Source organism: Eulemur rufifrons, chromosome 30, assembly GCF_041146395.1.
Source record: "Eulemur rufifrons isolate Redbay chromosome 30, OSU_ERuf_1, whole genome shotgun sequence".
In the NCBI taxonomy this organism is placed as follows: Eukaryota; Metazoa; Chordata; class Mammalia; order Primates; family Lemuridae; genus Eulemur; species Eulemur rufifrons.
In genome coordinates, this window is record NC_091012.1 from 43,811,929 (window position 1) to 43,872,876 (window position 60,948).

A 60,948-nucleotide genomic window follows, 5' to 3' on the forward strand; every position below is an offset into this window, starting at 1 on the left:
GACTGGTATCATACACTTGGGTTTAAGAGTAACTGCAATTAAGAACACTGTGTTTAATAAGTCACCAAGAGCACAGATACAGAATGCTATGCAAAAGTCTAATGGCTTTCTTTGACGCAGGTTCCTTCACAGATAAGGGAATACGCTGGAGAGGAAACATTTAGATTTCATTCACGCATCCAATGTTGTCTCCTAATGGACTTGCAAAGAAGCCAGATTCTGCTCAGCAATTTGACCAAAATATAAGACCTTGTAGGATACAATATAGGTCAATCAGTCCCATTTATACTTTCCATGAACAGCTTATTGTGAATTTGTTATAAAAATTGTGACATGACTAAGTTTTATATTCCTTGGGTAGATAAAATTATGCATATTATACCTCAGTTTCAGAAGACAACTCTCAAAGAGCGTAAGGACACATAGCTCTCCGTACAGTGTGTTCTGAGTGGTTTCACAAGTGTTAGAGGCAGGTTGCCCTCACCTACCAACACTCTCTTGCTTGTCCACATGACCAATGCTAGTCAGAGTTAGCCTTGGGATATCTTCTCCCCAGTTGGAGAAGTATTATCTGGTTCAAATGGGAATTGAATTCATGACCTTGATTTCATTCTCACCATGCTCAGTTACTGGCCAAACTAAATAGTGAAAACAGCAGGCATGGGAGGAGATACTTCAAGGATACACATAAAATAAGCAGAAACACGGTATCAACACATGGTCAACAAGAGCAGCAATGGACCCAAGGACAGACCATAATTCTTTGGCTACTGTCAGCCACTCAATTTTGTGACTCCTTTAGTACCTTTCATGTCATCCTTCAAACTGCTGACTAGTCTGGAATATTGTCCTTTTAATTAACAAATCTTCATTTATTTTTGCGATCTTATAAATTTAATGGTGGTGCCTACAAATGTTGACTGTCATTCATTCATTCACTCGTCTGTCCATCCATTCATCTACCTATTCCACATTTATTGAGAGCTAGGTGCTAAAATTTCCCCAGCTTTGCTGGTATTTCTTTCAGAGATATACATTGATATATAAATGATGTTTATTCTTTTCTGATTATAAAAACTTTTGTTCATTTTTTTTTATTTTTTTATTTTTTTAATTGGAACTTTTGTTCATTTTAAAAATTTTTTGAAAATACAGAAAATCATAAAGGGTACCCGCAATTATACCATTCAGGATGACTACTGTCACTCTCCTTCATGATTTTTTTTTCACTTAACATTATACTGTACATATTTTCCTGTCATTAAGTCTTTCTCAAAAACACAACTTGTAATGGTTGCATGTTTTTCCAACAAATGAGTATATAATATTTTAACTATTTCCATATAGTTACACTAAAATCTAGGTTATTTCCAATTTTTCACTGTTATAATATCACTATAAATACCCTTCTGTATAAGTCTTTGATACTTCTCTGTTCAATCCCTTAGGATAAATTCTCCAAAGCAAAAAAAAAAAAAAAAAAATCTCCAAAGCAGTATTACTATATCAAGGAGCATCAGATATTTATAAGAAATTTGATTCAGATTTTTGCTGGCATTTCTGTCATGTTTCCCTGAGATATCTTCTAAGAGAAGTTATAAGTGGTCCATAAATGAACAGACCACACTGACATGAATATCCCAAAGAAATAAAAGCACGTGGCTTCCTGAAAGCATAAACTACACCAAGGTAGTTAACTGGTCGCTTTTTGACAAAAGGAAACATTTTGTTATGACCTACTGCTAGGGTTAATCTGCCTTCTGCAAATTCAGAAACCTGGACTAATAGAACACAGCAGTTTAAGAATACCCCTTACAAGTTCATCATCAATACAGTGCAGTGTAATATGCAGGTATTAATTTCAGTGTTCTCAGTGTTCTCACTGTTCAAATTTTCTGAGGTAGTTGCTAAGTAGGCATGAGAATAAGAAAACATTTTCACACAGAGCGAGGAGACAGTTCTTGATGCAGTTGAAGCCTTGAAGCCATAGTCTCACAGTTTGCTGAATGGGAAAAATGCATTCCACCTAATGGATCAACTGTGGCAGGGTAAAGTGCATGAGAGCTTAACATGCTACTACTCAGCCATATGTTCCCTGGATTTACAAGCTGTTGGGACCATTATCAGACACTGGGCTCAAAGAGCTCTCTCATGAGGAGCCCTGGAAACGACCAATGCAGCTGCTAAGGGTATAAGAGTCTGTTTTAATGCACAAAGCAGTTCCTGTTTCCTTCAAAATCCCTTCTATAGGATGAGGCAGGTAAGATTCATTTGCTCCCAAGCACTGGAGGGACTAAAACTGTGTAGGGCCAAGACCATGACAGGGGTCTTCTCATCTGTTTAGGCTTGTTCTTATTTGATGTATTTTGCCCAACATGATTGAATCATTTTTCCCATTTACTATAATAAATCCATATTAGTTCCAGTTCTGTCTCAATTGTGTTGACATTAAGGTACTAAAAAGCTGATAAACTTGCTGAGATAACACTGTCATAGGTCCAATAAAATGCCATGCTGTCTTACAAAACTGTTCAATATGCTTAATGTGTTTTACCCCCTAGTATCTTTTTGCAGATTTGTCAATTGAGCCATTTAACAAATATTAAAACACTTCCTATAGAAAAGCAAATGGGTATCATATCATCTCAGAGGTAGTTTAAAAAAAAGGTGAGAAAACTAAACCAAGAAATTATAGCTGAATAGCTATGAGGTTATTTCAAATGTGGAAGGCAGACTCATAACCCAAATATTTCTTATCCAAAATTCTAACCACTTTAAGATTACCAGGTCCCTTATTTATCTTATACAATGTATTAAATTGTTTTTCTTATTTACTAAATAAATGGGAGAGACAAGGATGCCTGAAGAGTGTTTACAGTGAGTAAAGCACAGGCCCAAAATACAACTGAATTCTGATGCTGAGACACTGACTAGAGAGAAAAAATATCCTTTACAGTGAAACCTCAGAAATTAAGATTATTGAGGAATGGCCATTCTAACTGAGAAGACATCAAGATATTTGTTTAAAAAAACAAGCAATTTTATTACTTTAACTTACATCAATATCCTGACTGGGCTAAGATAACAAAAATATTATCCCTTAAGGGATATGCTTTAATGAATAGAGAATAATTTATAATATAATCAGGTTCATGGTAGTTTAACCATTCCTCCTATAAATTTGTTTATAAGCATAACAAAATTCTTCTTTGCACTAGAAGACAGAGCAGGAAATCTAGTTCCATGTCCAAATTACTAAATTTCAAACTAGTGGCATATCAGTAATTCCAAGCTCTTCAATAAATGGTCTAACATAAAACAGAAACAAGTTCATGTTGTTCCAGTGTGCCATCGCTGACAGCAAGATCCTCTTTTTGAACCACGCTGTGCTACCCCTGGTGACCTGTGCTCACTTAGACTGAAGGAAGAAGGGATGGGGTAATGATAGAAGAAGACACGGAGAAGAAAGGCCAAGAAATAAAGAGAGGGAAGCAGCAGAAAGGGGAGAAGGGAGAAATGATATATTTGCAATCATAGGTCTCCAGGAAAATAATCTAAGTCCAGTATTACAGTTAAGTGTCAAAGAGTGATCAATCACAAAAACTATTGACCTTCTTTCTCCCAGGGTGCTATAAAGATAGAGGAATTAATAAAATCAATATTCTTTACTGCTCCCCTGCCATAAACTTTAAGTGACTCTGGACAAGGTTAAGTCAGTACACCTTTAACACAGTGATTATAAGCATGAGCTCAAGCCAGACTGCCCGAGTTAGAATCCTGGCTCTGCAACTTTGTAAGAGCAAAGTATTTCACCTTTTTGTGCCTCAGTTTCTTACCTGAAAAATGAGAACGGTACCTACCTCATAGGGGTGGTTGTAAGGATGTGGATAGAGTATAAACACAATACTCTTAGAACAGTACCTGGCACATAATAAAAGCCATATTGTTAGATATTATTATCCAAGTTGTCTCATTCTCCAGCCTCTCAAAAAAAGGGGGGGGGGAGTTGAAAGTCTTTTTATCTTATAGCCTACAGATTTTGATCATTTTATCCCTTCAAATATGACCTGTTAAGGGATAGGATGTAGGGGGTGTGTGTGTGTGTGTGTGTGTGTGTGTGAGTGAGAGAGAGAGAGAGAGAGCATGCAAAGCTAACGATTACTTCAAGGCCTGAGCCACTAGAGGGGTTTTTAGGGGGCAAACATAGAATTTTGTTTTATACATGTTAAGTTTAAAGTGCCTATTAGACTTTTTTTTTTTTTTTTTTTTTAGAGACAGGGTCTTGATATGTTGCCCAGGCTGGCCTCCTGGGCTCAAGCAAGCCTTCCACCTCAGCCTCCCGAGTAGCTGGGAGTACAGAGACACATGCCTATCAGACTTTAATAGTGATGTGGAGTAGGGAGTGGGACGTAGAAGTATGGAGGAGTTCAAGGGAGAGGTATAGGCTGGGGATATACATTTGAAAGTCAACAGCATATAGATGGTACTTAAAGCCAGGGCAATACTATACTTCTAGTGGCTCAGACCTTGAAGTAATCCTTATCGTACAATTATTTTTATAGTAATTCAAATTTTAATTGAATTCCATTTAAATCCCATAGTATTTGTTGAACCTTAACTATGTTGTAGGTATTTTATCAGATCCTTTGAATACAGATCAGCTCATCTGTTCATTTAACAAATATTTGCTAGATGCATATAACTGTGTTAGGCACTGAGAACCAAGCAGTGAACAAAACGGACATAATCTCTATTTTTATGGAGCTCACAGACTGATGGGAGATACAGATATTAATGAAATAATCACATAAATGTAATATGTAGTTAAAATTATGATACATGGTATAAGAAATTATAATGAGGAAAGTTATTTAGATTGAGGGAGAGGAAATCACTGGAAAGTTTTTTCTGAAGGAAAAACATTTAGATTGAGGTGAATTAAAGCCATTTTATAACATACACAAACCCTTCAAGAAACTATTTTTCAGTCTGTACCATTGTGAAAAAATGGCTTCCATTTTGCTCATTTATTTTGGGATGAGTAATATATCTGACAGGTGTGGTGTTTAAAAATAAATATAAGATAAAGTTTAAAAATATATAAAAAATAAATATGAACCACTACACACCTATTATTAGAAGGGCCAAAATCCAAAACAATAACACCAAAAGCTAGGGAAGATGTGGAGCAACAAGAACTCTCATTCATTGCCACTGGGAATACAACATGGTACTGCCATTTCAGAAGAAAAGTTTGGCAGTTTCTTATAAAACTGAACATAATCTTATCATACAATCCAGCAATTGTGTTCCTTGATATTTATCCAAATAAGCTCAAGTCTTATGTCCACACAAAATCCTGTACAAAAATTTTTACAGCAGCTTTATTCATAATTGTCAAAACTTGGAAGCAACCAAGATGTCCTTTAGTAGGTGAATGGATAAATATAAACTGTGGTACAGCAACACAATGGAATATTATTCAGCACTAAAAAGAAATTAAGCCATGAAAAGACATGGAGAAACCTTAAATGCATGTAACTAAATGAAAGCCAATTTGAAAAGGCTACCGTGTGATTTCGACTATATGACACTTTGGAAAAGGCCAACCATGGAGACAGTAAAAGGCTCAGTGGTTGCCAGAGGTTATGGGAGGGGGAGAAATTAGTAGGAATAACATAGAGGATTTTTAGGGCAGTGAAACTATTCTGTATGATTCTATAATGGTAGATACATGTCATTTTACATTTGTCAAAATGTATAATGCCTTATCCACATGGTAACATCTACTCTTCCTCTGACTCAGCTCAAACATTACCTCTGCTATGAAGCCTCTGTTAAATCCCCTAGTAAGGATGTTCCTCCTCTGTGTTCCCACAGTACTTTGTTAATCTCTCACACAGTACTTCAAACCTACTGTAATTATTTACTTACAAATCTGTTCTTCCACTATAATGTGAGCTTGAATCAGAGACTATGTCTTACTCATTTTTATACTCCAGGCATCTAGGACATAACAGACACATGCTTGTTGAACAAATGAATGAATGGATAAAGATGAAAGACTAAACCATTCATTCCACAAATATTTGAGTGCCTATAATGTGCCAGACTCTGTTCTAGTACAAGAAAGTAGCCCAAACTTTTTGCCTATAAGATGATTAGAAAGCACCCTGAGCACAGGGTTCTATTTTAAGCCTCTTTTAGCATCTTATCTGTATAAACTTCCAAATAAGCCACTTGCTTATTTATTCATGCTTAGGAAAGAACCACTTGCCCAGTGTTTAGAAGTGAGTGGCATTATGACAATGAATGGCAGTGGGAAAGCACAACGTACTTATTTTATTCCCATAAAAGTGTACTTTAAGAGTCCAGTCTCCGTTTCGTAGTTACCTTCTCTTTATCACTTTCTGGAGAATGTACCTTAAAGAGTTGATAAGGAGAAAACAGTAATGATGACAAAGCCAAAGTGATTCTTCCAATAAATACTTTAATGAGAACTGAGGTCTGTAATATACATAGCAGTAATCGCCCTGGCCTATGCCTTATGCTCCTAGCCCAGGTCTGGGACTAACCAATTTCATTTAACCCTCATTTGGAAAGAAGGCCATTTTCAATGTCACCCATCAGTATCCATCTTCATAGAAGATACCAATCTGGGGCCAGAGTCTCAATGTTAACACTTCCTCCCAGGGAAAAGTTAACATGGTAACACAAACACATAACAACTTTGAGCCATCCTATTGTTCTTCCATCAGGAGGCCTTTAGGAGACCAACAGTTCAGTAAACACTTACAACTTTGTCAAAATACATTAGAACACAGAAAAGGGGGAAAAGACGAGAGTAGAAAGGCTGGCAGGGCTGGGCTCGCGTGTAATTCAGTCCTTAGATTTGAAGCCTCTTGAGCTGCTCGTATGTAATAAAAAACTGAGGAGTAAGTCATGGAAGATCACTGGGTTGATACTGAAAGCCAAACTCAATTCTAAAATTGTGCATTTCATTCTCTTAAATTAAGGTCTATGCTAAGTTTCATTTGCTTAAAAGCCTGTTTTAAAGCAACATCTGTCAAAGCAAGCATGCATTGAGTGCCCACCATGTGCCCATTATAACTGTTGGCATTTAACAATATAAACAGATTAAAATTCTAGTATACTTACAGTCTTCTGGGACAAACAGGACATACACAAACACAAAATAGCCAAGAACATTAACAACAACATATAATTCAGTGCTAGAGTAATTGTTACAAACATTAGTAATTACAACAATTCCAAAGAGGGAAGAGTCTCTATCAGCCTACAGACCCTGCCCAGTAGGGCAGGGAATTACTTTTCAACCCTGCAGTGCTCACCACTATACACACAACACCATACACAGTATTCAACACATGGCTCTGCACATAGTAGGCACTCAAACACAGCTAAAGCAGGGAGATTCACCCATGAGGAAAGAGCCCTACTTGGCTACGAATTCCTTCACCCCGTGAATGTTTTCTGTCCTGTTATTATTTCTCAGCTACTTTGGTCCTATAGTTAGTGGTGGAAAATCCAGAACATCTCAACATGGACTTTCCTGTGGGCATCTTCCATCAGGATTTCTAAAAACTTCATAGCCCCTTCCAGATTGGCTGTATTTGTTGCCATTTTGTTTTAAAGAGGAAAGTTTGACACATCTTTTCTACCCCCCTTTTTAGTTGGTATTAGCCACCAACTGAAAGCTGTTTCTTTAATTCCACCCTCGATGGTCACCAATAAGATGCTCAAGTTTTTCACTTGCCTAAAAGGATGTAATGATCAAATTTTCCTTCCCATAGCCTAGAATTACCTGGAAGCTTGAAGCATTTGCTTTCATTCTCTTGGGTTCTAAAAGGATACAATGATGTTCCAGGGTCCAAGTCGAAGCCAGTTTGGCCAAAATCCTTTATAGAGTGCAAAAAAGCCCTCATGTTTCCACATCTGAAGGAAAGATATAACAACAAAAAAAAAAAAAAAAAAAAAAAAAAACCAGAGTGAGTTCCCTTTTCTCTTTACATTTGACAATCATCATCTTCTACCTCCACCCCAGAGTAACTTACGGCTCCATGAATGGTCTTTTTTCTAAATATGCATTTTGAATTCGTATATAGTCTAAATCCATCCACCATTCAACATGTATTTACTGAGCACCTACTGTATGCAAGGCACTCTTCTTGATGCTGGGAATATAGTAGTAAACAAGACAGAAAAAGTGTCAGTGGTGGCCAGCCTCCAAGATGGCCCCCAGTGAAGCCTACCTCCAGTTCTTCATGCCCTTGTGTAGCCCTGACCCCACAACATATCACGATTGGTCTGTGTCACCAATAGAATATGGTAGTAGTGAACATATGTCACATCCATTGCTAGGTATTTTATATATAAGGTATCTGCCTTGTTCTCTGTTGGATCATTTACTCTGGAGGAAACCAGCTGCCATGTTATAAAGAGAAGCCTACATGGTGAGAAACTGAGGCCTCTAGCCAACAGGCACAAGGGATCTTTGAAGCAGATATCCCAGGCCAAGTTAAGGCTTTAAATGACTGCAGCCCTACCTGACATATGGACTACAACCACATGAGAAATCCTAAGCTAGAATCACTCAGCTAAGCTTGCTTCTCAATTCCTGGCCCACAGAAACTGCAAAATAATAAATGTTGTTTTAAGGCACTGAGTTTTGGGGTAATTTGTTACATAGCAAGAGATAAGTTATACAGTCCCTGCCCTCATGGAATGTATGTTCCAGTGGGGTTGACAAATAAATATACAAATTGGTAAACATTCTATCCAAAAATGATAAGTACTACAAGGAAAACTAAAGCAGGGGAAGAAAATAAGAGTTGGGTAAGTCACTATCTTTCTCTGAGTCTGTTTCATCATTGTAAATTCTGTGTAACACCATGGCCTGCCTCATGTGAATGCTTTGAGGATTACATGAGAAATAATGTGAACTGCTTTGAGTTTTGGTTTCCTACTTTATACAGTGCAGTCCTATACATAACAACTGAGTGGTCATGAGAATTCAATGTCAAATTATGCATGCCAAACGTTATAAACTGATGGTGTGTGCTGAATTCAGCCAGCAGAAACAGCTCATTTTTAATGGATGAATATCTACTAAGTAACTGCAATGTGTTAGGCATTGTGTTAGACACTGAAAAATGTTATTTTGCCCTTCCACTGGTGTAATGAAACCCATCACTGTACTAAAAAATGGATATATTTGGATAAGACAGTAATATGAAAAGCCAGTTTATAAATATCACTTATTCCATCCAGTAGATTAAGAACATTAGAGATAATTATCCTTACTAACCATTTTGGGGGAACAAATAGTAACATAATAAGGGCAATATTTATGGAAACATAGGGTAATATGCTTCCCTAAGGGATCTTAAATGCTGAATGTCTCAGACCAAAACTAATGTTGGAAAATTGTAAAAAACATACAAAATAAAACCCAGATGCAGATAACCTAGAATCATAAACTGTTAAATGACAAAGAACTTCTGAGATATAATCCAATACCATTACCTCTTAGCTGGACTACCACAATAGACTCCTAATTGGTCTAAAATCTTCACCTAGAAGTCAGAACAATCTTTCAAAATTATAAATCAGATCATGTCACTTTCCTGCTTAAAGCTCTTGAATGGCTTCCTGGTGATTTCATTCTAATTGCAAATTCTCTACAATGACCTATAAGATCCTACATGATTTAGCCTCAGCCTCTCTCTCCAGTTGTATTTCCTACTGCTTTCTCCTTCATTCACCACACTCAACCACACCAACCTTCTTTCTAACCCTTGAACATATCTACTTCATTCCCAACGGCCCTTTGTAACCTGTTCCCTCTTTATAAAATGCTTTTCTCCCAGTTCTTCACATGGCCACTTCCTTCTTACTCATCATTCAGATCTCAGCTCAAATGTCACCTCCTCACAGGCTTTTCCTGACTATCATAGCTGAAGTAGTTCCCCAAGACCAAGTCACTATTTCCATATGCTGTTATTTTTTTCATAGCATTTACTTCTATCTGAAATTATACTGTGCCTTCTTTGTGTTTTTATTGTCTGTCTTCCTCAACTAGAATATAATCTGCAAGAGAGCAGGGACTATGTCTTGTTCACCATTACATCCTTACCACCACCTAACACGGTGTCTGGCACATTAAAGTTTCCAATAAATAGTTGTTGAATAAATGAACACACAAATACAGTAAGAGTCTCTAACACTCCTGTGAGCCATCTGCATCATTATAAAGCTTCAAAACAGTGACCAACTTCTTCACATTAGAACTGGGGGGCACTTTTTTGGTATGAGACAGCTGTGTGAAAACAAACTAGAACTTCTGTAGATAAGCATAGAAAACAGGCTACTTCATGAAGTTATATAGGCTTGTTCATTTAATAAATAATTTGCTGTGGATAAACTGATAAACAAGATGCACACAGCTCTGCCTTCATGGAATTGAGAGTCTACTGGGGCAGACAGATATTAAAAGCAATTACAATAAAATTTAACAAATGTGAACAAAATGTGATACAGCCATATAATATTATTCAGCATAAAAAGGAACTGCTGATACATGTTATAACATGGATGAACCTGGAAAACATTATACTAAGTGAAAGAAGCCAGCCTCTAAAGGTCACATATTTATGATTTCATTTATATATATGAAATATCTAGAAGAGACAAATCTATAGAAAGTAGATTAGTGGTTGCTTAAGGCTAGAGGGATGGGGGAAAGCAGGTTAGAATGAGAGAGAACTAAAGGGTACAGGGTTTCTTTCTGAGGTCATGAAAATGTTCTAAAATTCGTTGTGGTGATGGTTACATGTATCTCATTTTTTTTTTATTCAACTTTATTTTTTTATTTCAGAGTATTATGAGGGTACAAACATTTTGGTTACATGATTATTTTTGTACAGTTTGAGTCAAAGTTATGTGTGTCTACCACCCAGATAGTGTGCACTGTACCTGTTAGGTGTGAATTTACCCATCCCCTGCTTGATTTTTGTTGAATTTTACTACCATATGTACACGAGTGTTGATCATTTAGTTCCAATTTAATATTGAGTACATGTGGTGTTTATTTTTCCATTCTTGTGATACTTCACTTAGGAGGATGGGTCTCCAGTTCCATCCAGGTTGTTACAAAAGGTATTAGTTCACCATTTTTTTATGTCTGAGTAATACACCATGGTGTGCATATACCACATTTTATTAATCCACTCATGTATTGATGGGCACTTGGGTTGTTTCCACATCTTTGTGATTGTGAATTGTGCTTCTATAAACATTCGAGTGCAAGTATCTTTTTTATAAAATGTCTTTTTTTCTTTTGGGTAAATACCCGGTAGTATCTCATTGTTCATACTAAAATACTAAATGCCAATTTGAATGAGTGAATTTTATGATATGTAAATTAGTCCTCAATAAAGGTATTTTAAAAAAATAAATGCAATGACAGAGGAAGTACAATAAACCATGTACACATAACCTAGTCGAATGCTCAGAGAAGGCCTTTGTGAAAAAGCAATGAGATCTGAAGAATGCCTAGGAACTAGCCAAGTGGTATTTAGGGTAGTGCAGCAGGTGTCTAACAAAGTATATGGCATGAGTGAAAACTTGGGGAAAAAAGAAAGCCTAGCACTGGAAACTGTTGAGTACATTTGGAATGTAGACTAAAGGTGATAGAAATATGGCTGTAGGAACAAAAAGCAGTCATATAGAGTCTTGCGTCAATGAGAAGCCATTAAAGGATTTTAGATGGGGGTGACAAGATGAGATGTGAAGCTGTTCTTTTCTATGTCAGAGATAAATGCATGACTCCATTCACCAAAGTGTTTTGAGACATTTAAGAATGAAATGAAAAATAATAAAGTATGATGCCATTATGTATAATGACAATATAGACCAAAGCCATTTTAAAGAATTTTGATAGCAAGTACATGAATCAGTGAGCAAATGTAAGCACCTTAAAGGTTACCATCAACATAAAAATTATGTTTCTGCAGACACAACCCAGCATAGTCGTCATAAGTACAAACTTTGGAATAAGAGAGAACCTGGATTATGTCTCATATCTGCTACTTATTGGCTGTGTAATCGTAAGTTACTGCTAACTCCGAACCTAAGTTTCCTCATTTATAAAATGGGGAAGGTAATACCTACTCCACAGAGTTGCTGTGAGAGTTAAAGGATATACTCTTACATATAGTGCCTGGCACATAATAAGCATTCAATAAATGCCAGCTATTGCTATATCATTGTACCTTCTATCTCCTCTTAGCCAATCTTCTTGAAAGAGTGTTTTATACCTGTCTACTTATCCTCACTTCCTAGGTGTTTATCTCCTTCTATTAGAATTTAAGTATCATGCAGGCAGGGACTGTTTTGTTCACCAGTGTATCCTCACCACCCTAGAACAGTGCCTCACATGTAAGACACAAACTCCTTTTTTAATTGAATGAATGAATAATTAAACACACTCCTCAATGAACAGCAATCTGGCTTTTGCAAACATCAATTCACCAATCCTCCTTTGGAAAATATTAATCCAACAGACACTTTGCAGTCCTTATCATACTGGTTCTCTCTATTACATGTGGCATTAAATAACAACTCATCCCTTCTTGAAACTCATTACTCCCTTGGCTTCCATGACACTACCCTCTCCTAAGTTTACTCATATCTTTTGAACTGTTACCTTTTGGTGTCTCTCCTGGTTCCTCACCTGCCAAGCCCTTAAAAACTGGTATTCCCCAGTGTTCTTTCCTTGGCCTACTGCCCTTCTCCCTACACCAGTGATTGTAAAATGCAGAAATACCAAAGGGGGCTTTTGCCAAACTATACTTTCTAGAGTCTGAGAATCAATACCTCAGTGAATAACTATTGCTGGAAAGTTTTATAGTACTCCAGTATGCTGGGAAGGCAAAAAGGTTGGGAACTCCTCTACCTGCACTCCTTGGTCAACTCTCTCCATAGTTCGGTACCACCTGTGTGATAATGACTCCACAGGCTCTTGTCTATATCCATGAACTCTCTCCTGAGTTAGGGCTAATATATCCAAATGTATCCACTGGATGTTCCTTGTGCACATCAAACTAAGTGTCCAAAACTATGATGACTCCCACAAAACCTGCTCCTCCTTCTGTGGTGCCTCTGTCAATGAATGCCACCATCTGGTCACCAACTCCAAAAACCCAGAAATTATCTTTGACACCTCCTTTCTCCCACACCTCCCCACAACCAGTCAACCAAATCCTGTTGACTTTATTAACTAAATTATTCTCAACTCCATCCCATTTTCTATATCCCCACTGTCATGCTCAAGTTCAGCCCTTTATCCCCTCTTGCTGAGATCACTATAAGAGTCTTCTAATCAGCTTCCCTCTCTCTAGGTCAACGGTTCTCAAAATGTGATCCCCATACTAGCAGGATCAGTATTGCCTAGGAACTTGTTAAAAATGTAAATTCTCGGGTCCCACTCCAGACCTACTGAATCAGAATCTGGAAATGGGGCCAAGCTAATGGCATTTTAACAAGCCTTCCAGGTGATTCTGATGCATGTTAAACTTTTAAGAACCACTGCTCCAGACTTATTCCCTTAGATTAGTGGTCTTCAACCTGAACACTGCAATCATCTGAAAAGTTCTGAAAATATTGACACCTGGGTCTTACTCCTTAGGCTGAGTTAATTGGTCTAAAGTAAACAAGGGAGCTCTGAAAGTTCCCCAAGTGATTCCAATGTGCACCCAAAATTGAGAACCAGTGTCATAAAGTCCAGTCTCCACAAAGCCAGAGTGATTTATTTAAAACGCAAATCTGACCTGATTAAAAGCATTCTCTTTTTTTGGTTTGTTTCATTTTTAAACAGGATCTCTGTATGTTGCCCTGGTCTCAAACTCCCAGGCTCAAGCGATCCTCCCACCTCAGCCTCCTGAGTACCTGGGATTACAGGCATACGCTACCATGTCCAGCTCTAAAAGCTTACAATGACTCCCCATCAAGCTATAAAAAAAGTCCAAGCACCTCAGTATAGCATTCAATACCCTTTATAACCTAACCAACTCTTAGCCACCAACATGAGGAAGGTATTATAGTGTAGAGGTTAAAAATGTCAGTTTGAAGCCAAATGATCTGAGTTTAAATTCCAGCTCTCCCACTTACTAGCTGTGAAAACTTGGGCAGGTTACTTAATCTCTCACTGCTTCAGTGTCTACCTCATGGGGCAATGGTGAGGATTAAATGAATGAATACATCTAAGTCTCATTAGGGTAGTTCCTGACACACAATAAAGCACTCAACAAAGGTTAGTTATTATCATTCAAGATGCCACCACCTACAAGGAGTGTATCTCAAACTTTTGGGCTAAAATTTCCTTCCACAGAACTCTGAGTTTATCACTTACCAGGCTGCACTGATTATCTGTTTGTATACCTACAATACTTTTGTAATAGCTATAATTTCTCTGTAACTACTAAACTGGTGCGTGATATATAATAAATAATTGTTAAACAAAACTGATACTAGCAGAGAAACCATATAGCAAAATCACATTTTAGCCCTAAATTTGTTTTTGTAGCAGTAATATCACCAGTAATTACATAATACATTTGTGATATTCAGTTTCCTACAAACATAACAGCAGAAACTTTCAAAGCCAATATGAACAATAGCATGGCCTTGAAATGAAATCAAGTACCAGGGTTTGTTTGTTTTTTTAAGTACCAGGTTTTTTATTACATGGTCTCTCTTATCTGAAGTGGGCAAATGGGAATATATTAAGTCTTTTAGATCAATAATTCTATATGGTACTATTAATAAAGTATCCTGTATTCTCAAGCACTTGAATTGGAATAATAATATTAAGGACCACTGTACATCACCAGATTGCCAAGGAGACAGCTTTTTTTTTTTTTTTTTTTTTTACCTGGGAATGATTCTGAGAGGCTACTAAAAATATACATAATGATTCTTTCATCTTCAGAATGATAACGAATAATAAGACTGAAAGGTCTGAGACATCAAAGAAAACTAAAATGTACCCCAAATCCACAATGTGCATACCTTCAAAATACCATCCAAAGTACCCTTGTAGAGGTCCACATGTCCCACGATTGCCCTCTGGTTCATCATGCGAGTTCGTACCACATCAACCGGATTGGAGGCCAGAGCCCCAGCCAAGCCGCATGTAAAGCTGGAACTAAAGATGAAACTGGAACTAAACTTTAAGAAGATAGATTGCCCCCACTTTCACCCTCTGCCCACTTAAACAGAAATTAGGCCAACCATAAATGTATAATAACTCAGATCCAATCAGATAAAACCTGGTGCTTGCCCTTTCATTATGACCTAAAGAGAAAGGAAATGTATACTAGAGAAACACCATACAAAGGTTGCCCCTTCAGTTTTCCATCTGAAACTTAGCCTCTTTCTTAAAGGAGACAGTTTATAAACTTAACAAGATCCCTAAGTAGGAAATGTCACACACCATCTATTAGTTACATAAAATTTTCAAACCACCATATCAAATGCCAGATGCATTTGAGTAGCAAAATATCATAAAGATTTCAAGACAAAGAAAATGTAAGATGAGATTAACAACAGTCTTCGGCCAAAAACTATGCTTTAGTTTCACAGACCCTATAAAATTTCACCCTTTTTTCTCATTCCCATTGAGAAAAGTTTGCTTTCTGATACAAAATTAACCAAAGCAAATAATAGATGTGCTTATCAGATACAGAGGCTGTGTATCAATAAATTCAAATCCTATAGACCTCTAGTAGACTGCTGTATTAGACACTGCTTCCAAGTACCCAAATACCCATACCACCTGAGATCTCTGTGAAGTGTAAAGTGTTCAGAAGATTTGAAGTTCTGGTAATAGGACAGACAAGGGTATTTAGGCCATACGTACCAGTTGTCAATTCCACTTGAGGACTTCAGTAAAAGAGGTTTGCTCAAAATGCTGGAAATACAGAATGAGCACAACCTATCCTACTTACACAAAGTGAGTTAAAATTGTGTCACCCATCATTCCTGACAATATTAAGTGTTTCTTGGTAATGTCATAGACTGGTAGCTCCACTCCTACAACAATAGCAGCACGCTGAGCAGTTGGGACCACACCCTACGAAACACAAGTGACATTAGACACCAAGGAAATGCAAAGGGAATGACATAAGTCTTAAAGTGAACAAAATAGGTCAGGAGTTTAAAAGTGCCAGAAAAATCCAAGTCTGAAGTACAGAGGTCACTCTTTCAAATCAATGACTAATACTCGAACACTTATAAATTCCCAATTCATTTGCTGTATTAAAAATAAAATAATGATATGACACCCAAAGCACAAGAGACAAAAGCAAAAAATAAATTGGACTTAATCACAATTTAAAACTTATGTGATTCAAAAGATACCACCAAGAAAATGAGGAGTCAACCCATACAATGGAAAAAAATATTTGCCAATCATATATCTGCCAAGGAACTAGTATCCAGGATATATAAAGAACACTTATAACACAACTGTCAATTAAAAAATGGGCAAAAGATCTGAAGACATTTCCCTCAAAGAAGATATATAAATGGCCAGTAAGCATATGAAAAGATGTTCAACATCATTAGTCATTAGGGAAATGCAAATCAAAACCATAATGACATATCATTTCATAGCTACTAGAATGGCTATATTTTTTTAAAAGTAAAAGAACAAGTGTTGGTAAAGATGTGGAGAAATTGGAACCCTTATACTGCTGGTAGGAATGTAAAATGGGGCAACCACTATGGAAAACAATTTGGCATTTCCTCAAAAAGTTAAACAGAATTACCATACAATCCAGCAATTCCACACCTAGGTATATACCCAAGAGAATTGAAAACATTATGTTCATGCAAAAATATGTACATGGATGCTCATAGCAGCATTATTCATAATAGCCAGAAAGTACAAAACCCCAAATGCTCATTGATTGATGAGGGGATAAACAAAATGTGGCATATCCATACAATGGAATTATTATTCAGCCATAAAAAGAAATGAAGTACTGATACATGCTGCAACATGGATGAACCTTGAAAATAGTATGCTGAATGGAAGATGCCAGTCACAAAAGACTACATACTGTATGATTGCATTTATGTGAAATATCTAGAATTGGCAAATCTATAGAGACAGAAAGTACAGTAGTGGTTATCTAGAGCCAGGCATGGTGGCTCACGCCTATAGTCCCAGCTACTTGGGAGGCTGAGGCAGGAGGATTGCTTGAGCCCAGGAGTTCAAGGCTGTAGTGAGTTGTGATGGCATCACTGCACACCAGCCTGGGTAACAGACCAAGACCCTGTCTCTTAAAAAAAAAATTGAAAATAACATACCATAGGGACAACTGCTTTCTGGGATAACTGTTATACTAAAGTGTTCAATCATCTCTAAGTTCCCAAACTCAATTTATTAAGTGGAAATGTAGTTGTGCTGAGATGCTTGATTCTGCTGATGTGGCTAGCCAAACAGCGCCTTCTCTTTGACTCTTCTGCATGTTTCACTCTGTTAAAAAGGATGACCTTCACAGAAGATTACTACGGTGAATAGTAAGGCTCCAAACTGGAGCCCACAGGCTAAAATGAGGCCACAGGCCGGGCGCGGTGGCTCACGCCTGTAATCCTAGCACTCTGGGAGGCTGAGGCAGGTGGATCGCTCGAGGTCAGGAGTTCGAGACCAGCCTGAGCAAGAGTGAGACCCCATCTCTACTAAAAATAGAAAGAAATGATCTGGCCAACTAAAAAATATATATAGAAAAAATCAGCCGGGCATGGTGGCGCATGCCTGTAGTCCCAGCTACTCGGGAGGCTGAGGCAGTAGGATCGCTTAAGCCCAGGAGTTTGAGGTTGCTGTGAGCTAGGCTGACGCCACGGCACTCACTCTAGCCCAGGCAACAGAGTGAGACTCTGCCTAAAAAATAAAAAAACAAAATAAAATAAATATATAAAATGAGGCCACAGACATGTTTTGTGTGGCCCACACAGTGTTTCTAAGATTGAATCAGTTGCCAACATATAAAAAAATCAGGACATTTCACATAGAAATCTGGCTTCTCTTGAAAGGCCAGAAAATTTGGCCACACTGGGCTCACCATCAGTGCATGGCAGCAATGGGCTGGAGCTAAGGAGCAGCTGTCCTCTTTCAAGAGGGCCAGTACTCTCCAGTTCACCACTGTCCCCACCCCACAACTGTCTTTCCAACTCTGAGGTAAGTGCCGGTTACACTTTGTTATCGTACTTGTGCTGTTTTTTTCTCACAATGAAGTTAGGAAGAAAGTAAAATGTTCCCAGTACCCATGTTATTAATATAATCAAAGCAGGAAAATAAAACAGACGAACAGAACCACGTGTTTGAAGATAAATACAAACATATTTCTTTGTTAAAGTGAAAAAATATTCCTATATTTCTAATATGCAAATAAAACATGTCAGTCTTAACAGAATTCATAACACAATGTATTTTGCTTCTTTTTTTTTCTTTTTGAGACAGGGTCTCGCTCTGTCACTTGGGACTAGAGTGCAATGGCATCATCATAGCTCACTGCAACCTAAATTCCCAAGCTCAAGCAATCCTCCTGCCTCAGCCTTTCAAATAGCTGGGACTACAGGCGTGCACCACCACACCTGGCTAATTTTTTTTTATTTTTTGTAGAGACAGGGTCTCACTGTGTTGCCTGGGCTGGTCTCAAACTCCTGGCCTCAAGATATCCTCCCACCTCAGCCTCCCAAAGTGCTGGGATTACAGGTGTGAGCTACCACACTCAGCCTGTACTTCACTTCTTTATGTTACATGCCTAAGTCACGTAAGTAGCCTGGATTATAAAAGTAGCTATGTTCACTTTCTCAAAAAATAAACCTATTACTACCATATAATCTAGCAATTCCACTTCTGGATGTATACCCAAAGGAACTGAAAGCAGGGTTCCACAGGGATATTTGCACACTCATGCACAGCAGCATCATTCACAACAGCCAAAAGGTATTGTGAATCCAGTGTCCATCAATGGTTGAATGGATAAAGAAAATGTGGTATATACATAAAATGGAATATTATGCAGCTTTAAAAACGAAGAAGATTCTGACACATGCTACCACATGGATGAACCTTGAGGACATAATGCTAAGCAAAATAAGCCAGTCACAAAAAGACAAACCCTATATAATTCCACTTACATGAGGTACCTAGAGTGGTAAAACTGATAGACAGAAAGTAGAATGGGGGTTTCCAGGGGGTGGAGAAAGGAGAAATGGGGAGTTGTTTAATAGGTATAGTTTGAGTTTCACAAGATAAAGAGTTCTGGAGGTGAGTTCCACAACAATGTGAATGTACTTAACACTATTGAACCATACACTTAAAAATGGTTAGGATGATAAATTTTAGGTTATGTGCAATTTACCACAATTAGAAATAAAAGATAAAGTAGCTGTGCTCTCCTGAAAAACCTCCAATTCTACATATTGCTCTGTCTTTTGTCCCTCGGTATCAGTTTGTGAAAAAGTTCTAGTTAATTCCATCTTCTGGCTTTAAATTATACTAATCAAGAAAGTATACCCTGCTGTTATCAAAAAGTAAACCTCAAGGATCATTAATGGATGTAAAGACCATTAGGTAAAAGATGATTAGATATCAGGATATATACATGCTGCTAGACTATCACCCCAGAGATTACTTGCTAAATGCAAAGGGGGAAAAAACTTCTTTTACAATGATGAGATCTGGTAGAATCATCCTACCAAGTAATCAAATTTGGCACCACTAGTCATGGGACAACCAAACATTATGTGCCTCTTGCTATGATGAAATATGAAATATACAGCATCACCTACAAAGCTCTCCTACCAAAAATGTTTCACATGGATCTAATCAAGCCAATGGACCCAACCTTCAGTTTATTGGAAATGTGATAATGGTATTGTTATTATGTAGGAGAATGTTCTTATTCTTAGGGAATGCACAGTGAAGTATTTAGGTGAATGCTATGATGTCTGCAATTTACTTTCATATAGTTTAGCTAAAAAAAGAAAAGCATAAATATAGTAAATATGGTCAAACTTTACAGTCATTTAATCCAGGTCATGGGTATGTAGTTCATAGTTCTGTTCTTTCAATTATTCTTTATTTTTGAAACTTTTTATCATAAGTTACAGAAAATTACAAAGGAAAAAAAATAGCAAAGCTCTCGTTTTTATTTAAAAGTCTATTAATGGATTTCCCAATTCCACTCTCTGTATATTCTACTTATTAATATTACAATATTTAACAATTAAAAGTAGATTAAAAATTATGGCAACAATGACAACAAAAAGGCAAAGTATAGATAGAAGACAAAGATAATATGACAAAATGTCAACAGAAATTATCTCTAGGTGGTGGGACTACTGGATTTTTTTTTTTACTTTTCTGTATTTTCTCAATATTTTATACTATCTTTTACTTTTTATAAGGTTAAAAAAAATTGTCTTAGGTAACAATTTTTGAACATAAGCACTACAGAGACACATATTGCTGTGTTAGTACAGAACTGGCAAAAAAAAAAAAAAAACACTGAAGAACTAAATTCACTGTCAATGTAAACAAACCAAAATGGCTATCTCAAATAATGTAATAACTTTCCCCACATATGCAATCCCAAAATGTTAAGCAGAAATAAAGACCAATGATAAGTTTTGGTCCTTTCATAGGTGATGAGGAGCTTCTTACCCTATTATAATTCACAATTTTATGGCTTTACATAAAAAAGTTTTCTTTGCAAATTCTAGAACTGATAGTATAAAACACTACCAGGAAAAGAGTACTTACTCTCCACAGACCCCTGGTGCCTTCCTGTTGGTATATATCGATGAAGCTGCCAATCATGCTCCCTTGGAACAGGCTTCCTTGAGCCTGCATCCGAATCTAAAAGAAGAGGTGAACATTTTGTTTTGATAGAAAGAACCAAAATGAGATGTTTTACTCCTTTAAAATTAAGAAAACAGTATTTGGGAATTATCAGAAAAATCTCTATTATGATGAAATTAATGAGTTAAACTGTATTATAGAAAGAATGTAATTTGTGTCATAGTGTATTTTATAAAGATGATTTTCATCACATTCCTCATACGAAGTCCATCATTTCTGAAGTAGAAAATTTGGGGAAAAGGAAGAACAAATAGCAGGTGTAGAAAATGATTCATTTAAAATATGATTAGTGGAAAATTAGAAACCTAAATATCCAAAAACAACAACACAGATTGGTTACATAAATTATGATACATCCATTTAATGGAATACTATGAAGCCATAAAATTCTGTCGGACAATAATATTTGTTGATACTGAAAGATGTCAAAAATTAATTTCCAAATATAAAAGAAGGTTACAAAGTAGTATATATGTCATTTTTATTAAAAACACATGTAAACTTAAATATATCCCTAAATACCAGGAGACTGGAGAAACACACACATCCAAATATTGACAGTGGTTTATATCTGAGTGGTGAGGCTACAAGTAAGCATTTTTCTCTGTTTTTTTTTCCTGCTTTCCATTGTTTTCTACATTGAACATGCATTGCTTATGTAATCGTAAAAAGCAAAAAATGTTTTAAAATGTAATTTTATGCTTACAAGACCTTAAATTGAGTTTTATTTGTAAAAAGCACGATATTATATTCTGCCAAGTAGCCTTTGAGAGCTACAAGAAAGGAAATACAGTATTAAATAGTCATGTAAAAGATTTGGTACAATTTCCCACAGACTCCAAACAAATATAATCAATCATAGGAGTCAGTCACTAAATACTAGTGCCCAAACGTACAGCTGATTTTCATGAAGCACAACTCTAGCATTCAAGATTTCAATAAATGTCCTTGGTAAGTCATGTAACAGCAGCATGCTTTTATGCAGAAATTCAACTGTTACTACTAAGAGTTTTGAAATAAAAACCTAAGCCCAATTAAATCAAGAGACAAACTACCATAAAGACAAATCAAAACTACAAATACCCTATGATAAGTAGAAGATGTCTTTAAGGAGGTGATTGCTGAGCACGATCAGGACCAGGGTGAGGCAAGTGAAGTACTTTCCTTCGGTGAGAAATGTAAGGGGGCACAAAATGCTCAGTAATCAAAATAAATAGTATCTTAATGCAATATTTTCAAAAAATCAAAATTAATCCACAAAAATCCATGATGATGGATCAAATATCAAAATTTTAACTAAAGCTAGGATTCAACAGGGCCAGGATTAGGGTGAGGTGAGTGAAATGAATTATATAAAATTTTTATAACTGGTTTATCATTAATTTTTGAATTAATTTTGATTTTTTAAAAAAATGTTGCATAAAATGTTACTTATATTGATTACTGAGTTTTTTGGCACCCTCTTACATTTTGTACCCAAGGGGAGTGCCTCACTTGTTTTACCCTAGGTCTGGCCCCGTTTCTGAGCATAGTCTTGAAGGACAAATTTACCAGGAAAAGGAAAAAAGGCAATGCAGGGAGAAAGAGAGCTACATGCACAAAAGCAAAGAAGCAATACATAGTAGATCAGATATGGATTTAGATCACTCTGGCTTCAGTCTGGAGATGGGTTGAGAAAGTACACACTAGAGTGAAAAGCCAAGTTAGGAGGCTTCTGAGATGAGTGCCTATAATAGGAATGGTGGGGAAACAACAAATTTGAAAAATATTTATGAGGTAAAATCTACAGAACTCGATACCTGATTCAGTACTAAAAGGAAACAGAGATAGAAGAATACAGGATGATCTAGGTTTCCAGTTTGGATGACCCAGTAGATCTGGCTGGGTAGTTGTGGTAGATTACTAGCTGTCCCCCAACATCTATTCTCCCCTTCTTCAATAGAGTTTTAGTTGGGCACATGGTCCCCCAATTGGAGACATTTCCCAGCCTTCCTTTCAGCTAGATATAGTCATGGAACTAAGTCCTTCAGAATTAAATGTGAACAGAAATAGTAGTTGAAACTTCTCTGTCTCTTGCTTCAAAGGAAATCGCCTCTATTTCAGAATAGCCAAACAGCCCTACTTAATAAGAAAAAGTTCTTCCTTGCAGAAGAATTCTAGCTAAGAAACATGGAACGAATGACAGAATTAGAAAAATCACCATTTTGCAGCCTTTGGTGAAATAACTGATTCAGGTAATGGTCACCAATAGAGGAAACTATTAGATGAAGGGTCAACAGGAAACTTTACAAAGGAGGAATAAGGCTGTCACACCTGAATTTACTGATCTTAACATCCCTAATATTGGGACAATCAAACATTGTATGCCTCCTCACATGACTCAGTATGACCTTTACAGATACCTTCCATTTACAGAAATAGACGGTTTAGAGAGATAAGTTAAATGACCTCACAAGGAAGCAAACAGACAAATCCAGAACTTGGAAACTCTACAGGATAACTGACCCAGTTTATTCAACAAGTTAATGGTAAAAATGAAAAAAACAAAGGTGTGTGGGTGGCAGTGGGGTACTTCAGAGTAAAAAGGACTTAAGAAACATAACTATTAGGCAGGGCCTGGTGGCTCATGCCTGTAATCCTAGGTCTCTGGGAGGCCGAGGTGGGCAGATCATTAGAGCTCAGGAGTTCGAGACCAGCCTGAGCAAGAGCAAGACCCCGTCTCTACTAAAAAAATAGAAAGAAATTATATGGACAGCTAAAAATATATATAGAAAAAATTAGCCGGGCATGGTGGCACATGCCTGTAGTCCCAGCTACTCGGGAGGCTGAGGCAGGAGGATCACTTGAGCCCAGGAGTTTGAGGTTGCTGTGAGCTAGGCTGACGCCACAGCACTCTAGCCCAGGCAAAAGAGTGAGAGTCTGTCTCAAAAAAAAAGAAAAAAAAAAAAGAAAAGAAAAGAAAAAAGTATGTGAGGGGAAATGACAATATCTGGAATGTTCTTTAAAAGAATTCAGAATAAAAGGAATAATGAAGCAGGTATAGCAAAATCTTAGCTGTTGAATCTAGGCAATGTATACAAAGATGTTCACTGTACTATTATTATTCTTCGGTATGTTTGAAATTGTTCATCAAAAACTACATATTTAAAGATTTAAACTGCTAACAAAAATGTAGGCCACACATGAGATATACCCGAAGGCCAAACACCCATCACCAGGTAAGCAAAACTTACGTCATCCTGATTTCCCCCAAAATTCTCTAATCATAAACACAGAACGTAAGTTTTACATCCTTGTCAGCATGCTTCAGTGAAATGAAACCAATCCACTATAGACAATCAGCTTAAACAGTTGTTTGCCTTTAAAAGAACAATAATTTATAACAGCCAATCATGAAAAAGGTCAAAATACTTCCTCCTCTGTGCTTTACAAACTGTGCTATAACTGCTGTAAGGTGAGCTGCTTATCACTTGGTTTGAAGTATCCTAGATCATGATCTGTACTTTCTCTTACTGTGTGACAATAAACTTTTAAATTTTTCCTAACTTAATCTGATTTTATTTTTGACAAAACAAAAGGAAAATGCTTTCCCTTGACTCTCTCTCTTCCCATGGGAATGTAGGTGTGGTGGTGGTCCAACTTGAACCATACAGATTTTTAAAATACCACAGGACAGAGGTCAACAAACTTTTTCTATAAAGTGCCAGACGGTAAATATATTAGGCTTTGCAGGACTTAAGGCCCCTGTCCCAACTACTCAGCTCTGCCACTGACTCATAAAAGCAACCACAGACAATACATAAACAAATGGGGTGGCTGTGTTCCAATAAAACTTTATTTACAACAGGCAGGGGACCAGATTTGGCCCACAGATAGTAGTTTGCCAATCCTTGCCCTAGGAGATAATGGCAGTGCAACAAAATCAATGAAACCTGGATCACGGATGACTGCATAGAGTAGGGCCACCCCACCAGCATAAACCGCTCTCCTCCAGACTGTTACATGAGGGAGAAATAAACTTGTATATTGTCTGAGGCCTTGTATTTTTTAGTCTCTTTGTTATAGAAGCTTAGCCTATATACCCTGATACTGTGAAAGCCAAAGTCTTAAGAATGAAAATGGTCAACCAGGGAGAAACTGTAGGACAAAAGAGCTAAAGATGGAACTTTGAGTCGGAGAAGATAGAGATTTACGGTAGGTGCAGAATAAAAGCCCACAAATGAAACCAAGGAGTATGAAAACTAGAAGAATCTAAATATTGTGGTGTCAAAATGAGAGGAGAATTTCAAGTAAAAGGAATTAGTCAAAATTGGTTAAGTAAGATGAGAACTAAATGTCCACTGGATTGGATAATGTGGAAATTGCTGCTGACCCTGGGGAGAGTAGTTTCAATCAAGTAGCAGGAGTGATTACAGCAGGTTATGGAGGGATAGAGGGTAAGGACTATTCTTTGTAAAATCTGGATAAGAAGAGAAGAAAAAGGTGGTATTTTGAGGAAGTCAGAGGGTCAAGAAGAAGTATTTTAGGATAGAAAGACGTGCACATATCTATCATTTGAGGGGAGGTAACCAGTAAAGAGGAAGAGGCTGAAGATAAGAGAAAAAGAGGATAAATGATAGAGAAAGGTTCCTAATGAAACAGAAGTGAGTAACAGCAGAGTAAAGCCAGGGTTTTTTAACTTGACTGTATATCAGAACCACCCGGAGGGCTTGTCAAAACACAGACTGCTAGGCCCCATTCCACATCTTTCTGATTAACTAGTTGTGGAGTAGGGCCTGAGAATTTGCATTTCTAACAAGTTCCCAGGTAATGCTGATGCAGTTGGTCTGGAGAACCATACTTTGAGAACCACTACAGTAGAGACAAGGTAAGGATGGGTATGGATATAAATAAGTTTATAGGTGAAGGGTGAAAGGACAAGAAGTTGAGAGGTGTAAGGCAAGGCCATAGGAGGTGGAGTTGTCTGCTAAGATCAAGAGGAACACAGAGCTAACAGAAGGCTTGAAGGTTTAAAATGTCCTTGAGGATAGGAGAAAGAGCTGCCCAAGGATAATGAAAGGACTGCACAGCCGAACAGTGATCATAAATCATATCGGCATGGCCACAGTCTAAGATTGTGACTTTCCCCCCCAGCACTAATCAGTCCTACTGAGGTATAAGAAAGGAAAAAGTGGATGACAGCATTGGTAAATGATTATAATTTTGCCAGACAGGTCAGAGGTATGATAAATTGAAAGTGAATCACTTAGGTCATTAAGTCTAGGATTCAGATGGATAAGAAAGCATGTTTCAGAGAGTTAAGTATTATTCTTGAAAAGCACATTCTAACAAGTGATTATACTGCAAATATTTTAGAGTTTTAGGACACAGTAAATTCTCTTCATAAATACTTGTTCTGTAAATCTAAAATAATATAAAAATTCTGTAGCTAAATTACTCTCACTTTAGTCCAGAAAGACTATTTCATATTTTTTCTCTGTCAGCCACCATTGTTTTTTTTTCATGTATGCTATTTTTAAGTCACTCTCTCAGTTCTCAAAACTCTCTGAATTGCAATAGATCTCTCCTTCACTAACCTAGCCACTAGTGATTTCACCAGTGCTCAATAAAATAAAGCATGTGTCCTCTTACCTTCTTCTCACAATCCCTTTAAAATAATTTTTTAAAACTTTGGGATCCTCTCATATTTTAATCATATATTTTGTGCTTTTAATTAATCATAAATTTAAATAAGTTAGTAAGTAGAATATATTTACCATTTTATGAGATAAAGATAAAAATTGATATTAAAATAAATGTTTCACTCTGTGATTTGATAACAATCTTAAAGAAATCCAAGTATATTCATAATAAATCAGCATCACTAACCTATACTATACTGGTTCTGAACTTAGAATATCCCAACACAGGCCAAAATATATCATTTTAAAAGCCAAATTTCACCCTTAATAGAAATATTAATAAGACAGAGAAGGTCGGGCGTGGTGGCTCACACCTGTAATCCTAGCACTCTGGGAGGCCAAGGCGGGAGGATTGTTTGAGGTCAGGAGTTTGAGAACAGCCTCAGCAAGAGTGAGACCCCTGTCTCTACTAAAAATAGAAAAAATTAGCCAGGCATGAAAAAAATTAGCCTGGCATGGTGGTGCATGCCTGTAATCCCAGCTACTCAGGAGGCTGAGGCAGGAGCATTGCTTGAGCCCAGGAGTTTGAGGTTGCTGTGAGCTAGGCTGACGCCACTGCACTCTACCCAGGGCGACAGTGTGAGACTCTGTCTCAAAAAAGAGAAAGAGAAAGAGGAATTACAGACTGAAGGTACCCCCAATTAGTTACTAAAGGAGGCTTCTCCAAAAATATTATTGCGATTTATTCCTTTGTTTGATACTCCAGGTTACACTTCAGGTCAACATATCATACTAAGATTTGGAATGGGTGGGGAATATTCTGTAAAGCGGGGGAAGGACTATTCTAAACATAGATTCATTCTCAGACCAGTTTTAGAAAATAGCACAAATGAAAGTAAGGGACCTGGAAATTGATTCCTGTAAAACTATATAGCCCTTGGAAAGAATCTACAGGGGCTTGCATACCCCAGTTTGAAGACCAATGGATTAATGCATATCATAATAAATTGACTACTATTTATTATCTACTACCAAATGCAATGATAGGAAGTTTACATATATTACGTCTAATCGTTTACAACCCTATGCTATAAGTACTGCCTTATCTTCATTTTACAAAGGAGGAAACTGAGGCTTAACGCAGTTAAATGATATGCCCAAGGTTTTATAGCCATCAAGTGGGGAATCTGAAGCCAAATCTGATGCAAAGCTCATGCTCTTTTTAAATCACACTGCATACATCTCTTACCTTTAGAACATCAGTAGGATTGGCTATAGTGGAAGATATCACTCCTGACACCACCCCACAGATCATATTAATTAGAAGAGTTTCATCTGTAAAAAGGAAAAAAAAGGAAAGGTCTGTTTGTATTAGGCACCAGTTTCTGAGAACAGAGTACTGAGCTATAAGAAGAAAAGAGGCTTGGTTAGAGAGATAACTTTAGAAATGAACTACAAAGCTTATGAAAATAAAGAAACTCAAATATTTCTAGGTCCCAAGTCAGTACTAAAATATATAAAAATTTTAAAATATAATTTCTTAAAAAAATCATTATTTCTAAACGACACTAGAACATGTCCTATTCTTCTACATAACATGTCAATACCCCAATGTGGTATTTCCACTTCAAACATTTCAAACATCTAAAGAACATGATTTTTCTTTAAATCTTGTTCTGGATAATCATCAACTCTAAATAATCAGAAACTGAACATTAAAAGATAAAATCTTATGTCTAATACAAAAAAGTTATCTAAATATATCTAAATATTGGCCAGGCATAGTGGCTCACACCTGTAAACCCAGCACTTTGGGAGGCTGAGGCAAGAGGATTGCTTGAGGCCAGGAGTTCAAGACCAGGCTGGGCCACATAGCAAGTCCTCACCTCTATAAAAAATTTAAAAATTAGTCAGGTGTGATAGCACACACGTGTAGTCCGAGCTACTTGGAGGCTGAGGTGGGAGGATCACTTGAACCCAGGAGTTCGAGGCTACAGTGAGCTATGATCGTGCTACTGCACTCCAGCCTGGGTGACAGAGTAAGACCCTGTCTCTAAAATAAAAATAAATTAATAAATCTAAAATTAATTTTGACAGGCCTTAATTCTCTCCTAGCCTCTGTTAATTTACAGAAGGCTTCTGTAGTTGAAGGTGTAAAAAACAATCATTTAGAACTAAATTCCCTCAGCCAGAAAAAAGAAAAAAGAAACCACAGAGCGTATTATTCTACAATGAAAATTGTATGTTCAAAATTATTCCTTCAAAATTATATCTTCAAAATCTTCAAAATTATATCCTCCTCACCATGAAGAGCCTACAAATAGAAACTAAACAAACCCAAGCAAAGAATCTATGAAAAAAAATTATTTTACAAAGAGGTAGAAGAAAACCCTTCAGGATTCCCAAAGAGGAGGCTCCAGAAAAAGCTGATTTAGGACAATAAAGTGATTCAAAGGACATTACTAACCAAACGGCTCTCCAGCTGTCCCCAACTATCCAACGGCCCCAGGACTGTAGTAACATAACCATTTAGTATAGTATCAGACTAGAAATGCCACAGCAGTGAATAGAGTGACACATGATAATGCTGAATGTGGGTCAGGTGACCATAGGTACATCAGTATCTAGAATATAATAGTCTACAATTATTTTACCTAACAAAAGCTTATCAAAATTGGCAGCTAGAAAATGCCTTACAGTTGTAATACTCTTATTGATGAGGATAGTATTAATTTTCTGGACAAGACTCCTCTGTGTTTCTTCTGGGATGATCAGATGCCTTTTTTTAATAGGAAAAGGGACAAATTTGAAGAGCAGGTCAACCATTTTTTACCTTGCAAGGATATATCCCAAGTCAGTACAAGCTCACTTTGTCCTTACAGTGATTGTCCTCCATTCTCAGACATCCTTTGATAAACACTTATCATTAAGCATTATTTCAATAATCGAAAGGGATTACCTCAAAAGAGGGTGAGTATACTGACCTTCCAAACGTTCAACAAATAATCGCTTCAAGCTTTGGTAAATCCCAATTTTAATGGTGCCATATGATGCCTGTCTTAGTAAAGCAGGAGCAATTCTGCCAAAAAAAAAAAAGAGACAAAGAAAGAAAAGTTAATTATACTAAACATGCATTTGCAGATTTTACATACCTAGACAGCCTATCATTTCCCTTACCTATCTCATTCCACACAACAACTGCAGAACACAACTTTTTGCAAGCACCCATGAGATATTTATCAAGACAGTGCACACTCTAGGTCATAAAACAAACCTCAACAAATTTAAAAGAATTGAAATCATTGAGACCATATGGTTCTCTGATCATAATGGAATCAAACCAGAAATCAATAGGAAAATCCTCAAACACTTGGAAATAAAACACACTTCTAAGCAATCCATTGGTCAGAGGAATTCTCAAAGGAAATTTGAAAAATACACAGACCTGAATGGAAATAAAAACTCCACCTATTAAAATATATGAGATGCAGCCAAAGCAGAGCTGAGGGAAATTTATAGCACAAAATGCTTAAATTAGAAAAGAGGGAAAGTCTCAAATCAATAACCTGAAGTTTCTACCTAAGGAAACCATAAAAAGAAGAACAAAATAAACTCAAAGCAAGCATAAGGAAGAAAAGAATAAAGAGCATAAATTAATGAAATTGAAAACAGGAAAACAGAGAAAAATCAATGAAACAAAAAGTTGGCTCTTTGGGAAAAAAGTCAATAAAACTGATAAACCTCTAGCAAGACTCATAAAAAGATAGAAAACACAAATCACCAATAACAGCAATGAAATAGGGAATAGTGCTACAAATCCTGTAATCCTGTAGCCATTATTAGCCTGTAAGGATAATAGGAGGATACTATAAACAACTTTATACTCATAAATTCAACAATTTTAAAGAAATGAACTAACTCCTTGAAAACAACAAACTACCAAAACTCAACTAAGATAAAATGCATAATCTGAGTAAGTCTCATAACCATTGCAATGGACTGAAGGTTTGTATCTTCCCAAAATTCACCTGTTCAAATCCTAACCCCTCATCATGATGGTATTAGGAGGTGGGGACTTTGGGAGGTGATTAGGTCATGAGTAAAGCCCTCATGAATGGGATTAATGCCCTTATAAAAGGGATCCCATAGAGCTCTCTTGCTCTCTTTCTGCCATGTGAGGATACAATGAGAAGTCTCGGCAGTCTAAGCCCTCACCAGAATCCAACTATACTGGCACCCTGATCTCAGACTTCCAGCCTCCAGAACTGTGAGAAATGAATTTCCGTTGTTTATAAGCCACCCAGTCTATGGTACTTTGTTATAGCAGAGCAAACTAAGATAACCATTAAAGAATTTGAATTCATAATTTAAAAGTTCCCAAAAAAGGCCGGGCACGGTGGCTCACGCCTGTAATCCTAGCATTCTGGGAGGCCAAGGCGGGTGGATCCTTTGAGCTCAGGAGTTTGAAACCAGCCTGAGCAAGAGCGAGACCCTGTCTCTACTAAAAAATAATAATAAAAAAAAAATTAGCTGGACAGCTAAAAATATATAGAAACAATTAGCCGGGCATGGTGGCGCATGCCTGTAGTCCCAGCTACTCGGGAGGCTGAGGCAGAAGGATTGCTTGAGCCCAGGAGTTTGAGGTTGCTGTGAGCTAGGCTGATGCCACAGCACTCTAGCCAGGGTGACAGAGCGGACTCTGCCTCAAAAAAAAAAAAAAAAAAAAAGTTCCCAAAAAAGAAGTCTCTAGGCCCAGATAATTTCACTGGGGAATTCTACTAAACATTTAAAGAATTAACACCTGTATTACACAATCTCTTTCAGGAAACACAAGAGGGGATGCTTCCCAACTCATTTTGGCTAGTATTACCCTGATACCAAAATCAGACAAAAATAGTACAAAAAATAAAAACTACAGACTAATATCTCTCATGAACTTAGATGAAAAATCCTTAATCTTAGCAAATTCAATCCAGCAATGTATAGAAAGAATTATATACCACTACCCACCTAACAGAGATTTTTAAAAAATCAACTTCTACTTCCTAACAGTTGCAGATACATGTTTAATCCTATCAACAAGGAGGTACTAGAGCCAAGATTTCACCCTATTTAAGTTCTCCTTTAAACTGCAGACATTCTCACTCATACCTTCTTTGAGATTCTTCCAAATAGCAGAACTATACTTTAGGGGGTATAAATAGAAGGCAGCAATTCAAACAGTTAGAATTTTAAAGTGATGACTAAATATGCATATTTCTGATTTTATTGCTTGCTATCAGAAAAAAAATCTTGTGATTATCCATGCTGATGAAAGAACAAGGTGAAACAGATGATCCACAAATCACCTTGCTTCAGGATGTACTACTTGATTTTTTCCCCAAGAAAATTATCTTTTAAATTAAGTCTCACTTATTTTAACAATAAAACTGGTGTCTATTCTCTGAGCAATAAACTGGTAGCCTCGATGCAGGAGTGGCCTAGGAAAATGGCAGCAGATAAACTATAAACTGGACAATAACCACAAACTTATGGCTAATCAAAAGTTGACCAAAGGCCAGGCGCGGTGGCTCACACCTGTAATCCTAGCACTCTGGGAGGCCGAGGTAGGCGGATCATTTCAGCTCAGGAGTTCGAGACCAGCCTGAGCAAGAGCGAGACCTCATCTCTACTAAAAATAGAAATTATGTGGACAGCTAAAAAAATATATATATAAAAAATTAGCCGGGCATTGTGGCACATGCCTGTAGTCCCAGCTACTTGGGAGGCTGAGGCAGGAGGATTGCTCAAGCCCAGGAGTTCGAGGTTGCTGTGAGTTAGGCTGACACCACAGCACTCTAGCCCGGGCAACAGAGTGAGACTCTGTCTCCAAAAAAAAAAAAAAAAAAGGATTAAAAAATAAAAAATTAAAAAAAAGTTGACCAAAAAAAGATGGGTCTCCCTCTCTATTATTCTGCATTTTCTGTTTATGCTACCAGAATAATACTTCTTTAAAGAGGAAAATTTTAAAGTAACTCAGTATTTGCCAACTCAGGAAGAATATCACAAAAATATATACAATTAATTGGTGCTGCTATTAAGAGTGGCTATTGATGACTCTCAGGAAAGCAAGATGATATACCCATTTTATCATCTTGCTGTATACCTGTGCTGCAATGATATACCCATTTTAAAACGTATCACTCATAGCCAAATGAACACAAATCCAAAACTCAAGGCTTGCAGGCAGGTGAAATATAAACTGGCACACATCAATATCGAATTACAAGTTGAAATGGTGAATATGAAGGGTACAAACTAGCAGACAGCTGAAATATATGGCTTCTTTAAAAAACACTTTTGTTCATGAAATAAGGAAAGAATCCAGTCTTACCCTGAATACAGTGCCAATACACCTTCTTCTTTATAGATTCGGAACAAGGCATGAAACATCCCTCTATATTTTATCTCTTTGAAACGCACATCAATGCTTTGGCCTTGAACTTGAAGGCGTGTTTTGGTAAGATCCACAGGGAACGTTCCTATGAAGGAACACACTCATTTTTAAATATTTCAAAAGAGTCACAGTTAAGTTTTGGCTAAATAGAAGCCAATGACAATATATGAAACATAAGACAAAATCCTTTTTACAACACATAGAAGATCCCTATTAGAATATGACTGTCAGAGGACAAGAGTTGTATGTATTAAAGTGAAATCTACTATACTGGTATATAGGCAGCACCATTTGACCCACAGTATACATGAAACTGTGATATAATAGAGTGCTTTAAGATTATCCTAATATACTATAAATACAAAATAATTTAAATGTTTTTGTTTCATCTGTAGCATACAATCTGACATTTAGCAGTCTCTTTCCTGCCCCCTCCTACCTCAAGTCTCCCCATCTTTCCCTCATAAAAATCTCTCCAAATTTTCACAAAGATAAGAACACATGAGATTGCTGCTCAAGATACTCTTATATACTATTACAAAGTTTAGTGCTTTTTTTCCTTTTATTTGTTTACAAAAAACAAACAGTTCCCTAATATTATGAAAGATATTGAAAAAGTCCTATTTGGCTGTACTCATCCTGGTTCCTTAGGTAATTCAGGACTAATACCAGCAGAGTGCTTGTAGGGAAAACTTCTTAAACCAAACCTCTTTCTCTGTGTCAACACATAGAAGTGGTCACTACATTGACAAAATATATTTCAAGGAATATTTCAGGTTTAAAACTAACAAGGAGATTATGTGGTTCTGGCCACCAATGATCTGAATGTCACAACACCAGAGTATATACCAAGAAAGTCAACAAAGACTGGTGGATCGTAGTCATTTATGAATAGTTTAGGAAAGAGAAAATCTGAAAGATGAAAAGTCACAATCTAAAAATATTTCTGCATTAATATCAAATAGAGAAGAATCTTGTCGGCCAGGCGCGGTGGTTCACGCCTGTAATCCTAGCACTCTGGGAGGCCAAGGCGGGCAGATCGTTCAAGGTCAGGAGTTCGAGACCAGCCTGAGCAAGAGCGAGACCCCATCTCTACTGAAAATAGAAAAAAATTAGCTAGACAACTAAAAATATATAGAAAACAATAGCCAGGCATGGTGGTGCATGCCTGTAGTCCCAGCTACTCGGGAGGCTGAGGCAGAAGAATTGCTTGAGCCCAGGAGTTTGAGGTTGCTGTGAGCTAGGATGATGCCACAGCACTCTAGCCTGGGCAACAGAGCAAGACTCTGTTTCAAAAAAAAGGAATCTTGTCTGATCTTGGCAGTAAGTTTTCTTCTAAAATGGGATAGAGGTTTGAAAAGAAAAGAAGTTTGGATACTTACTAAGAGATTTATAAACAACTTAGCATAAAAGAAAGACCATTAGTAGAGGACTATAACAGAAACGTCTATCATATCCAACTCCCTCTATATTTTCAGGTATATTACTTAAGCCTAACAAATTAACAAATCACTAAACTACCAAAAAAGCTTCCTAAGTTTGACTTTTCTTAACTTCCTTTGCCATACCATTAGTAGTACTTTCTCTAAAATATTACTTGATAGCTTTGAAACAATAATTTATTTATTTTTTATTTTTCAGAGACAGGGTCTCTGTCGCCCAGGCTGGAGTGCAGTGGCCCAATCATAGCTCACTGCAAACGTCAACTCCTGCAATCATCTCACTTTAGCCTCCCAAGTAGCGGGGACTACAGGCACGGGCAACCACGCCTGGCTAATTTATTTATTTATTTATTTATTTATTTATTTTTTAGAGACAGGGTCTCACTATGTTGCCCAGGCTGATCTAAAACTCCTGGGCTGAAGCAATCCTCCTGCCTAAGCCTCCCAAAGCACTAGGATTACATGCATAAGCCACCACGCCTGGCAATACAATAATTTTTAGAACAAAGAGGGTGAGCTTTTTATTTTTTCTCTAGTTTTCACCAAAAATAATTGTCACCATACCTTACCATCTGTACTATAAAATGCAGATTTGTTATTTTTCACATTCTTACCAAACTCAGCAACGATAGAGGCAAGGCCGCCATAAACAAAGGGTTTCCAATTCAGACCAGACATCTCATGGCTTACAGTGGCACTTTTCTGTTGCTAAAAAATAAACACAAATCAGAACAATGCACAAGAGTGAGGAGCATTTGTTAGTGTCTGATCATATAATTTAGATGAACAAAACTGACAAAACAGATGTAGAGGAGAAACCCCACCAAGAGGAATGACACAAAATGGGGAATTCTGTTTTATGTGCTGGATGATCATGAATTTGTTCTTTACTACCATTCTGTAGAGGTAGGCATGCAATTCACTCAAAGATCAACCTGTGCCCTTCATTCTCTCTAGTTTCTTTAATATTATATTCATCCCCACCCAAAGAAGAGGCTTCAGTCCATCCAGCACACCCAACTCAGACATTTAACTAGACAATTACAAGTGAAGGGACCTGGAATTCAAATTATATAGGCTGAGGCATCTCATAAAAGCAGTTCGTGGTATTCAGTTAGCTTGATTCAAGTGCAAAGCACAGGCTCCTACCACTACCCTCTCATATTCTTAGCCCTTTCATCCCTCCACTAAACTTTAGAATTTTCATTCATCTAGCTAGTTCTAGCTATATACAACTTCACTCCTCAACTAGGCCCAGGCTAAGCTAAGTACCTTTTCATCACTTTCCTTCGGGTCCCCGGAGGAATGATAGCAACATGGATGATGTCTCTCTTCTTTCTGACATTTAACATACATCCATCTAGTGAATCTCCTTTTCCTTCCCCCTGGCCCTTTAAAATGCATACACACAAATACTGTTATTTTTTATGTTGTTTTTTTAACAATGTACTGTGCTCCCAGCTTCCTTTTCCTCCTTTCCCATTTGGTCCCTATTAGACCTGTCATCTTCAATCTTTTCAGCTTTCCTCTCTTTTTCTGCTACTCTTAGCTCTTTCTCTCTTGGATTTTATTTTTTCCATAGCTCCAGCCTCTAGGCCCGTGGTTTTCAAATTTAGCATGTACCAGGATCATCTAGATTACTGGGCCTCTCCCCAGAGTTTCTGACTGGTGGTCTGTCTGGCCTGGAGAATTTGCAAGTTCCCAAATAATGCTGATGCTTCCACACTTGGGAACTACTGCTCTAGGCATCAACTACTAAATTGTGGTCCACCTGAAATTAATATATTTTCTCAGCATGAACTCTCAGATTTCCTTTAAATATTCCTGATTCAGAGCTTCACAGTATGTATACTTCTCAATTTCAAAAGTAACTTCCAAGTGGTTTGTGGCCAGGAATAAAGACTCTGAAGTCAGACTACCTAAATTCAAATCCTAACTCCAGATTCAAATCCTGACTCTACCACTTACTAGTTCTGTGACCTTGGGCAAGTTATTTAGCCTCTCTCTATGCCTCCATTTTCTGAACTGTAAAATGGGACTAATAATAAAAACTCTATCATAGGGTTGTTGTGAAAGTTAAATAACATATGTGAAACACCTAGAAAAGTGCCTGGCACCTACCTCAATAACTGTTAGTCAATTATCATTATTACATTTTTGAAAATTTACCCAAATTTACGTTTTAACTGATATTCCTTGCTGCCCACCTCCCCAGTTGCCCAATTTGGGGTTAGTGACTTTGAGTCACGGTATTTCTTTAGAGGAGACAAGGTTTTGCTTTGTTTCCACAAAAGGAATTCTCTGTAACTAAGCAAAGAACAATTTTCCAGATACGATAGCAAACATGCAGACAAATGTTTTAGTTACAGGCACAAAAATAATGATGGAAACTTCCTTTCAAGCATAGTACATATAGACTCTGGAACAGATAGCCCTTTTGGAGGAAAGTTGTTGAAAGGAATTCTAAGAAGCAAAGTAGGAATAGGCACTTCAAATGTCAACTGCAGTTTGAAATAAGACTCTTGAATACTAAATACTATCTTATCAACATTTTTAGCTATGTCCACATTTTAGGATTTGAATTGAGAGTAAAACATGACGCATATGGTGAGAGAGTAGGGATGGAAAAGCAGGACTATGGCATATCCCCTCTCTCAGTCTGTGGGGAAAAAATTCACTTTCCATTCACAAATTTAGAGATTACCCAAAATAGTCTTAAATGTTTCAGACTGCTGTGCTTCTCTCCAAAACTTTCCTGACAACTTCTTCCAATTCTTTTCATTACAGAGAAAGCCTCCATCAGAACTTTACTACCTGCCAAGCCTTTTAATAAAGAAGATGTGCCCAGGGTCTAGGGAGGAACAAAGAATCAGTGGAAGGCAGGGAGCAGAACCATAGCAGGGAGCAGAAAGACCAGCTACTGAATCTTATGCAAGTTAGCCCAGTGGTACCCTAACGAAGTTTTCACAATTTTGAGGTGAAATTAAAAAAAAAAAGGCACCAGGTGCCTTTTTTAAGCTAAATGTATTTAATTTAAGGACTATCCATTTTTATGAGAGCATATTCTTCTCACTCTTGGAGCATTAAAAAAAAATCACCTTTCTTGTATGAAATGATAATAGTAGTTGGCAGTTGATTTTGTTTAGCATCTTTAGTTGGTAAAATAAGACTTACTATCCTATATTTGTGCCTCCTCCCCACACTCATATTTAAATTTAATGGCCCATGAAATCCAAAAGTCTGGCCAAATCCAATACTGCCACTACCATCATCTCCCCACCCCCACCTGACAGTTAAATCTCCTTCACTCCAATGTTAGGAAAGAATCTTATGAAGAAATCCTATATCTTTGATTAGATCTGATTTTAGACAGTCCTTCGTATTGAGCCAAAAGTCAGTCTTCCTCTAATTTGTACCCAGTCTTTGGAGGCAATATTCAACAAACTTATTCTTTTTCCCTAAGGGAGTCCTTCAAATATTTAAAGACAGCTATCATGTTCTCCTGTATCTTATCTTTCTCAGGCTAAATATCCATGATCATTTTCTTCATTCTATATATTCTATTTCAATTACTACAGCTGAAAATTGCAATCACTTTTTGGGGGGCCATATCGTACTACCGAATCATTAAATTGCCAGCTGAAACCTCTGAGTCTTTTACATAAGGCTGCATACATGCATGCATGTTACGCTGCACCTATTCTACAAGTGTGCAATATGTTTTGAACCTTCATTTATCTCTTCCATATCTTATCTCAGGCATAACAATGACTAGGATGAGATTTATCTTCTAGTTGCCCCATGTTGTTTCCTCTCCTAACTAAGATCCCTGAGGGCAGATATCGTATCTAACAGTATTTTTTTAACCCCCAGAATAGCTTGCACAGAATTGAGTACACATTAAATACTTAGTTGGTTTTCCAGTGTGACATCCTTTACCTATGTATGCAGCCTGTATGTGAACGACTATAGAGGAAACCAGGAAGGTAACTTGCTGAGCTGGGCCAATGCTTCACACCCATGCATATTATACTCTACTGATCCTCAGATAATATCTGCCTACGAATCTTCTTCCCTTGCTTTTGTTGCAGAGAATTATTTATGTAAAATACCCCAAGCCTTCTAAAAATTATTTTAATTTGTGGGGGCTAACCCCAGATATGGGTAAAAGGAGAGAGGTCATATCTAAGTTAAAATAGAAATACAGTACCCTAAATATATTTATTGTATAAAGAAGCCAATGAAAATTATCTTCACAATGAAGATATGTATTCTGAAGATCTAAGGAAAATTTGATACCTTAGTGAGAATAAGAATATCCTAGAATACAAGTTACATGGCCCTACACTATTCCAAAGATCTGGTCAGGAAACTCTGGGTGCCTTTCTTGCTTTCTCCTTTAAGAAAGAGTAGGCATTAAAGAGTCTCGCATTCAGAAGGTAACAATGGAGACCCATGTAAATATTTATTGAAGGCATACTAAATGTCCAGACCTGCAATGTGCTTTGGGTATAATCGTCATGTCTGAAAAACACAGAAATATGTTCTAACACCAAGACAATATTTACCATTCAACCTATCTTTCCTGGATAAGCAAGGAGAAGGGGCAGGGATATAAGTTGTACAAAATATAGTACTTGTCTTTTAAGACCTTGAAATCTGGTGGAAGAATCAAGGTAGTTCATTCGCGTAATATTAAGTGCTAAACTGTGTAGTACAAACTTTACAAGCAACAGGAGCACAGAAAAGATAACAATCAGCATGGGCTTCAAAAATTTGAAAAGGCTTGTCGAGGGAGAGTAGGCAGAATCTGGATAGGTGCAGGTAAGGGAGAGGTGTGGGGAGGGGACAGGATGAACAGAGACACAAATGTGGGAACAAACACAGCATGTGGAGGCAGGCATCAGTATGGTTTGTGCTGAGAAGAAAGGGATCTAACCGGAACAGAGAATTCCCTTGTTGACTGAAACAATGTCAGACAAGAGTATGGCAAGGAACAAGTTACATTGAAAGGCTTAAAACCAAGGTGGGGGGTGTGGGGGGCATCTGCAAGTTTTTTTTAAAGCAGGGAGGTAACTGGAGGAAATCCACCACATTTTAGTTAGCCTACTAGAGCTACTGCAAACACAGTGCATTACAAATGGAGAGGCAGGGAGACTAGCTTAGGATGGTGCAAAGTAAATCAGACAAGGATGCTTGTTGGCACTGAGGATAGAGATAAATTTCTGAAAATGGAGACACAAAGAACTCAATGATGTAGGGAATGAAGACGAGGGAAGAGTTCATGATGACTCTAAGCATCTCTAGCCTGGGGTGGGGGGGGGGAAGAATCACTGACACAAAACTATAAATGTCCCTGCTGTTACCTTGTCTGAGAAACTAATTCTTGTTGATAATAGCTGTCATCCCAATCAAGTAACTGAACTGCATTTTAATAGATGCCTTCAACGCCTTGACAGTGGCAGAGGGTTGAAACCGAAGGGGGGCATCTTTCAACAGCATCCCTCACACTAATACAATGGAGGTGTTTGCTTACTCCGCTTACAATCACGGCCGCCGTTGCAAACTTCACCCTTAGAAAAATTAGGATTATTCCAGGAAAGATACCCATTCACCCTCTGGGTAGCAGGATCTTGCCAGTTCCTCAGCTGTCAGAGCGAGCTCGTGGAGAGAAGGGAGGCGCCTGAAGGAGGCGGCCTCCCAGGGGGGCCGAGGAAGCAGGGTTCAATCGAAGAAGTAAAACCACCGATGCCAGAAGAGTGAAAGACAGGGAAGGGACTCGGCTGAGGGGAGAGAGAGACCAGAGGACCGTTAAGCCCCTCCCAGGCCGGGAACCAGGCCAGCCCGGCCCCGCGCGGCCTGGCGCGGCCCAGCCCCGCTCCCCAGCCTGGAAGTCCAGGAGCTCCCCCTCACCTGCTCGGGCTCATCTGACGACTGGGAAGCCGAGGCTCCCACAGTCGGAAACGCCACCGCAATGCCAACCCGGAAGTATTGAAACCAGCGGAAGTAACCAAGGCGTCGCCCCGGCAACCGTGGTGCAGCCATTCCAACTCCGCCTCCTCCAAGCCTAAAAAAGAAGGCGCGAAATAAGAGGCAGAAGTGGCAGGGGTCTAAAGGCGGGAGTCGAACAGGCTGCTGATGCAAAGGCTGACTTGTGGGAGGTGTAGAGAGACGGAGCTCAGGCGTGAGAATTTGGCAGATTTTACAGTTAACGTGCTCGCCACGGGGAGCAGAGGAGTCTCCTCCTCACCGCGTTTCCCACCCACGTGGTGCATCCAAGGACCAGGAAAGGAGGGGGAGAGGGGGAGAAGAGGGGGCCTGTGGAGCCGGTAGGGTGAGGGGCGGGGCAAGCGGGGTAATGGGCGTGGCGTCCTGCGCACACAGAGTCCGGAAAAAAGGAGGGAAAGGGAAGGGGGTGGGGCAAGGGGGTTCGAACAAAAGTGGTAAAATGAGGGATCAAGGGTGAGCAGAATTTAGTGAAGTGACTGAAAATAAAGATCAAGGAAGCAAATAAAACCTCAGCGCCTACTGGAAGTCAGACATTAGTGACTGAAAAATTAGGCTTCAGGCCCTGTAGTGGAAGCTCACAGTTTGGTTAGAAACTTGACGAACAGCAAGTTGGAAACAGAAAGGGGGACCATAAAAAATTAAAGAAAAAGAAACTGAGGAAGAGAAACGCCAACGGGGGAAGTTCCAGTTAATTCGCACCTCACGATCTGCCAGAAAATGATGAGAGCCTGATGACAAGCTTCTGGCCCTAGCAACGGCCACGGCCACGGCCACGGCCACCGGAAGGGATGACCGCAAAGCCTTCTGGGTGATTCCGTTAGCCAATGCGCTACATCCGATTTTTAAGCCTCTTAAACGGTTCCCTAATCACGCGGGAGTACACAATAACTGTTACGGTTTATTGTTTATGTGTCATAAGTAAAACCCAGTGCAAGGCATTTGGCCCGAAATGATTATTTGTTGAATGAATGTTTGGAATTCGTTTGTTCCAAAAGGATCTTTGTCAATTTAGTTCACAGCTTGTGTTTTGTTCTGTTTTTCCATTTAAAATTTTCATCAGGCGGCACATATGATCATAATATTAGCTAACATTACAGAGTACTTACCATGTACCAAGAGTGATGCCAAGAGCTTTTTGTGTTCACAACTACCCTGTAAGACCAGTACTATTATTTTCCCCTATTGATGAATGAGAAAAGTGAGGCCATAAAAGGTTGAGAGTAATGTGATAAGTGGCAGAGCTGTGATTTAAACTCGAATCTGACTTCAGAGGCCAGGCTCTAAACCACTATGCTATATTGCTGTCAGCTGTAATAATATCCTTGTTAACTTCAGAAACTTCCTTACTTAAAATAGATATAAGGAACACATGCATGCATTCCAAATATGAATTTCCTTTGATTTAGATCTCAACAGAGTACTCCCTTTCGCCAGACAAGGGAGGTTTTAGCTTAGAGTCCTTACTTGGAAGGAATATACTCTCTTCAGTGACCTGAATTGTATGTGCATCTGTGGCCTGGGCTTGTCCCTCACGTCCAGGTCGCTGAACCTTGTATTATAGAATTTATGGCCCTCCCTATCTTAGCCTTTTTTTTTTCTTTAATTTTTTTGAGACAGAGTCTCACTCTGTTGCCGGGGCTAGAGTGCCGTGGCGTCAGCCTAGCTCACAGCAACCTCAAACTCCTGGGCTCAAGGGATCCTTCTGCCTCAGCCTCCCAAATAGCTGGGACTACAGGCATGCGCCACCATGCCCGGCTAATTTTTTCTATATATTTTTAGTTGTCCAGCTAATTTCTTTTTTTCTTTTTTTTTTATTTTTTAGTAGAGACAGGGTCTCGCTCTTGCTCAGGCTGGTCTCGAATTCCTGAGCTCAAACAATCCGCCCACCTTGGCCTCCCAGCGTGCTAGGATTACAGGTGTGAGCCACCGGGCCCAGCCTATCTTAGCTTTTCTACAAGACTAATTTTGCCTCCTCAGCCATTGCCACCACTAGCTAATACCACTGGCTACCTATGTAAACTTTGTCAAAATGAGCTTTGTTTTCAAATGATTTATTTTAAAAGAAGATGATGTTCACCAATATGTTGTAAGGAACCCCTTAAACAAAGAAGGTAAGAAACCTAAGACCAAAGCACCCAAGATTCAGTGGCTTTTAACTCCCCATGTCCTGCAACATAAACGCCAGCATATTGCTCTAAAGAAACAACATACTAAGAAAAATAAGGAAGAGGCTGCAGAATATGCTAAACTTTTGGCCAAGAGAATAAAGGAGGCCAAAGAAAAGCACCAGGAACAGATTGTCAAAAGACGTAGGCTGTCCTCTCTGAGAGCATCTACTTCTGAGTCCAGCCAAAAATAAGATTTTTTGAGTTAAATAATAATAAATAAGACCATGTATATCCCCCAAAAAATAAAAGTCCTACGATAGTGAATTAAACATAGCATTTGTAGAAACATTATAAACACATACCATACTTTAACACATTAGCTATTTGATTGCTTAGTTTGTTTTCAACATTCTCCAAAACTGTAACATAAAAAATATAACCTTCATTATCAAAGTTGATCATTTGCCTTATAAATTGTCTTCTATTTGTAGTCTCGACCATTAAGACCAAGACCACTATTTGACTATACTCTGTCTTGTATTATGTTTGAATTCTGATCTTGCCAAGAGATAAACTATTCAAGAAGATAGAATCGTGGAATCTAATAGTTGGAGGGAGACTTAGAGGTCTCTTCTATAATATTCATTAAAGACAGTTGTCCAGTCTCTGCTAGAATCCTTCTAGTGTAAGTATTCAACATAAGTCAGCTTATTACACTATTGGATAACTCTCTTAGAAAATTCTCATTTATATTGAGCCACAATGTGCTTTCCAATTTCTACTCTCCCCAGAGAAACAGATGGTCTTAAAGAATGAAAAGAGCACTGTAGTTGGAGTTAGAAGATCTTTTTTTTTTGAGATGAAGTTCACATGACATAAAAATGACCATTTCAAAGGGAACAATTTAGTGTTATTGAGTACATTGACAACGTTGTGCAACAATTTTCATCACCAACATTTTCAAACTATGTACCCATTAAGCAGTTGCTCCCCATTTCTCCCTCACCAGATCCCCTGGCAACCACCAGTTTTTTTTTCTGTCTCTATGGATTTACCGATTCTGAAAATTTCATATAAAAGGAATGATACCTTTTGTGTCTGGTTCATTTTGCTTACTGTAAGTTTTTGAGGTTTGTCGAAGTCGTAGCAAGTGTCGGTACTTCATTCCTTTTTATGGCTAAAAAACATCCCACTGTGTGTGTGTGTATGTGTGTGTATATACATATATCTATATACACACACTACAATCCATTGATAAAATTGGGGCTGTTTCCAACTTTTGGCTATTGTAAATAGTGCTGTTATGAATATGCATGTTTGAATGTGAGTGTTTAATTCTTTTGGGTGTATACATACAAGTGAAATTTCCAGAAGACCTTTTTGAAACAAAACTCCATCAGTTTCTAGCTCTGTGACTCTGAGCAAATTACTTAATATTTCTGAGCCTCAGTTTCCTATCCGAAGATTAAATATTCTAATGCTCCTAGCACAGGGTCAGGCACTTAGTACATGCTTTACAAATGTTAATTGCCTTCCTTTCTTCTTCCCCCTCCTTAACAGCTCTCCCACAAATCCTCCAGCCCAGCAGTGTTTTATTCCACAAGCTTGACATCCCCTCAACCAGTCTTCCTATGGCATGCTTTCCAGACCTCCCAACATCTTAATTACCCTGCTCCCAGAAGATGTCAGGAAGGAAATCTTTTCCTCTACTCTCTTAGGTTCAGTGCCTGCACACTGTAAATTAAACTAACAAAAAACAGACTAGCAGGAGAAAAGGCACACAATTTTTGTTAATTTTTTTTTTGTTATTTCATCTTGTTATGGGGGATACAGAACTGCAGGTTACATACGTTGCTCCTGTACCGCCTTTCCCCCCAAGTCAGAGCTCCAGGCGTGTCTGTTCCCCAGATAGTGCGCATTGCACCCATCATGTAGGTATATATCCCTCCCTTCCCCACCCCCCCTTCCTGAGTCAGCACCTTCAAGCGTTAATATTTATATGCATAGTTTACAGAAAAGAAGTGAAACTGAAAAAAGCAAATAGACTCAGATACTGATATACCCTTTTAACAAAGGAAAAGGGTTTAGGCTTCAAGGGATAATAAATTGTGGGGAAGAAACTAGGAAATATATGGGGGAACTAACGGAATATAAGGGCTATTTTAGTAAGGTCTGTTTATGCAATTCATCTTGGCCAGTTTTCAATGACTGGTCATTCTTCTTCCCTCCTTGGTATGGAGGAGTGAGGAAATATATGTCTTGCTTTCAGATAGATATGGGAAGGGCAGAGAACTTTTCCTGCACCAGCTGATACTCAATGGCATTTAGCTCAAAATAATCCTTATGCCAAAGTGACATATTTTGGGGTGGCATATTCTGATATCCTTCAAAGACAAAGGTGTATTTGTAAATAGTCACCATTGCCTACTTGTGGGGGAGGAGAGGCCTCTGTTAGATGTTTAGCATTGGACACTAAGCCTAAGATGTGTATTATTTAAAAATGAGAACATTTTTATTTTCATTAAAAGGCACTATTAAGAGAGTAAAAAGGCAAGCCTCAGAATTGGAGAAGAGATTTTTAATCCATTTATCCTACAAAATCACATATCCAGTATATATAAAGAACTCCTAAAACTCAGTAATAAAAAGGAAACTCAATTTTTAATGGGAAAAATACTTGCAAGGCACTTCATAAGAGTGTATCCAATGACCAATAAGCATATAAAAAGATTTCAACATTGTTAGTCATCAGGAAAATCAAATTAAAGTCACAATATACACCCCAAAGCATGGCCAAAATGAAAAGCACTGACAATACAAGGGACTGGCAAGGATATAAAGCATCTCAAATTCTCACATACTGATCATAGGAGTATTTATTAATTTTCCATTCCTGTACAAAAAAATTGCCACAAATTCAGCAGCTTAAAACAATACACATTTACTGTCTCACAGTTTCTGTGAGTCAGGAAGGAGCCCAGGCATGACTTAACTAAGTCCTGTGCCCTGGAGTCTCACAAGGCTACAATCAAGGTGTTGGCCAGAGTGTGTTTTTATCTTGAGACCTGACTGCCTAAGAATCTGTTTCCAAGCTCACTCATATTATTGCCTTGCAGCTGTAGCACTGAGATCTTCAGTTTCTTGCTGGCTACTGTTGGCCAGAGGCTGCTCTCAGCTCTGCAGGCAGCCTCTATTTTCCTGCAAAGTGGCCCTCTCCACAGGCAGTTCACAGCATGGCCACTGCTTCTTCCAGGCCTGTTGGAGACTGAGAGCCTAAGATGTGGTTTTACCAGCACAGAGCATAGTAGGACTATTCATTTCTTTGATGAAGACTATACCTATTATTCAAATTTAAAATAACTATTTTTTCTGATTATAGAAAGTGCATGGTCATTATAAAACAGTTAAACTACACACAAAAGTAGAAAGAAGGTAGAAATTACCTGAAATCCAAACATCTACTACTGTTAGGGAAAGCTCAGGAAGGTTTTGGTCTAGGTCTAGCTACTCGTCGCACAAAGATCCAATCTTTGAGACAATGAGGATTGACAAAAGAGGATTGCCAAGGAAGAAAGGAATTTTTAATCAGACAGATATCTTGTCTGGAGACTGCAGAAGCTGCTCAAATTTGTCTCTCCAACTAACAGAGATCATAGGCTTTTAAAGGAGAGGCCGCATGCATTGGAGCAGGTCATAGTATAACTAACAAGGGTATACAAGCATTGGTAGCAGGTTGTGGGGGATGGTGAATCTTGGCATCAGGAAGTCTGCCCAGGAGCCTTCAGAATATCAGCTCCTTTGTGTTGCAGAAAATCCATCATTTCTAGGAAACAACTCAAAAGGTCAACTAGGTAGTTAAGGGACGGGATTATTTTTTAAAAAGCGGCATCAAACTTTGTTCACAGGGCAAGTTACACTATTATCTTGACACTCTGGATTAGCCTCTTTCTAGTCCTTCCCATGCACAGACACATCGTTATACTATAATTCTGTGATATGCGTGTTCATGTCACATGCTCCTGCAGGGTGGCCTTGTGTACTGGAGTCAGTGGCCCAGCTAGAGTCCCTGTTAAGTCCAGTGTTTCTTTATTTATTTTCTGCCTAGATGATCTGTCCAGATCTGTCAGTGGGGTGTTGAAGTCCCTGGCAATTATGATGCTGCTGTTTATCTCTTTGCTTAGATCTAGTAGGGTTTGCTTTATGAATCTGGGTGCTTCTGTGCATAAATATTTAGGATTGTTATGTCTTCTTGCCGAATTGCCCTCTTTACCATTATATAATGACCATCTTTGTCTTTCTTTACTATTTTTGATTTCAAGTCAATTTTATCTGATATGAGAATGGCTATACCTGCTTTCTTTCGATTTCTATTTGCATGGAATATTTTTTTCCATCCCTTCACCTTTAGGCTGTATGAATCCTTGTGGGTTAGATGTGTTGGAACCTAAATAAAATACTTCTCAATCATACATGGGTCAAGAAAGCAATCAAAAGGGAAATTATAAAGTATTTTGCACTGAATGAAAAAGAAAACTCAACATAGCAAAGTTTGTGAGATGCCGCTAAAGCCATGGTAAGAAGAAAATTTATATTAATAGCACTAAATGCCTATATTAGAAAACAATTAGAATCTTAAAACAATGATGTCAACTTTCACCTTAAGAAACTAGGAGACAAAGAGCAAATTAAACCTAAAGTAAGTAAATTTAAGCCTAAATTTAAAATAACAGTAGAAATCAAACACATTGAAAGTAGAAAAACAATAAAGGAAAGCTGGTTCTCTGAGAATGTCAATAAAAAGATATATCTCTAGCCAGATTAATCAGGAAGAAAAAGGACACTATTAAACAATATCAGGACTGAGAGAGGGAGCTTAATTATAGATCCTACAAATATTGTGGCAGGTAGACTCTAAAATGGTCCTCAATAATCCCAGCTTCCTGGTATTCATGCCCCTGTGGAACCCCCTCCCCACTGAGTGTGGATTGACCCAAGGACTTGCTTGTAACCAATGCAATATGACATAGGTAGTGAGATGTCACTTCTCTGATTAGGCTATGACTACCATCTTGTTACAATTTCTCTGGCTTTAATGAAGCAAGCCACCGTGTTGGAGAGGCCAATATAGCAAAGAATTGAGGGCAACCTCTGGCCAACAGCCAACAGGGAATTAAGGCTCTCAGTCTAACAACCCATAAAAAACTTGAATCCTGCCAACAACCACATGAGCTTATAAATGGATCCTTTCAGAGTCAAGTCTTCAGATGAGATCCTAGTCCTGGCTGACACTTTGATTACAGCCTGGTGAGAGACCCTAAATAGAGGATCCAGCTAAGCTGTGCCCAGATTCCTGACCTACAGAGTCGGTGCAATAACAAGTGTGTGTTGCTTTAAGCCACGAAGCTTTTAGTAATCTGTTATGCAGAAATAGATAACTAATACAAAAGTTAACATGATACATAAATACTATCAGCTGTCTCAGTCAGTTTACTGTTACTTATTACAGAATACCTAAACCTGGGTAATTTATTTTTTAAGAAAGGAATTTATTTCTTACAGTTCTAGAGGCTGAGAAGTCCAAGGTCAAGGGGCTACATCTGATCAGAGCCTTGTGGCTGGTGGAGACTCTCTACAGAGTCCTGAGGTGGTGCAGGGTATCACATGATGAGGGAGCTAGCATGCTAACATGCTATGCTCGAGTCACTCTTCCTCGTCTTATAAAGCCACTAGTTCCACTCCCGTAATAACTCATTAATCCATTAACTTTTAATCTGTTAATCCATGAATGGATTAATCCATTCATGATGGCAGAGCCTCTTAAACGCCCCACCTCTCAATACTGCCACGTTGGAGATTAAATTTCAACATGAGTTTTGGAGGGGACAAATATTCAAAACATAGCAACAAGTTTATGCCAATAAATTTGACAACTTTGGGGAAGTGGACAAATGTACAAATTTCTTAAAATACAAAAAGTGCCAAAGCTCATTCAAGAAGAAATCAAAATTGGAATAGTCCTATAACTATTACAAAAATTAATTTGTAGGTAAGAAACATTCTAACAAAGAAAACTTTGGGCCCAGACTTCACTGGCAAGTTCTCCCAAACATTTAAGGAAGAAATAATTACTATTCTGTACCAACTTTTTCAGAAAATAGAAGAGAGTAGAATACTTCCAACTCATTCTATGAGGACAGCGTTGCCCTGATACCAAAATCAGACAAAGACATTATAAGACAAAAAAACTGAAGATGAAAACCTTTCAAAAAGTTAGATTCAGGCCAGGCACGGTGGCTCACACCTGTAATCCTAGCACTCTGGGAGGCCGAGGCAGGTGGATCGTTTGAGCTCAGGAGTTCGAGACCAGCCTGAGCAAGAGCAAGATCCCATCTCTACTAAAAAAAAATAGAAAGAAATTATATGGACAACTAAAAATATACAGAAAAAATTAGCCGGGCATGGTGGCGCATGCCTGTAGTCCCAGCTACTCGGGAGGCTGAGGCAGGAGATTGCTTGAGCCCAGGAGTTTGAGGTTGCTGTGAGCTAGGCTGATGCCACGGCACTCTAGCCTGGGCAACAGAGTGAGATTCTGTCTCAAAATAAATAAATAAATAAAAAGAAAGTGGAGGACTGAAAAAAAAAGATAAAAAAAGTTAAATTCAAAAATTCTTAACAAAATTTTGGCAAGCTGAACCTAACAATACATAAAATGGATAATTTATCATGACTAAATGGGGGCCGGGCGCGGTGGCTCACGCCTGTAATCCTAGCACTCTGGGAGGCTGAGGTGGGCGGATCGTTTGAGCTCAGGAGTTCGAGACCAGCCTGAGCAAGAGCGAGACCCCATCTCTACTAAAAATAGAAAGAAATTATATGGACAGCTAAAAATATATATAGAAAAAAAAAATTAGCCGGGCATGGTGGTGCATGCCTGTAGTCCCAGCTACTCGGGAGGCTGAGACAGGAGGATCGCTTGAGCTCAGGAGTTTGAGGTTGCTGTGAGCTAGGCTGATGCCACGGCACTCACTCTAGCCTGGGCAACAGAGTGAGACTCTGTCTCAAAAAAAAAAAAAAAAAATGACTAAATGGGGATTTATCTGAAGATTATAAAGTAGATTTAATAATCAAAAATCAATCACTGTAGATAGAATGACCAATATTTGATAGCACAACAAAGTGACTATAGCCGACATTAAGTTATGTTATACTTTAAAATAACTAAAAGAGTGGAATTGGAATGTTCCTAACACAGAGAAATGATAAATGCTTAATGGATACTCCAATCACCCTGATTTGATTAATATACATTGTACGCCTGTATCAATATGTCACATGTACCCTATAAATATATACAACTATTATGTACCCATATTAATTAAAAATAAAAAATTTAAAATGAAAAGAAAATCAATCACAGTAGCTCACTATATTAACAAAAGAATAAAGAAAAAACATATAATCATCTCTATAAACACAGAGAAAACATTTAACAAAATGCATCATCCATTCCTGATTAAATCTCTTAACAAACTAAGAATAGAAGGGATTTTCCTCAATCTGATGAAAGCTAACTACAAAAGACCTACAGCTAATAGCACACCTACTGATGAGAGACTGAATGCTTTTCCCCTAATGTCAGTAACAAGGTGAGGCTACCCAGAAATTCTAGTCAATAAAATAAGGGATGAATAAAAGGCATCCAAATTGGAAATGAAAATGTTAAACTCTCATTATTCATGGATGACATGTTGTCCAAATAGAATTTCTTCTAGAATGTACAAGAAAGCTACAACTAATAAGTGAGTTTAGTAAGACTGCAGAATATAGAGTCAATACACAAGAATCAATTGTATTTTTATATATTAGCCACAAGCAACTGGATATTTTAAATTTTAAAAATATTTAAAATAGCATCAAAATATGAAATATTTAAGGATAAATGTGATGAAAAATGTGCAACATCTGTACATTGAAAACTGAAAAGATGACTAAGAGAAATTAAATAAGACTTGAATAGAAAGATATATTATACTCATGCCTGGGAAGGCTCAATAATATAAAAATGTCAATTTTCCTCAAATTGATCAATAGATTCAACACAATACCAACCAAAATCCCAGAAGGCTTTCTTACAAAAACTGACAAGTTGATTCTAAATTCTTAATTTATATGCAAAGAATCAAAAATAAAAAAAACTTTTTAAAAAGAATAACAAAATTAAAGGGCTTACACTACCTGATTCAAGATTTATTATAAAGGTACAGTAATCAAGACAGTAGTATTGGTAGGAGAGACACATAGATCAATGGAACAGAATATAGGGTGCAGAAATTGACACACAAATGTGATCATCTGATTTTCAACCGAGATGACAAGGCAATTCAATGGGGGAAAAAATATTTTCAACAAATATGCTGTCAAAATTGGATAACCACATGGAAAAAAAACTTCCACACAAGTTAGACATTTATTTCATGCCATATATAAAAATAAAAAATGAATCATAGGACCTAAAGTTAGGAGTTAAAACTATTTCTTGAGATTGTTACATAGCAAACTAAATTCCTAACTGATCCAGAGGGATTCCATATGTAAAAAATGTGAATAATTATATAACTTTCTTAAATATTTATAATTTGCAATAATCTATTAAAGCTGAGAAATCCAACAATAAGTAAACTTGCTTAATTTTGTTTAACCAGTAATACACAAGTATATTTGACCATGGAGCTCTTTATTTGCACATGAGTAATTGTCTAAGAAACATACTTTGAAAACCATTATCTTGTTCAAAACTTTTGCTCTAAATGTGAGAAATCTAATGCTCAGAGACAGTAATTCACTTCACTAAGACCACTTGTCTAATTGGAGATGTCTCCAGGCATAAATCCTCTGCTTCTTGTATTGCACAATAGATTATCATTTTCATTGGTATAGAACATGCCTTGAAGTTTTCATAAGCAAGTATTGCTTCCACTACTTCCTGGGCCATCTGTATTATAGCACTTATCATCCTATATAATACAATAATCTGTCCTCGCCATGACACTGAGCACTTTTTCCACCCAGGGAAGGTGAACTGATTATTTTTGTTTTGCCCAATTAATGCCAGTGATTAAAATACAGTAGAATTTCTTATTGAAATTTCATGAATGGTTTCATGAATGAAAGAGGGGCAGATTTCCATGTGAACAGCCCAAGAACAAGAGTGCATACATCCAAAAATTGTAGTACAAGACTCCAAGCTGGGAAGAGAGGAAACATTATCTAAGGAAGGAAGTCAAGGTTGGTGGGAAATTAAGAATAATATATGTACAACAAGGAATCAGGAAAGTAGACACAATGAGATGTAGTATCACCAGCACAGGGAAGATTTTTGGTTCAAGACAGCTGGTATGTAATTGCATAATCACTAAATAATTACCTACAATAAACACCAAGAATATGCTGTGTTCCATGCAAAAATAACCACATTATGATATGATAGCCACTTTAAATAATTATGGCAGTTTGATAGCACTGCATATATAGGTTTAAGTATCAGTTCAATATATTGAGGGAAATAATTTCAAGCTTGTTATTATCTAAATAAAATATGTTAGAATATATGAAAACAGGCCGGGCATGGTGGTTCACGCCTGTAATCCTAGCACTCTGGGAGCTGAGGCGGGAGGATCGTTTGCACTCAGGAGTTCGCAACCAGCCTGAGCAAGAGCAAGGCCCAGTCTCTACTAAAAAATAAAAAGAAATTAGCTGGACAACTAAAAATATATAGAAAAAATTAGCCTGGCATGGTGGCGCATGCCTGTAGTCCCAGCTACTTGGAAGGCTGAGGCAGAAGGATTGCTTGAGCCCAGGAGTGTGAGGTTGCTGTGAGCTAGGCTGATGCCACGGCACTCTAGCCAGGGTGACAGAGCGGGACTCTGCCTCAAAAAAAAAAAAAAAAAAAAGAATATATGAAAACAAAAGTACATCACAAAAGGAACTAACATATATTGATCATACTAAGCTCTTGGCATACATAAGCTCATTTAGGTCGCATAACTACCCGGTGAAGTAAATCTCTCCTCCTCAAACCTTTCAAACAGATTTGAGGAACTGAAGCATCCTTTCTTCTAACAGTGTGCATGCTGTTATAAGAATGTAAGTTGCCCCATTTTTCCCCAATAATTTCTGAATCCCAAGATTTTTTAATGCAATGAACCTTTCCAATGACTCCAGTTTTGTAAACAGAGTTTAATTTTTCTGACTTACAGAACCTCTTGTTGAACATTTACAAATAATAACAGGCCCACCATCTTGTTCAGAAAGGACATAATCTAGAAATTCAAAACAGATGCTTCTCCAAGGAACATCCAAAATTTTCAAGATTTCCCAACATGGTTTCATATCAAAATTGATTTGTAACTTCTCATGGAACCAGAAATAAAAAGGGAATGAACATGTATAGGGTGCTTAATAAATTACAGATATTGTGCTAAACGCTTTATAAAGCTTCTTCTATTTAATTCTCACACTCTCTTTATGAGATAAAATGGACCTTCCTTCTGGAATGTTTATTAAAAATTATGAGTTTTTACATTTTTGACAAAGATGCCAAGAAGATATGTTGGGGAAATGACAGCATCTTCAAAAAATCATGCTAGGAAATCTCTATATCCATATGCAGAAGAATAAAACTAGACCCCTATCTCTCACCACATACAAAAATCAAAGCAAAATAGATTAAAGGCTTAAATGTAAGACTTGAAACTATGAAAGTACTAGAAGAAAACATTGGAGAAATGCTTCAGAACATTGCTCTAAGTAAAGATTTTTGGGTAAGACCTCAAAAGTACAAGCAATCAAAGCAAAAATAGACAAATGAAATTACGTCAAGCTCAAAAGCTTATGCACAGCAAAGTAAAATCAACAGAGTGACTAGACAACCTGCAGAATGGGAGAAAATATTTGCAAACTGTTCATTTGGCAAGGAATTAATAACCAGAATATATAAAGAACTCAACAGCAAAAAAGCAACAAATAATCCAATTAAAAAATGAGCAAATGATCTGAATAGACATTTCTCTAAAGAAGATATGCAAATGGTCAATAGACATATGAAAAAATGCTCAACATCACTAATGATCAGGGAAATGCAAATCAAAACCACGGTGAGATATCCTATCACCCAGGTTAAAATGGCTATTATCAAAAAGACAAAAAATAACAGATGCTGGTAAGGATGCAGAGAAAGGAGAACTCTCACACACTGTTGTTGAGAATGTAAATTTGTACAGCCATTATGAGAAACAGAATGGAGGTTCCTCAGAAAATTAAAAATAGAACTACCATACGATTCAGCAATCCCACTGTTGAATATATATCCAAAAGAAAGGAAATCAATATATTCAAAAGATATCTGCACTCCCATGTTTATCACACCACTATTTGCGATAGCCAAGATAGATAATGAACCTGTGGCAATTGATCCAGGAATGGATAAAGAAAATATGGTATATATACACAATGGAATGTTATTCAGCCATAAAAAATGAAATCTTGTCATTTGCAGCAACATGGATGAGCCTGGAAGACATTATGTTAAATGAAATAAGCCAGGCACAGAAAGACAAATATCGCATGTTCTCACTCATGTGGGCATGAAAAAAGTTGATCTCATGGCAGTAGAGAGTAGAATGGTGGTTACCAGAGTCTGGGAAAGGGAGAGGGGAATGAAGAGAGGGTGGTTAATGGATACAAAAATGCAGTTGGTAGAAAGGATAATTTCTAGTGTTCAGTAACACAGTAGGGTGACTGTAGTTATCAATAATTTATTGTATATTTCAAAATAGCTAGAAGAGAAGATCTGGAATGTTCTCAACACAAAGAAACGATAAACGTTTGAGGTGATGGCTATCCCAATTACTGTGATTTGATCATTACACATTGTATACATGTATGAAATATCACATGTACCCCATAAATATGTAGAATTATTATGAAATAAAAAATCCTAGCAACTACTCTAGGAAATAAAAGAAAAATGCACAAAAATTATGAGTTTTTAAAGGTTAGAAAAATAAAGTACATCAATGGGATAAATGTTTAATAATGGAGTAGATTAGTTATAAATACACGGAAAGTAAATTTAAAGACAGCTATACTGTAGGAATGAGAATCTAATTTAACTTATTCTAGATGCTAGTAATTTAATCTGAATGTAGGACAAAACTCACTCATTTAATGGGTGGCATCTGAAAATAAATCTAAATTTCTATTCATTTGTATAATTCATTTCATTAACATTTTAAGTAACAGTCCACAAATATAAGGCAAATACATCAAGTGATACTATTTCCTAAGACTATTTGAAAACATTGGTTAAGGTCTGTTCTGGAAAACCAGTCACTTACATGAAAGAGTCTAAGATTATTTTGTTTAAACTGTAAAGTTTTAACTATGATCTTCGCTTTGGAAGAAAATGAATCTCATTACATTTACATTACATTTGCACATATGCAGTAAAAATCTTGGTCAATAAAACAGTAAAGATTCATTATATACAGTTATTATATAGAGCAGGTATTGGTCCTGCTTCCTACCAAAAGTTAATAATGAAATCCAACCCATTAAAAGAAAGGGCATTGGGCCTTTTGCTTTCAGCTGGTATTTTTAAGTCATTACATTATTTCCATGTCAAAAAAAAATCCTAAACCAGTCTTAAAATAAAAGTGCCCAGCTTAAACGGCTGGGAATTCTAGTCCTGGACTGGCTTTCTTATAAATGACGTCTTCCAGGTACCATAAACTGTATCAACCATATCTCAGGGAGGGGAATGAAAAAGGATGTTGAAAAAAATAATTTTCTTTTTTAATATAAAATCCCTAAGTCCCTAAAAACCATCAGGGCCAGAGGGTGACTCATGATTACACTGTTCTCCTTTAACTGGTTAAATCAAAAGACCTCTGTAGCATTAAAGTTTTAAATCTGCAAGTCTAGTCATTACATCTAAGTTCAGATACCCAGTTCGATGAAGCTAGACATCAAGCCCGGAGAACTACCAGTCAAAGCAGATGGAGTTCACACTGCCTAACCTCCACATCGACTTTTCTTTTTCCTGTTATTTCTTTTTTGTAAACCTCAGCAGAACCCCAAGATGCCGAGAAAGTTCTCACTATGTACTTAAGTCCAGCAGGTCGCTAAGCACCTTGTAGTTCCCTACAGCGGCCAGGCGCTGCTGCTGGGATTCACCTTTGGCCACTTCTAGCGGGTCCTAAGGCAGAAGAAAGTGGTTCAGTGAGAGACCACAAAAGCCCAAAGTGAGGAGTGAGGAGATGAGGGAGGGCTTCGGGGAAAAAGAATAAGATTGGGGGCGCCAGGCTGATTTCAATACTCCCCACTCATCCCCAAAGCGGAGCTGGCGAGAGCCAGGAGAGCCCAATGCCTTCGCCGGGTAGGTTAGCCCACACGTTCCTCCGCACCTCCCGGAGCCACGCTTCCAGAAACTCACCGCCTCTCTAGTAAATGTCCGCTCTCAGCGCCCTCTGCCAGGCGGCGACGCGGGTTCCTGGGCGCGCGGGGCTCCAGCCGGATGAGGGGTCAATTTGGCTTCCGCCTAGCGGAGCCGAGGGGAGATTTGAAGTGACTTGCTCATTCGGCAATTATAGAATTGACAAGGTGCAGGGAACGCACCTCAGGCGGGGCCATGTCTGAGGCTGCTGCCGCTTGAACGTCCCCAGAGAGGCCCCAGGGGTCGGACAGCTCCCCTCTGGAGGTCCAAGGCTGGCGCAGTATTGGTGGGGAAAGAGAGGAGCCCTTGCCCGGCACCCCAGCTCCCACGCTCCCTTGTACTACGCCTAGTCTGGAGTCCCCTCCACATGTGGGGGCGGAGTGGGGGTGCAGGTGTCCTTAGTAACGATCCCGTGAGCGGCGCACTCACCTTGCGCGCCCCGCTCCACGCTCCTGTTATTAAAAAGAAATAGAAACACCAACAACTAGTCCTGCTCTTGCCTGGCGTCCTCCTCCCCCAGCTTGGCCTCTTCCCACCTTTGCTAACCAGTCTGTGGCTGACCAGCCCTGGGCATGCCAAGACAACATGACTGGTTCCGCAGCAGAAGCCGCCGGCTCTCCAGTGCGCCCCAGAGCCTGGACTCCTGCCTAGGGTGAGCGCGGAGCAGGACGCACAATCAGCACGGCGTTCACGGGATCGTGACCTAGGACACGTGCCTGCACCCCCACTCCGCCCCCACATGTGGAGGGGACTCCAGACTAGGCGCAGTACAAAGGAGTGTGGGAGCTGGGGTGCTGGGCAAGGGCTCCTCTCCTTCACCAACACCGCGCCAGCCCGCAATTGCTTGCCCGCCCCATCGCCAACTCCGACCACCTTATTAAAGTTCCCTTTGGCTGGGAGAGCGAGCTCGGCCTTCCCGCTCCACTGCTGGCCTCCTCAGTTCACTTTGCTCCGCATGAGCTCTGGGATAGGAGTAAGGGAGGCGGTTCTCTGGCCTAGCCACCCCTCCCTCCCTGGGGGTGGGCTGGCGGTTCCCCAAAAAAGAACTGGTGGATCTTCTCAGATGGACATTTTTTTGTCGCTGGGGTGGTTTCAGCCATGCGATCCGCCCGGACGCCCACCCTCCATGCCGGGAGAAAGCCCCTCGTTAACCCCTCAGTTCTCATTTCGCTGTGGAAGTAGGGCCCTGGAGAGGGGCAGCAGAAGAGTCGGCGGGAACCTGAAGGGGCCACTACTGGGCTGGAGGGCAAAGCCCTCAGTGGGGGAGGCGGGCGAGAAGAGGGGCGAGGGCACCCCTTGAAGCAGGGCCAGACCACCAGCCGCGACAGTGGAGGCCGGGCCGCCTGGGAAGTGCCTCCTCCCTCCCGCTCTTCTCGATCCTTCTGGGGCCCCTAGGTCTGGAGAGCCAACCTTGACCCTCCTCCCAGTGTCCAGGAAAACAACCTCTAAGCCCTGCCAAGGCTTTGCAAAGCCTTCCACGCTCACACAACCTTACCACGCCCTGCCTCGCTCTTACACCCACCTCTGCTGTGGTGGTGAACAAGCAACCCCCTGGAAGCTACAGGGCCCCTCCCAATGCCTGGGGCATTCAAATGCCCCCCTGAAGGACTAGAGCTTATCACAGGCACAAAAGAACATCTCAGCAGTTGGCTCTTTCCTGCAAGCATCAACCACTGACAGGGAGAATAGCTCATAACAGCGTCTACCAACTCAATCAAACAGGAAGGGGCTGATTCTTACAAGCATCACCCACCATCTCAGAGATTAAACTGAGGGTCCCAATTTAATTCGCTGCTGGGAAGAGGTGAAGAGTGCAGGACAGAGGCAACCTGAGAGGGCATGGCTTTTTAAGAGAGAAACAAAAGTTACAGGCAGCTCGACCTGTGGGGGGTTTCCGCTCTTCCACTGCAGACCTGTGGGCTGATAGGGAGCTACTCAGAGTCTGTGCAGAGACATTTCACCAGACAGCAGGTGCAGCAGAGATCTGGTGTCTGTCAATCCCAGGTTTTTGCAACTGACAACATCCTGATCACTGTGGTGCATGTAGCCAGGTCTACTCAGGACCCAGCCTTCCAGCAGTAGACTTTGCATCACCCTGATGGGCTGGGGAGGGAACAGATGCTCACTCCCATGTCATGCCCTGTGACTGGGGGCTCAGCATGCCTCCTCCCTGGCATAGGAGCAGAACACAGGAGAAGCCTCAGGCTTCACAGGAACCATTTGCGAAGCCTAGGGCTACTGTCTCATTGGGTCGTAGGTATGAGGGGACAACCTTGGCTGTCCAGCAGCTCCAGCCCACCTACACAGACCCTGGGCTGCTAAGACAAACCCCTGCCTGCATGACTGGGCATCAGCAATCCCCACGCTGGTGAAACAGCTCCCCTATATGGGTGGCTCTGCCCCCAAAATCCCCAGAGCCAGATCTGAAGCTCTCACTGTGCCCAAGTCCAAGGCTCTGCCCCTGTAGCTCTTGGGCCCCTGCTGGGCCTGCAACTACACCCCTGAGACTCCAGAGCTATGTCTGGACCCCAAAACCCCACCACTGAGTCCCTACCACTACCACTGGGCCAGTAGAACCTCCCCGAGGCCCAAAACTTCACTCAGGACCACCCAGCCCTGAGTAGCTGTCACTCCTGGACTTTGAGAGAGTCCCAGCAAAGGAGAACAGGTGCCCTGCAAGCCTATTAACCCAGAGCCAGAGAAGAGGAGCCAAATGAGAAGAAACCAGCAAAAGAACCCTGGTTACATGAAAAAACAAAATAGTTTGACACCTCCAAGGGAACAATGAAGCTACAGTAGTGGACTCCACCCACAAGGAAATTGCCAAAATGACAGAAATGTAATTCAAAATATGGATGGCAAATAAGATGGATGGAATTGAAGAGAAAGTTGAAAATCAACAAAAAGAAAACAAAAACATATTTCAAGAAATCAATGAAAAAAAATGAAAAAGTCGCTAGAGAGCTAGACAACATAAAGAAAGATATAATGGAACTTAAAGAAATAAGAGTCATTTAGGGAATTTCAAAACACAGTAGAAAGCTTTAACAACAGGCTAACCCAAGGGGAAGAAAGAATCTCAGAGTTTGAAGACAAGGCTCTTGAGATAAGCCAATCATTCAAAGAGGCAGAGAAGAGTGTTATTGCAGCACAATTCACAATCACAAAGATGTGAAATCAACCCAAGTGCGCATCAGTTCATGAGTGGATTAATAAAATGTGGTAGAGCAGCGAGGCCAAGACCCAGCAACCACCCACCGCCCCTTGCCCTCAGCGGTGCCGACACCAAGCTGGGCACCACGGGCAGCGGCACAGGGAGCGGTGGCCCGGGCGGCCTCACGTCGGCGGAGCCTGCCGGAGGGGACAAGAAGGTCATCACAACGAAGGTTTTGGGGACAGGAAAATGGTTCAATGTAAGAAACGGATATGGTTTCATCAACTGGAATGACACCAAAGAAGATGTATTTGTACACCAGACTGCCATAAAGAATAACCCCAGGAATTACCTTCACAGTGTAGGAGATGGAGAAACTGTGGAGTTTGATGTTGTTGAAGGAGAAGAGGGTGCAGAGGCAGCAAATGTTACAGGCCCTGGTGGAATTCCAGTTCAAGGCAGTAAATATGCAGCAGACTGTAACCATTACAGATGCTATCCACGTCGCAGGGGTCCTCCACGCAATTACCAGCAGAGTTACCAGAACAGTGAGAGTGGGGAAAAGAATGAGGGATCGGAGAGCGCTCCTGAAGGCCAGGCCCAACAACGCCCGCCCTACTGCAGGCGAAGGTTCCCACCTTACTACATGCGGAGACCCTATGGGCGTCGACCACAGTATTCCAACCCTCCTGTACAGGGAGAAGTGATGGAGGGGGCTGACGACCAGGGTGCAGGAGAACAAGGTAGATTACCAGTAAGACAGAATATGTATCGGGTTTATAGACCACGATTCCGCAGGGGCCCTCCTTGCCAAAGACAGCCCAGAGTGGACGGCAATAAAGAGGATAAAGAGAATCAAGGAGATGAGGCCCAAGGTCAGCAGCCGCCTCAACGTCTGTACCGCCGCAACTTCAATTACCGACGCAGACGCCCAGAAAACCCTAAACTACAAGACGGCAAAGAGACAAAAGCAGCCCATTCACCAGCTGAGAATTCGTCCGCTCCTGAGGCTGAACCGGGCGGGGCTGAGTAAATGCCGGCTTACCATCTCTACCCTCGTCTGGTTTAGTCATCCAACAAGAAAAAATGAATATGAAATTCCGGCAACAAGGAATGAACAAGACTGGAGCTGAAGACCTTAAGTGCTTGCTTTTTGCCCGTTGACCAGATAACTAGAACTATCTGCATTATCTATGCAGCACGGGGTTTTTAGTATTTTTACCTAAAGACGTCTTTTTTGGTAATAACAAACATGTTTTTTAAAAAAGGCTTGTTTTTCTCAATACGCCTTTAAAGGTTTTTAAATTGTTTCATATCTGGTCAAGTTGAGATTTTTAAGAACTTCATTTTTAATTTGTAACAAAAGTTTACAACTTGATTTTTTCAAAGAAGTCAACAAACTGCAAGCACCTGTTAATAAAGGTCTTAAATAATAAAAATAAAATAAAATGTGGTACATGTATACCATGGAGTATTACTCAGCCATCAGAAAAGATGAATTAATACCATGTGCAACAATCTGGATGGACCTGGAGACCATTCTCCTAAGTGAAGTATCTCAAGAATGGAAAAACAAATACCACATGTACTCACTATTAAATTGGAACTAACCGGTGAACACACACATGCACAGAGGGAAGTAAAATTTAGTGCAAATCAACGGGGGGGAGGGGGCAGAAAGGGAGGGGGAAAACGTATCTAATGCATACTACGAACATTATTTGGATGAC

The 60,948-nt window shown here is 38.8% G+C and overlaps 1 protein-coding gene and 1 pseudogene across 3 annotated transcripts; one reads left to right on the forward strand and one right to left on the reverse strand.

Moving 5' to 3' along the window:
• Positions 1-6,473: 6,473 nt before the first annotated feature.
• On the reverse strand, positions 6,474-40,425 carry SLC25A14 (solute carrier family 25 member 14). 3 transcript variants are annotated; one of them, XM_069463331.1, is made up of 11 exons: positions 40,369-40,425; positions 40,001-40,238; positions 35,070-35,163; positions 32,951-33,098; positions 29,562-29,656; positions 27,827-27,912; positions 20,858-20,953; positions 16,029-16,153; positions 15,091-15,226; positions 7,876-7,956; positions 6,474-6,928 (listed from the first exon to the last, which is right to left on the reverse strand). In XM_069463331.1, exons 2-11 carry the CDS (start codon positions 40,064-40,066, stop codon positions 6,887-6,889), a joined length of 969 nt encoding a protein of 322 aa, XP_069319432.1. In that variant the 5' UTR covers positions 40,067-40,238; positions 40,369-40,425; the 3' UTR covers positions 6,474-6,886. The 3 variants fall into 3 exon arrangements, with proteins under 3 accessions (XP_069319432.1, XP_069319431.1, XP_069319434.1); XM_069463330.1 differs by having other exon boundaries at positions 39,992-40,238; XM_069463333.1 differs by lacking the exon at positions 40,001-40,238.
• A 388-nt stretch (positions 40,426-40,813) lies between these two features.
• LOC138378883 (Y-box-binding protein 1-like) lies at positions 40,814-60,251 on the forward strand (annotated as a pseudogene).
• Positions 60,252-60,948: the final 697 nt, after the last annotated feature.

Coding starts and splice junctions, on each gene's coding strand:
- SLC25A14 (XM_069463330.1), bottom strand. CDS start 40,066: ATGGGTATCTTTCCTGGAATAATCCTAATTTTTCTAAGGGTGAAGTTT. Junction 20,954..27,826: donor ATCCTACTGATGTTCTAAAG/GTAAGAGATGTA, acceptor CTCTTCTTTTAG/ATTCGGATGCAGGCTCAAGG. Junction 7,957..15,090: donor CTTTGGATGGTATTTTGAAG/GTATGCACATTG, acceptor TCTTTCCTTCAG/ATGTGGAAACATGAGGGCTT.